The sequence below is a fragment of the Neovison vison genome, chromosome X (assembly GCF_020171115.1).
Source record: "Neovison vison isolate M4711 chromosome X, ASM_NN_V1, whole genome shotgun sequence".
NCBI classification, from domain to species: Eukaryota; Metazoa; Chordata; class Mammalia; order Carnivora; family Mustelidae; genus Neogale; species Neogale vison.
This window is the reverse complement of record NC_058105.1, coordinates 126727256-126798856: the sequence shown is the minus strand read 5'-3', so window position 1 is coordinate 126798856 and position 71601 is coordinate 126727256. Positions and strand designations below refer to the sequence as shown.

The window sequence follows — 71601 nt, the reverse complement described above, 5'->3', positions numbered from 1 at the left end:
AATGACATTTTATAAACATTTGATATAAAATAGCTATTCCCAAAAGAGCTGTGAGTCCCGGTATCGAGTCCTTAAGGTCCCATTTATACAAAAACGAAACTCGAGAACCCTAACACTGTGTGATTTGTATTTATATCTTGGCTTCAGTGGGAGGGAGGGCAGGAGACGTAACGGGAGCTTCGGAGTCTGGCAAATGTGAGCTCGGAACTAAGCTCTGACAGGGGACTTGACGTTTTACGTCTCTAAGCTGTCATTCCATTCTCTGGAGGACAGAGAGAGTACCACCAACAAAATCTGTAAAGTGCTTAGAGGGTTAGACCAACGATCTTTCAAAATGGTTGTACCAATTCACCATCTTCTAGTGCCGCTTGAGAATTCCACGGACTTCTCTCCGTCTTGGCCCCTGACCAAGCAGCCGCTAAGCCCTTCGCATCTGGAACAGAGACATGAATGGCCATGTGGTGGAAGCTTTGGATACCCACGTGGGACGGTGTGTGGCTGGGGAGATGCTGCTGAGAATGTGGGAACACCCAGTTCGTGGAGAACCCACGGGTCATACTCGGTTAACGTTGGTCTTCACCCTGAGAGGTGAGGCTCTTTCAATGTCTTCTCCCCTTTGGTCATCTGATCTGTCTTCCTTCCCACGTCCCTTGCTCCCTGTCTGGATTGGCACTTGTCTTGTGTTTCGAATCACCTTCCCCAAAACGGAACTTCCTTTTTTTTCCTCTCTCTGTCTCTCTCTCTCTCTTTACCCTATTTTAATCTTGTCCATTGCCAATTCCTGGTTCATCCCTGATGTGACTTTCTCCAGGAAGCTTGACTTACACCTGTCCTTGACTTGGGTGGCGTTCTGAGTAAAATCACGTGTCCCTCAATGGAGATACCCATCCCCGCAATGGCTTTCAGAAAGGCGCCTGTTTCTCCCATATGCCTGGCATCCCAAAGGCAGGAAAGGCCTGCACTCTGTTCTCCATCCCTTACCAAATTCTCTTTCGTTCTCTTTGCTTAATTCCCGCCCTCCAATACCTTCTCCCTTCCGAGGCTCCTCTGCCACCAGCCTTGGAGGATCCCCTGACCAACCCACGTGATTTGAGGATCCATGGATCGTGCCTTACCTAAGCAAGGCCCCAAATCCAGATTGAGTGACAGAAGACGGTGAGATTGATAACATAGAAGTGGTATCAAGTCCATTTGCCATGCCTCTAGTGAACTGTGTTTACACCTTCGCCTGCGCTGTTTCTTACCGTGTTGTTTAGAATCGGCTTCCCTTCTCTTCCTGTTTCTTTGTTAGTGAGTTTCCTCATTTCCCCCAGAGACTTACTGAATCATAGATTTTGCGGCATTTAATTAATTTCTATTGAGTATGGTCTCAGCATATGTCAGACGTACAGGCAGCGTCTACGGATCTCCATCAGCGGCTTCCTGGCACATACTGAGTTATCTGCCCGCAGAACAGGACACGTACAGCCTCATTAATCTCGCCCCAGCTACCCAGAATCCCGCTCCTCCCAGACGTCCGTGGGAAACGTATGGAGTACCCAGTTTCATATATTATTTAGAGAGCCCTATTGATTTCTACAACTTTTCCTGGGTCAGAAGTCTGGTGATTCATGGCCCTCACATTCTGTTTCACTGTTTCAGTGCGGGAGTCCAAGTTCTCCGTGCATGAGACCGTGGCAGTGGGTTTTATCTGCTTTCGGCCAAGAAGAGCTCTGTGTAGGTACAACCAACCCCGTGCGCCGTGGGGACCACTTGGGGAAGACGCTTTTCCCAGATAGGGTAACAGCGAAAACGGCAGAAGTGATCACAACAAAAAAGCTTTCCCCACCCAAATCAGAGACTATCCCATCACCGATGTCCACATAGAGACTTGAGAGCAATCTGGATCCTATTTCTAGACCTTTCAACAGTAGTGATGAACAAAGGAGTCAGATGGGTCCACAAACGGCTCCCGTTTTTATAAAGCCATTTCTGTATGAGACAAGTGTTCGTTCCTTACTAAGAAGTCCGAAGTCCACTTCCATTACGCGTTTCTTGTGCACGTCCTAGAGTCCCCACCTTGGCTCACCCGACGTCCCGAAGTTAGCCAAACAAGCAGATCGTGCCTCACTCCCTGTATTTTGTGATGTTTGAGAATTTCAACATAATGATACTGTGAAGAGTTGAGAAGGAACCTGAATGCCAACATCTTAACACCCTTGGAAAAGACAGGGCCCCGGGGCAGTCCGGCATCCATTCTTGCCTTTGGCTGGGGACACGGAGGAGAAGAAAGACAGGTGTTAGCTCTGGTCCATCTCTGTAACACTGTCTCCTAGCGGGAAGGGCCCCATGCTGTCTCCTGGTAGGGGAGTCCGTATCTGTGATCTGCTTCAGCCGAACATAGCTGGTGTACATAGGATTCTTTGTGGATTTATTCTTTGTGCATTTAGTATTCTTTGTGGATTTAGAATACATAGTATCCTTTGTGGATATCTGGATTTATTCTCCCCAGAAACTACTACAGGATCTACGTAACCATCTGACCACAACAGGAGACGTTTTGGAGACAATGTTCTTTATACAGATTGTTCCCACCAGCAGTGCTTAGAGACTTGGAACGTTAAGCAAGGACCAGAGCGTGTCCTTATGAAAGAAGACAGAACTAGAACAGTGTGGACGACCCCAGACCTTGTTATCCAGTGTTGAATTATTAGGAAAGTTTGATCCTGGGTAGGATCTGAGGATCTCGTGGAGTAACCCAGTGTAGCTGATCTCTATGCTGATTTTAATTTTCTTCACTGTTGCCTATAAACATACACATATCACATTTTAACATTTTATATCGAATCTTCACTTAGTTCCATCATATTGGTAAAGAAGAAGGGAACCTGTTTCATGGTGTATTGTATGGCTTGACTCTGGAAAATAGGTATAGAGCCTTAATAATATAAACTCATAAGTCTTCTGATTTAGCCAAAAATTGTGATTGTTACATGGGGTTATGGAGTAGACATATTGGGGTAGAAATGTAAGAGACCGAAATCCGTAAGTAACAGGTGGATCATCTCTAAAACTAAGAAATAAAGAGAGCACATCTTTGCTTTTAAAATAAAAAAAAAGGAGGTTAATTCTCAAAGAAATAGCTAAAATAGTTAAAAATACCTACCTCTCGAGTTCCAGAGACGGGGCAGAGTGAGATAAAGGACTACAGGTTTTAATTCTAGCATGAGTAAGGTAATTTTGCGTTATATACACACGCACATACGTGCCTTTAATACATCTTTAAATTAAACACTTTTACGAGCTAAAAAGGCTGACGTAGCCCTGCTTTCCACCAACACCCTCGGTTTCCAGCTCCCGGGTTTTCTGTCCCAAGCGTCCACACCGCACACGTATGCAGGAGCCGACTGATGAGGGTCATCACTTTGGGGCCGTCTGACAGCAAAGCAGATCGTCACTGACTCTTTGTGAAGCAGACTCAAAACTGATTTTTTTTTTCTATTACCGCTAAAGAAACGCGTGTTTTGTCCTGTGTCAATGTAATAGTTTGATTTGCATCATCTTTACCAATTTTGTCCCTTCTCCGTTGTGGTGCCATCCGGCCACGCTGTGTCCCTTCATTCTAGCTAACGTCCTTCTCTCTTTTCATCTGTTCTATCCCATCCCACGCACTGTCTCCCACTGTGGGCGATGTTTGATGCTGCCCCCGAGCTTTTTCCGCGTTCTGGGTCACCTACCACTAACTTCTGTTACTCACTCTGAGAGAATGAAAATCTCAGAATGCATTTTGTAAGCTTTTAATTCTTTAGGACTTTCTAAAACCAACACTGCATTCACATGCGTCTGGTCCATCTGTTGTCCCTCGTCGGCCCACCAGGGCTATGTCTCCATTCTCTCTGCCGTGCCCTCGGGAATTAACCCTCAACCACATACATGGTTTCCTGTCTGAACTGAGATCCTCCAAGGTAGGGAATTCCTCTTGATCGCTTGATCATGCGGTGAAGAAGTCAACGGGCAAATGACTAGCCTTCTCGTGGTGTAAGGGGACAGCGATCCTTCTTTCTGTCCTACACGCAAACTCTGCCCGAAACCTAGAAACGCAAACCTACAATGACACCAACCATTGTTCACAGGCTGTTTTTATGAACACCGAAATGTATTCGTTCCCTTTTCAATTCTCAAAGCATCCCCTTTTATACGAACACATAATGGCGTTTTCATAAGACGGTTGTCATAGTGGAAGTAATTGTGTCTATCAGCAGAGTACGCTCGGTTCTGTAATGGAAACGAAACCACATGCCGCAGCACGCGCCTGTGTTCGCTCAGACTGACCTTCCCGAAGTACTTTTTGTGAGACCTCATTGATGTGCGACTATTTATCTGTCTTTGCCGTATAATTACTCATTATGCAGACGAGGCAGCCGTGGTAGAAATCGTCTCTGAACGTTGCAGAGAAATTACGTGCAAGCTCTCGGAGCTGATTGGGAGCTCTTGTTAGTCTTCTTCTGGTCTGTAATGTGTGGAAGGGAACGCTGAGCATTTAGTATTTGCTAAACCAAGTCGACACGTTGACGTGGAGGTCGGTGTGTGTCCCCCGTTGAGCAACTGAAGCTGGATTGTGACCTTCTGTCTGTCCTTTGTTTCTTCACGTTTATGCAAATGGATACCTCGCTGACCCGTCATGCTGGGTTTGCATTTATTTCTACATAGTCAGCATCTTGTACCTCCTTGTATACAAATAATAATAATAATAATTATTATTATTATTATTGAGTCAATGTAGGGAAGAGATGATGGTGAAGAGAACACAGACAGACCAACAAGTTGCCTGTGTCCATCAGGACTGGGAAGAACACAAAAGGAGTTCTCTTCTTCCCACCGTTTTATACGTTTCAGTATTTCTAAAGGCCAAAATGTCTTCAAAGAGCTGTCATTCACCTCGTGGCCCGCAGACCTGCTGCCCTCTGCCTGTCCCCTGGGAGCCTCTGAGAAATGCAAACCCTGAGTCCTGCCCCCAGACCTTCTGAATCAGATTTTGCATTTTGACAGGTTCCCCTGGTATTTCGTGTGCACGTTAATGTTTGGGAGGCACGAGTCTAAAAGATTTTGCCTCGAGATCTGGAAAAACATGTGTCTCCCCACCCCAGCCCCAACTTTTATTTATTCATCTATTTATTTAAAAAGTAGGCTCCGTGCCCTGCTCGGAGCCCAGTGTGGGGCTTGAACTCAAGACAAGACCTGAGCTGAGATCAAGAATCACATGCTTCACGGACTGAGCCACCAGGCACCCCTCCCCATTTTAAAAAGATTCTTGGTCGTGCCAATAATGCTTTTTGCTTTCTCAATATACATTAAAATCATTGAGAAATGTTGGGGCACCTGGTGGCTCAGGTACGTGTCCAACTCTTGATTTCAGCTCGCCATTACCTCAGGGTCAGGAGATCGAGCCCCACATCGAAATACACACTCCGCGGAGAGTCGATCTTGTTCTTCCTGGTGCTCGCTCTCTGTCTCAAAAAAGTCAATAAGTCTTTAAAAAATATCGAAAAAGACTTGGTGAAAAATATGACTGCCGGCTTCATTAGGTGCTGCAGAAGGTCTTGTCTCAGATAGCCTGGAAGGTCATGAGGAAGGAAGTCGTGCAGATATAGGAGGAAGATCCTAGTGAGGGAACGTGGGCATTGCTCGTGCCTTTGGGCAGGGTCATGGCAGAGAGGTGAACTTTGACGCCATTTTGCTTCATGAGATCTTGGTGGGAGTTCCTGGCGACCAGCAGCTAGAAACCTGTGAAGACCAGGATAGTTGTGTACCCAAGAAGAACCAACCAAGGAGGTTGGAAACAAACCACTATGGAAGGACAGATCAGGACAGCGAGGTGTGCACATGAGGAGAAGTTTCCAAGGTGAAGACCATGAAGATTGTGTCCAATGACACACTGAGTCCAGGTGGGTGGATGGTGGAAGCAGGCGGGGAGATGGATGGACGTGTTGAGTCACTCTATTGTGTACCTGAACACATTATAACACTGTCCAGTAACTGGAAATTGAAATTTTTATATGGTGTAGTAAGTTCACATGGCTGAGGAATGGGCTTGACTTTGCGTGCCACGTGGAGGTCACTGGTGACCTCGAGAAATGTACGATAGAGATCTGAAGACGTCATCGTCCACCAGGTTCTTTCCAGGGTGTTTTACCCTCAGGAGAGAACAACTGGGCAATTCCTGGAAAAGGAAATGGGGACATTCCCAATCTTCCAAGAAGACTGTTTTCTCTGTTTCATTTGGTGGGGGTGAGGTTTGATGGCAGAGTGATGGCCACTGCTGGTTGGACGGGTCCAGTCCCGTGCGAGCATCTCATAATGACAGAGAAGGTCTGGAGGGCTGCAGAAGGCTCAGAGACGTCCACGCTGACAGGCCAGTGGAGGGGCGCCGTGGTGGACGGAGCTCACGGAGGGACGGCTGGATTGTGGGTGTGATGGTCAGTCAGTGGGTAGACTTGGAGGCAGAGCCAGTGGCATCTCTCTTCTGATGGCTTCATACTTTTCCAGTTAAAGAGGAAGGTCATGAACCACAGGCAAGGATGGGGAGAAGGTCCCGCACATCGGACGCGTGCCGACATTGAGCCGGGAGGTGTAGGATCCTGTTAGAACCCCTCCGTTGAGAGTGTGGTCTGCGGACCAGCGGCGTCCCCACGACCTGGAGTTTATTGACTTACCACCGACCTCTCCTGCATTAAACGAGTTAGAAGCCATGAGGTCTCTTGTGGGTGTTTTCTTCTTTAACGATTTTATTTATTTACTTGAGAGAGAAAGAGAAGGACCATGCATGCATGGCGGGAGGTGGGGAGAGGGAGAGAAAGTCTCAAGCAGGCTTCATGCCGAGCACGGAGCCCATCATGGGGCCTGAGCTCCCGACCCTGAGCTCATGCTCTGAGCTGAAATCAAGAATCAAATGCTGAACCCCCCGGTGCCACCCAGGCGCCCCGATCAGCCATCGATTTCTAAGCCACTTGTTTCCAGATTTGCACACTGGATCCAACTGGGACGATTTTAAACATCCGGATGCCTAGGCTGCGCATGAGATGAATTCCGTCAGAATACAAACACAGCATTCTTTGAGATCACCCGGGGGGGGGGGTGGGTTCTTGTAGGAAATCCATTTTCCTGAGCGTGTTCTGGGTCTGGAGGTACGTGGATGAACTCAGGAAAGCCCCCGGAGGTCCGTGGCCGTCCTGTGCTTGAGGAGCCCGTTCTGCTAGGTTGGACGTTTTTCCCCAGCTCTCGCCTGTGGCCCCGGTGCAGGTGTGGAGCGCACCATGAGGTGCGTTTAAGGAGGACTGGGGTTTTGCCAAGCGACAGGCACGGGAGCTGAGCTCCGCGGCCCCTCCTGATTCCCTCCCCTGCTCTCTCCCTCTCGCTAACGACAGCAGGTACATTCGTAGCTCTCCTACATTTTCGATTTCTGCACAGGATTTAAAAGAACGTTTTTGAGAGCGGAATGTGCTGATGTGTCCTATGCTTCCCTGGCCCCGTTCTCTTGACCTGTTTGCTTCAGAACCATCAGAGCGTGTGATAATAACAGTGGAGTCCCATCCTCTGTGTGTGTGTGGGCAAACAATATTTTGTTGTTTCCACTTGAATAGACTTATCAGTAAATCGATGATACCCCATAATCTTTTTTTTTTTAAGGTTTTATCTATTTATTTGACAGACAGAGATCACGAGTAGACAGAGAGGCAGACAGAGAGAGATGGGGGGAAGCCGACTCCCCACCAAGCAGAGACCCCAATTCGGGGCTCGATCCTGGGACCCTGAGATCATGACGTGAGCCAAAGGCAGAGGCTTAACCCACTGAGCCACCCAAGTGCCCCCCCCAGAATCTTGACTCTCATTTCCTGATATTTGTTTTTCTTTTTTGCTTTTTCATTTGTTTTATTGATTTACACAGATTTCCATGTTCCTCTCGAGGGCTTGATTTAATTTGGGTAATTTATATTTTCCAAGGATTATTCCCAATTTCTACGCAATTTTCCGGTATCTCTGCACAGATTCGCACAAGGCATTTCCTTACAAATCCTTAATTTATTTTCTGTGTTTCTTACATATTCTGTTTTTCATGTGCAGGTTTGTTGATTTCCTTCATCTGCCTTTTCTTTTTTTTCCTGACTCCTGCTTTTTCGTCATCTTTTACAGAGTTTTGTCTCTTTTACTAATTAAATCAAAGACTAATTTTGGGGGGGCTTATTGGTATTCACTGTTTTCTTTTTATGAAATTATATGTGTGTGTATATATACATACATATATCACCAAACATACGTCTCGTGGAGAAATTCGACTGCCCACGTAGGAAAGGGGAGGGAGGAACAGCCCTCGGAGAGAAAGGCCCTGGGACACTGGATGGCTGTCTGCAAAGGTGAGTCGTGGCTTTTGTGAATAGATGCCCGCTGCCTACGTCGACTTCATCTGGTCCCTGAGTATCGTCCTAATCCCGTGCTCTGTTTGCGGCTGCCTCCCAGTTTGACAGTCACAAAGTTGGAAATGCAGTCGTGGAGCCCGGAATTCAAATGTTCCCAGCTTCTCACTTTGTACCTACAAGCACATTTCTATGCCACTGTGCGAGCCTTCCTCCTCCAGAACCTTCTGGGGGAGGCAGAGACCATCACACCTGCCCCAGGTGATTGTGAAGGTAAGCGGTTTCCCTCGCATTTAAATACACACCAGGTCAGTGCGTGTTGTGTAAGCATCCCTTGTTCCCGTTCGCTGGTTTCAAGGTGTGTTTGATGATTGTAAACAAATTATTTCTGAATCTCCCAATTCCCATCTTGTATGGTGATCTGACTGTGGGTACATTTTCCAGAAGCACGACCCTTAGATAAAAGGACCCGAATCGTCTTAGGTAAATAACCCTCCGAAAAATGCCATCACTGACAGGGATAGACAATGCTTCCCCTTTGTGTCGTACGGCATATTCCAATTTTAGTATATGTGCTGCCGAAGCGAGCACTCGTACAGCATTTTCAGAGACGAAAAATTCAGTTGGTTTAGTACGACTTCACTTGACTACAGTGGGGTTAAACACTATATGCACGAAAAGTGAGTCCCTATAGCCCTTTTCAAGCCAGATTCTTTAGAGAGAATGAAGCCCTGAGGGTCATGATTTTTTATTTTTTTAAATTTTTTATTTTTAAGTAATCTGTGCACCCAACCTGGAGGTCAAACCAACCGCCAAATCAAGAGTCATATGCTCTATAGACTGAGCCAGCCGGGGACCCCAGGAATGACTTTTCTTCTGTGCGTCCGGTTCCGTACTAGATTTAAGACAATGGTCACCGAAATCACTGTTTGTATTCCGTGCGTCAGATCAACAACCCTCACTGAGCAGGAATTAGCAGGAAAAATGAATTCAAAATTCAAATTTGCGTTCAAAAACGAATGCAAATTCATTTACTGTGCTTAAGATGAATTTTCCTTAAAACTGGTTTCGGGAAATTTCATAAATTGGCTATGTTCCAAAGTTATCAATTGCCTTCAAAGAACTCGTTTTTAATACCGTGACATTAGATGAATTGAATTGCAAAAAATTGGCTATTTAGTAGATAGACCTGGGGCCATATTGTTTGGTATGTAGCAGTTAGTTCAATCTTATTAATTATTCATTTTCCTTGTTTATTTTTGCCTTGTAATCAGTCAAAAGCAGGAAAAAAAAAAAGATTATTTCCTTCAACTGTCCTCTTTCTGTTAGTTTGCCCATTATTTTTTTTCTAGTGTAGAGGCACATTTTTCTGAACTCATTAGTTGCCATTTTCATCTATATCTGGTTTGCTGTGGTGTTTTAAGGGTTGCTCCCTTTCCTTTTCCCTTTTGTAACTAATTAAGTTGAATGACTCATGAATGTGTAGTTGGTTTTGCTCGTTAGCTCACTGTGGGAAGCTTTTATGAGTATGAACTTGCCTCTAAGTACACCTTTGACCAATGCCCGTACGTTTCAGTATTCTGCTATTTCTGGTCACCAGCACCACCAGTGGCCACTGACATGCCTCTCCACCTTGTCCCCTTATGCTTCTAAATGACATGAATGAATGAATGTAGTTGACATTTTGTCTTCTTTAACCCAACTTTTCCAATGTATGTATTTCAACACATTTAATGATTGACGCGTTGTTGAGTAAGACCGAGAAAACTGAGGGAAGGGCCGATATATAAGCCAGTAAACTCGTGAATAAAAAGGTTATTCATCCTTAGAACAGTACGGCGTGAGCAGACCAAGAGAAAAATGGGCGAATGGAACAGATCAGGCAGCTGAGAAATAGACCCACACAGAGTCAAGTGATCTTTGACAAAGGAACAAAGGAAATACAATGGAGAAGAGACCAACTTTTCACCAAACGGCACTGGAACAACCGGCCCTCCATGTAAAAAGAATTATCCCTAGAGATGTTCACCGGACTCAGTTGGAGACCTAAACACTCTTGATCTCAGGGTTGTGAGTTCGAGCCCCATGTTGGGTGTAGAAATTACTTAAATATCCCACAGGGCCGCCGAGGTGACACTTAACACTTAACATTCTGTTAAGTGTCTGACTCTTGGTTTTCACTCAGTCATGATCTCATGGTCATGATATTGAGCCCCAAGTTGAGCTCTGTGCTTACCTGGGAGTTTGCTTGAGGTTCTCCCTCTCCTTCTGCCCTTACCTGCACTCCCTTTCTAAAATAACTAAGTAATGTGTTTTTTTTTTTTTTTAATATCTAGAATAAAGACCTTATACCCTTTTTTTCTTTAAGATTTTATTTTTAAGTAATTTCCACACTTAACATGGGGCTCAATTTCACAAATCCCAGATCAAGAGTTGTATGCTCTACCATCTGCGACAGATGGGCATCCCAGTCCTTACGCCCTTTAAAAAAATTAACTCAACTCCATCATAGATGTAAAATGCAAAGCCATAAAGATCTAGAGGATAATACAGCAGAAAATCTAGGTGATCTGGGTTTTGGCAGTGACGTGTAATCACAACGGCAATCCCTGAATGAAATAACTGATGGCCAACATTGCATTAAAATGAAAAAGGTCTGCTCTACGAAAGGTACCATCTCAGCAAAGGGATGGCCGGCCACAGGCTACAAGAAATATTTGCAGAAGACACATCTGTCGAGGGACTGTTGTTATCCAAATGTAGTCTTCACACTCAACAGTCTCAAAGAAGTCTTAACACTCAACGGTAAGAAAATAAACAACTCAGTTTAAAAATAGGCAAAATACGCAGACATCTCAGCATTAAGATACACAAATGGCAAATTCATGGATAAAGAGAAGCTCCACAACATATGTTACTAGGGAATTGCAAATTTGAATAACAATCCTGTACACAAATGTTGCATGGTGAAAATGCAGAATGTTTACAACACTAATTGCTGGTAGGGATGTGGGAAAACAGTACGTCTCATACACTGCTTATACCCTGGTGTCCAGCACAGTCTCTTGGGTACTGTGGGTACCCAAGGTGGGTCGATGTTCATCTGTGGATTTTAACACCTTGTGTGGGATGTTCATCGTGATAGTGCACAAATGGCATCAGGAGATGTATGGACGGTCTGATCTCTCCTCAGCTTTACTGGGAACCTAGAATTGTTCTAAAAAATAGAAGCTATTTTATTTTAAGATTTTATTTGTTTATGTGAGAGAGAGAGCAAGCAGGAGGACGGGGCAGAGGGAGAGGGAGAAGCAGACTCCCCAGTGAGATGGGAGCTCAATGCTGGGCTCGTTCTCAGGACCCTGGGATCATGACCTGAGCCAAAAGGCAGATGCTTAACTGACTGAGCCACCCAGGTGCCCAGAAACTTTTTTTTCTTTTTTTTTTTTTTTTAAGGATAATGCACATGTTTTGAAGAAAACACCTGAAGTTACTATGATAGAGAGATGTGGAGGGGGCAAATTTTGAAGGGTAATGGGTGTTCTCTCTGAGAGAGTTTAAATTCTTTTTTGGGGGTGAAGGAGGCTATCTAGTCCCAGGCTTTGCTGCTGCTGTTCAGGTGAGAAGAATATCGTTACTACCATATTGTTGGCAAATTGTGTGTGTTCCAAGCAATATTTTCAGAACTGTTTTTCTTCAAGCTAATATCATTTTCTTTATTACCTAACGTATGATCCTTCTGGTGAATCAAAACAGAAAGAACGTTCTCTTTCTAGGACTCAAGATTTCATTTATATCTATTAGCCAACATTATTGATCAGACTGTGCATATTATCTACATTTCATTAATTTATTTCTATCCACTTCTTCTGTCAAAGACTGGGAAGATTTGCCAACGTTTCCCCCAAACAATTTAGCATTTTTGCGATTTAAAACACATTTTGTAATGTGTAAAACACATTTCAAATATATTTGGAAGCTTTGTCACTCACCTCATAAATATTCATGAGGATAATAGCTCCATTGACATTTTATCTTAATTGATGAGTGCTTTCAAATTTTGTCCTTGACATATTTCACCGAATCAAACTTTGTTTAGTCTTAGAGTTGCCTTTAAAAAAAAAACAAAACTTTTTGTGTGTGTGTGCAGATCCCTTGGTTAAGGACTTGGAACATTAATTTTCTATATACATTTCTAAAAAAAGAGGAACAGATCAAAATCAACTTCAGATTATGAGAAATAGGGTAAAGTACTTCTCAGTAACCTTTCCTAGGCTGATTAAAAGAAGCACAACCACCAAAGCACTAAATGAAGTCATCATTCGATATGTGCTGATTCTGAAAGGAAGTGGGTGTGACAGTCCAGCCCATATTTTTTAAAATGAGAAAGAAAGAGAACTCAATAGTGGAACACATCACTGGATGTATTTATGTGATTGAGACCTTGGTAGTTAATTTTTATTCAGTGTGTTTCCGAGTGTCTCCTCAAATCATGGTTTTTCGGGGGGGAGGGCCTGGCTGGCTCGTTGGGTAGAACACGCAACTCTTGATCTTGGGGTCATGCGTTCAAGCTCCACCTTGGGTGAAGAGCTTACTTCAAATTATGGTTTCCATGTTACCATGCCATGGGCTTCATCTTAGAGACTTTGTGCCATGACATGCCTTGTCTTGTATTTATGGATTTCACTTGGCAAATTAGTAATTGTTAATAGTTATAGGCTTAGAGGTTTAAAGATAAATGCATGAGATTTCGATGTTTCCACATTTTGGGTGTTCCTGCAATAGGCATAGAGAATATTCCATTTGACAACATTATTGATGGAAATATGTATCAGAATTAGATATACATATACACAACAAGAGCATAGCTTTAAAATGGAATGATGTGGTTTTCAAAGTATAATCTAAATTTTATGCCTAAAATCTCAATCTCATTGGCTCTATGTGCTTCAGTTTCAGATGTGTGACACAACAGGAAGTAGATGATTGCTTTGCCGGGCAGAGTAATGCCCCTTCCCACAAAGATGTCTGTCTTGTTTTTCCCCAAAGTGTGACCACACCACCTGGAAAGTCGAAGGAGAATTCAAGCTGCAAACACAATGAAGCCCGCTAATGAGTAGACCTTAAGATAGGAGGATTTTCCTGACCTTGGTCCAGGTTGGCGCACATAATCGTAATCAATGTGTAAGTGGGAATCAGAGTCAGTGTTTGAGGGAGGTGACATTGGAGTGGGGGAACTCAATGGGTCATGGTTGGCTTTGAATAGGCGAGGGTCCCTAACCCAAAGAATGTGATCAACCTTCCTAAGTTGTAAAAGACAGGAAACCATGTTCTGCCCTGGAGCCTTCAGATAGGACTACAGCCTTGCTGACATCTGTGAAGCCTGTTGTGGATTTGCGAAATCCAGAGCTCTACAAAGATCTGTGAATTTACAGTGTTTCCATCATTCATTAATTTGCACTTCCTAGATTGACTCCCTTGGAATTCACATATTTTCCTAAAAGCAAAAACTCCTCTTGGTTGTCTAGAATGATAAACCTTCAGTCCGCAGAGCAGCACAGTGATGGTTGGTTGGCCAAGTCAAAAATGGTCCACCAGGAGGGGGATCACCATGTGTGTAATTCCGCTGTATCATAACTTCCTTCATACCCCCCGTGCTGAGCTCAGAGAGTCCATTTTGTAAATGGGGACGCTATTGCTATTTTGCAATCTCAAGGATTTAGAGCTTTGTTGGAAACAGGGTGAGGTCTTCCCATTCTTTATTGTCATGTCATGCTTGGCTCTCATCCATGCCATTGCTAGATTGAAACAGAAGGAGAAGAGCTCAATTAGCTTTTTATTTTATTATTTTATTATTTCCTTTCAGTTAGCCAGTTAGTGAGGCACACGCCTGAAGTTAGCAGAAAGCCTTCTTGGCGATGACGTCCTACAGCCATATTGAATTTTGTCATTTAATCAATAATTTCATTATTTTATGGGTAGCTCTTTACAGCTCCCCTTTCTGTGTACATATACACATAACTAGTTTTGTTGTTTCAAAACATCCATTCCTGTCCAAACTATTTATATAATTTTAAAATAGTAAAAATGTCCTTGTTTTGTTCCTATCAGCATGCTGTCTTGATTATATCCTGGGAGATTGCTGTTGAGATCTGAAATTTTGACCAGTGATCACAACAAATCTATCGATGTTTTCCATTTTATGTTACAGGAAACGTCTGTGTGTTGACCTTGCTGCCGAGCTTCCAAAGCATGTTGTGTTCAGCTGATCAGAGTCCTGGTTTTCCCTCCACTTCTGCTTCAGGTCATGGCTCTGACACACAACAGTGTAGCTGTATGGGCTACACCTGGAAAGTGAAAATCTAGGAGATTCTAGGTATTTTTCCTCACCACTTACTGCTAATTCCCACCTCAATACAATGCAAGGAAATGCACAGATAATGTCATGTCTCCACTTGTGACATGGAAGAATTGTTGTTGTTGTTGTTTTTAAAGGGGAAAAAAGTACTTTTAGGTTCTCTGGCTTTTGTAAGAATCTTTCTATCTAAGTAATGTTTACTCTCACTTTGAGTCCTAGAAATGTTCTGTATATCTATCCTGAGTGATTCTAACTAGTTTATGGGCAGTTTCTTATTCCTCCCAAAGTGGTATTTGAAGATGATTCCTTTTTTACAAGAACGTAAGTGTGCTTTCTCTTTGTGACAATCCCTTGTACCTCCTGCGTACCCATGCATCTCTTTATTCTTACTTATTTTTTTAACTTTTAAAAACAAACAAAGGCTTCAGAGTTTTGCAAACCCACAAAAACCCCCTCTGTTACAAATCCTCTTGTATTTAAGGAATTTTAAACCTCATTTCCAGTTCCATTAATCCCCTACCCTTCTTACCTTGAGATAAATATCTGATTTCTGTAGTTAGAGGAGAGGTTGGTTAGCATTTTGGCCCTCAGATGTCCAGGTGGCATTTTCCATTGAAAACATCTGCAAAGGATTTTTGGGATCAGGGAAAATGGAAACCAGGTCTGGTCTGGTAGGTCTTCCTGCTTTGAAGAGACGGCTATATACCTTATTTTTAGAGATGTAACAAATATGTGTTGAGCTGCCTTCGTCCCCCATGTCTATAATTTTCATAACAACGTCCGAATGAGTCCCGTATTCATTTGTTGGACCCATTCTGGTTGAGGAAATCAAGGGACTTGCAAGAAACTGAGAGTAGAGGAGAATCGTGTATTGTCTGTGCACCAAGTCGAGGCTCCCGTGTCTGTCTTCTCCCGTATTTTCTGCCACAGAACAGGTACGGTTCTCCAGGCAACTCATATCCCCGGGGCTGTGAGGGAGTACGTGGATACACCGTTGAAACATTGCTCTCTGTCCGGGAAAGCCAGAGAGGATGGGGTTAAGTGGATAAAAAAAGAAGAGTCATTTTAGGAATCTAGGTTTAAAAGAGGAAATGAAGCAAGGCAAGATGATAATTTGGTTATGATACATAATGGATTCCTCAAACACTTAAATGTCTTTAAAGATATCAAAAGGGGGGCTCCTGGGTGGCTCAGTGGGTTAAAGCCCCTTGCCTTCAGCTCAGGTCATGATCCCAGGGTCTTGGGTTCGAACCCTGCATCGGGTTCTCTGCTCAGCACAGAGTCTGCTTCCCTTCCTCTCTCTCTGCCTGCCTCTCTGCCTACTTGTGATCTCTGTCTGTGAAATAAATAAATAAAATCTTTAAAAAAAAGATATAAAGGGTAGAGGGGAACATAAAAATGTTATGAATACACAGCACTGAAATTAGTTGCTTTCTTGAGACATACTCTAGGTAAAACAAATAAAACACAAAACAACAACAAGCCCAAGAGAGAAGGCCCTTTGGGAAGACAAAGATGAGGTAATGGGGCTGCTGCAGGTGGTCAGACGGGGAAGGTGGGGCCAGGGACGGAGAACAGGGAGGTTCATCACAGGCTGGCCTTCAAGAAGAGCCTCTGAAGGACGGTGACTTTGTCCACAGCGCTGATTCCATCAGCAACGGAATAAAAGTGGATTCAATTCCATTGCCATCAGATCCTTGAGATTTTGTATTTTCAATTCTATTTTCTAGAGAGTCACACATCTGGAATTTATGTTTGGCAGGACTGTCAAGAAAGCAACATTTCTCTTGATCTGCCTGCTCTGAAAATTATCTCATCATGAGCCTGGAATCTTCCAAAACGTCCTTCTGCTTTCAAAGGCGCAAGGAATCATCAGATTTCTCCCTCAGATTCATATTTTTCCTAAAAAATGCAGTGTCTTAGCTGGGTCGATCTCAGCCAGATGATGGTGTGCTGGTCAGTGCTGTGAGGTTGTGAAAGTTCCATTCCTTCCTTAAGGCATTTTGAGAAACAAAATTGGATTATTGTATATACTTAAGAAAAAAGTGTTGAAAGGTATATACCTTTTCTTCTTAGAAACAAGTAGTAATTTTTTTTTAAAGATTTTATTTATTTATTTGACAGACAGAGATCACAAGCAGGCAGAGAGGCAGGCAGAGAGAGAGGAGGAAGCAGGCTCCCTGCTGAGCAGAGAGCCCGATGTAGGGCTCGATCCCAGGACCCTGAGATCATGACCTGAGCTGAAGGCAGAGGCTTAACCCCCTGAGCCACCCAGGCGCCCCACAAATAGTCATTTTTAATCTTAAAAAAACTACTGGAATTCCAAGGCACGTATGTGTATCAGTGAGAGCACTGTGTCTGGACCTCAGGCCCGCCGACATTTGTGTCTGGATCCTTCCCTGCGGTGGTGTCCTCTGCTTCGAAGGACATATTTTTTATCACCTGAGGTCTTCTTACCCTCACATCGCCGAAAATGTAAGCTCTGTGAGAACAGGGCTCTTGTCCATTTCTCCTTAGCATACTCAGAGCCCCACATTTTAATAAATACTTCTTGAATAAATGAAATATAATAAAAATAAATCTGCTCATGCTTTATTGAGTGGATAAAAGAAGATGTGATTTCATTAATAATATATTTAACTCTATTTGAGTTCTTAAGCTTTGTGTTAAATGGAATTTTACTGACCTTGGATTAGTGAATTTTACAAGTAATATAAATCTTCTGCTCTTTCCCATTCTCCTCTCTGTTAATTGGTTTAGAAACTCAATGGATAGGCATTGTGTGCAAGGTTGTAGAGAGATAAATAAAAAATATATTAGATATCGTGATTGCTTTGTAATTGATAAGTGGAAAAACCACAAAAGGTGAGGACACCTTGTTGATTGAAATGGAAAAGGGCATTCATATCTTTTAACTGGTTGCTTGGCTTTGATTAGTTTCCAGTGGGATGTTCTGGGGTCAGGCAGCGTGTTCAGACTTTGAGGAAGGAACTGATGGCGGCCAAGCGCATAGACTTCAAGAGGAATTGAAGCCACCAGAGCAGCTTCACGACAGACGGGTTACCCAGCAACGCTGGAGAGTCAGGGATGGAAGCAGATGAAGGACGTGCTGTCATTCCAGGGGCCACACAGGCTGTGCAGAGGTGAGTGCTAGGCCCTGTCTGCAGCTCCACAGACATAAGACTCAAAGGCCAGAAGCCAAAATGTCAGCAGTATCCAAAATCTATTGTTTATTCATGAAACTGTGGGCAATAGTCCTGGCCGATCTGCAAGCAGCAGGCAACCTGGGGAAGCCATAAAATGTAGGCAGCCGTTGTTGGGGATTCTGAAGAGCAGATAAGGGGAAGTTGCTCATCACTGGGGTGTAGGCACTGGGGTAGGTATTCTGCCTTCTCGGGGGCCAGAGTTACACCTGCCGGTAGACCTGAGGGTTGATGGTCCTGTTGCCTTGGAGGGTTGTCAGGGCTGATGACTGGGTGTTTCCTGACTCACGGATCTCGGGAGATGGCGGGCATGCTTATTTCCTCTGAGGACTTCACCAACTGAGCTTCTAGTGGGGCCATCGAGTCAGAAATGCGTGGATCCACAGTGGCCACTAGGCACCCCCTCCAGCCCCCACACACTAGGCCATTGTCTCCCTTCCATCTCCTGGTGGGCGTCCGAGACATGTGTCTTCTGCTGACGCTGGGGACTCGAGGGTACCACGGTTGTGCCATATTTGAAGGGAAGGAGGAAGTGAAGGGAAGGAGGGAGAGGAGGAAAGAGACAGGAAAAATTCAAAGAAGGGAAAGATGGAAGGAGAGGGAGGAAAGAGTCGGGATGAACACAAAGTAGAAGGAAGGACAAAGGGAAGGAGAGGGAGCAAGAAGGAAAGAACATACGCAGAGTTTTGGAAAAGTCTTAGGTCTTTCATTGGTCTCATGCTACAATTACAAGGATAGATTGCACTATTGCGTATCCAACCTGTGTGGTTGCACAGTTGAATATCCAACCTGTGGATGTTCTCTCTAACTCGTGTCTTGTAATCTTCTGTGGGTTCGATAATGTTGGGAGTGTAGACAGCCCTTCCTGGAACTCTTCAGACAGAATCCCCTGGAACGGGCCATGCTTCCCCTGCCTGTGGCCTTCAGTGCGCCAGTTCCCGGGACAGAAAATGCTCGGTGAGCTCCAGCTCTCACGGAATGCCCCTTCGTAAGAGTGATTTCCAGTCGGACTGCACAGTTAGGGAAGCTTTCCACAAATGCGAGTTATTGGCCTTCTTTGGCTATTAAGATATTCAGGTGCATTTTGTGAATGGCTCTTCCCAACATATCCCCTCAGGACAAAACTTTCTGCCTCCGTATTTCGCTGCTCAACAGCCCGACTGAGAGCTTCCCCTTGCTGTTATCGATTAACTCTGCCTCTTCTCTTCAGCCCCCACTTTTAAACCTCCCTCATTCCCCTGATCTCCTTGGGTGCTGGAGCCCGTGGCCCAGCTGCTGCTAGCTCCACTGAGAGATCCCCCCACCCCAGAACTTAACAGGAGGCACTGTTCCCTTTCCTTCCTCGTTTTGCTCCCTCCCAGAAGGGTCCCTCCCAGGACCCTTCCATTCCCTTGCCTGTGAGTTGTGGGCCTAAGACTGGATGTGGGAGAATCGGATATACCTTGCTTCTTTCCCTCCATCTCTAACACGGCTTTGGGTCTTGTCTTCTCTTCCCAAGCACCTGCCACCAGGCCTTTGGAATCTCCCCACCCCCAAAGCTCTTCAGCCGCCAAGGCAGCAAACCCAGATACCGACCCAGGTCCCAGAGCTCCTAGCCGGGCTATTTTTAAACACCGTATCTCCAGTTCCCGCACTGAGTTTGTGCCAGAGCAGACCCCTCTGGTCTAGACTGTACTTCTGCAGGGTCATGTTGTTCACCATTTTCTTCCTCTTGTCCTCTCCTGGGGGCCAAGGCCACGTTCTCTGTGGCACTAAGGATGGGGTCGTTTCATTCTGGTTTGCACTGAAGGGAGGCTCCCACTTGAAGGTGGGAACACATCGTGTGGCCCTCCAGCCCGTGGACGGCTGCCCTCTGGGCAGAGCAAGGGCTCCCCCCAAGTCCACGCCCAAGTGTGAGCCATGAGCCACTCCTCTTGGAGCCAGCGAGTCTAGAAAGGTCCAGCATCCCCCTGATCTCTCTGGCTTTTGGCTCCCCCCAGAGACCAGCGGTCAGCAATTCTGTAGTCTTTGCAGCTCTTCAGCTCTTGGAACAAGTCTTTGAAAGCTTGATCCTCCTTAATTCATAATTAGGGCCACTAATATTTACGATAAATTTCTAAAGAGTATATAATAACTCACTTGAGCAGAAAGAGTATTCCTAAAATATCCATTCCGAAAAATGTATGAAATAATAATGACAAACTTGTGGATGCTTAAAAAAAGAGAGAGAGAGTCATTAAAAGGTCATTTCATCCCAATTTAGAAGAATTATTTTGAGTCAATGTGGAGACATCTGAGGGAACCGAGTAGCATTAATGGAAGAGGAAACGCCATGATTGCTGTTTTCTCTGCCTTTCCTTTAATCCCGACCCCTGTCCTGCCTTCCCGGAATTGTAATTCTCTCTCATTCTGCTTACTTCAGTCTTTCCTGGTTCTCGCTTAGGGACTTGTGGTTTCTGTTCATGAACGGAGGTGAGGGTGCCTTCCTGCTTTCACAGAGATCCTCCGTGCCTCGGACCGCTGAAGCACTCCGTGGACAGGTTCATGTGAGCCAGCACAACTCTCTCTCCAGAATGGGCTGCACTGTCACGTCCCACCACCTGCGTCTGGAGACGCTTCTGATGGACGAAGGTCACGTGAACATGGCCCCTGCTTCCAGGTATCTGTGTCCACGCTCTTTGTTCTCCCAGAGCGATCTGCCCCGTCTTCCCCAGCCGTTCTACTCCACGAAGGCTTCCGTTAACCTCCCCTCCCAAGGCATGGACGCCTTCCCCAGTCTCATTTCCCAGGCCTTAACACAAAACCTTCCCATTGTGCCTGGCTGGCTCGGTTGGAGGAGCCTGGAACTCTTGATCTTGTGGTAGTGAGCTTGAGCTTCAAGTTGGGTGTAGGGATTACTTCAATAAAAACTTAAAAAAAAAAAAATCTTTCAGGGGCGCTCATGTAGCTCCTTTGGGTAAGCCTCTGACCCTTGGTTTTGGCTAAGCTCATGATCTCAGGGTTGTGGGACTGAGCCCTGCATCGGCTCCTCACTTAGCCAGGAGCCTGCTTGAAAGAGTCTCTCCTCTGCCCCTCCACCGCCCTCCCTGCCCCCATGCTCCCGCTCTCTTTCTCTAAAAATAAATCAATCTTTAAAACAAGTCTTCCAGTCTACTCTACATGTCAACACTTGAGGACTCCTGTCAATGTCATAATCATGCTGGGTCCTGGAGCTGTGTATCACCCTTTGCGTACCCCGTTTTCCTCCCTCCATATGGTGCATACTGCATATATGACCTAGAGTCATCCATCCTTAATGTCAGTTTTTTTTTTCTTTTTAATCATTCTAGTATATAGGATTAATGCACGTATGTCTTTGTAGCAATGAGAATTGTGATCCAAATGAATGTCACCCTTACCAGGGTAACCTGGTCATCGACCTCATTAAGAAGCCACCAAACCAGATGCTGAAGAATCACAGAAAGGGCAGTTAGGGATAAAAGAGAAGCCCGAACAGAGGTGCGCTTTTTACAGTAGGCCTCGGGAGAGGGACCCTAAGCTTAGGGAAAGTAAATCCAGGTGTTAGAAAGGTCTTCCTCTCTGTTAGATAAAAGGTTTCTCAGACCCAAATAAGAGGAGCCCAGAATGTGTGTTTCAGCCCAGAATCAGCATGGTCAGAGCTAAGCAAATTGGCCGAAATGTTCAAAAAAATTGAAATTGCCAGCTGAAAGCTAAAAAAAAAAAAAAAAAAAAAAAAAGGTCTACATTTGGTTGCTATCCACTTAAAGGACCCACAGAACTCTGTTCTTCTGGGGTGGTCATGGGAACTCGCACACAATGCTTACCATTTGCAAGTCATCAACTCTGAGACACAAGGAACATCTGGTTCCCGGAAAAAAAAAAAAAAAAAATTATATCCCTTCCATCAAGCTTCATTCACCAAAAATGATGCTCACTTTTAAGCATTAACTTAAAGCTACGGGCAACGAAATTCTTGAAACAGATTTCATGAGCACGAGACGGCAGCCGGAAACCCATTGTAGAAGTCCCCTAACTCCGACGTTGGTGTCATTACCATGCTTCGAGGGCAAGATGCGTGTTTGTTTTAATGAAAAATGGTACTCATCTGGAACTTCCGTGATATTTACTTGTCAGTGTGGTCCCTCTAACCATTTTCACAGAAGGTCTTCAATCGTGCCTCCGAAAGGCACGTAGTTGGTTTGATGTCGTTCCTGGAGATACGTTGCTGCGTTTGTCTTTCCGCAGCGAACGGTGAATGAGCGAGTGCTTAACGGAATGCCACATGCAGGTCTCTCGTGGGCATTTCTTCCTCTTCAGATCCTACCTACCTTTACCGTGGAATTTAAATGAGGAGAGAAGGGCATTTACTGGCTTCCTGGCTGTAGCATTGCTTCCTAATGCCGTTCATCAGATTTTCTGGGAGTGGTTAATTTTAGAAGGACCCTAAGCAAATATCAAATTGTGAAGTTGATTCTAATGTTGATTAACACTTAAGCATGTATCGATCGTGTTTATGTGTGTTAATCTGACATACAGACCTTGCTCTCATTTGGAATTATGTTTTAGGACTAGGCAGAAGGCACAGCCACCTTTTTGTGAGGTACTCCGTAAGAAACATCCACTTTCGTGAAAATTTAATGAGCTTACCAAATGTTTATCTTCAAATTTTATAAAAACTTGGGACATTTCAGATGATCCCTTTTTCCTTGTCATATAAAAATTATTCCTTACTCTCCGTTTTAGAAAGCAGAACTCAATTAGAAATATTAATTCAAACATCACATTGGTCTTAGAATTTTAGTTTATTTAGACACAATCTGTGAAGCAATGTGCAGACTTCCCTCCAGCTGGACACCATTTGGTATAAGCAAAGAAATTCAATAAAGTAGAATTTCACAAATCCCATTAATCACGTACAAGCACAGCAAGTATTTGGCTCACAAAGTCTGAGGAGCACGGATTTTAGTCCATATGTATCTCCTATTCTCGTAATTACCCGAGCTCAGACAGAACTCCTGTGCAGATCTGCAGAAAGACCCATATCTCCAAACCGTTCCATGTCATGTGTATTGGAGAATGATGTCTGAGGAAACGTCTCACTCCCCAACATCTCTCCCTGTGCAAACTGTAGAGTCCAGCTTTGGAAACATCAGGGCCGGCAGAGAAAATTCTAAACAGACTTACCAAGCTGGATGGGTTACCACTCATGGGCTTCTTGGTGTCTCTCATGAAAGAAAAGAAAAGCAGACGTGGCCTTCATGCTTGAATTTGGAAATAGGAGTTGAGGGAAAGCCTTGTTTCAAGGCCAAGAAAGGTTCCTGGAGAAGCACTGGGAAACGAGACAATCTGCCTGCAGATGAGTTTCAGGGACACTTGTCTCCCGGATAGATGTAAATGAAGGAATAAGGAAGAGATACTGCAAGTTTCCCCCCATTCCCCCTCCCCTCGAAACCACGGAGAAGAGCTTTACCCCTCCCTGGAGATACAAAGAAGGCTAGCAAGACGCGACCGTGCCATTGCCACGATCGTATCCACCGGTGCTAAGAGGCAAAGGAACATATTCACAAGGAATTAGTGAAAATAGCACACGGCATGATTTTCTGAATATGCACAACATTGATCTTTACGGGGATAAAATCAACCCAAACAAAGAGGAGTATGATCTCTAGATTAAAACAAGGCCTGCTTTCCATCTGTTTATGTTTGTCTACGTGGGCAGTGACCTTTGAAAAGACTGATACTACCCATTCTTGGTGATGGTGGGGAGAAAAAAGTTCCAAAATCTGTTGAGAAACCTTATTTTGTTACAACCTTTCTTGGAGGTCAGTTGGCCCAGGAGCTTTTGGAATGTTAACTGTGTTCCCTTTAGCAATGGTACCTGTAGGAGTTTTTCCTGCTGTAAATATGTGTGTGTTGTGCAACGATTCATGCCTAAAGATTGAAAGCTAAGTGACCACACGTAGGAAATGCTTAGTTGAGTTTCAGGGTCCTGAGACAAGGCAATTTAAAAGAAATGAGCGAATTCAGGGGAATGATTTCTATGATATGCTACTGGATATTGAAAAAAAAAAAAAAAAGAAAAAGAAAATTGCAGAAGAATATATACTGTGTAGAAACTATGAACCAAATCTATTCTTTATGTAAAAAAATGTATTTGTGTGTGTGTGTCCCACAAAAAACAAATATATACCAAAAATCTAACAGGTCATATTCCTAATATAGGGATATGAGGAATGAATTGAAGACTTTTTTTTTTTTTTTAATGTAGAGAACGTTCTCATTTTGAATTCAAACACGCACAACCTTAAAATAAATAAAAACAGATAGACAGCTTTCAAAGTAAGATTAGCCACCATTTGCAAACTTTTGAAAAACACTCAGAGGGAAATTGGAAAGGGAGGTGAACCATGAGATGCTATGGACTCTGAAAAACAATCTTAGGGTTTTGAAGGGGCGGGGGGGGTGGGAGGTTGGGGTACCAGGTGGTGGGTATTAGAGAGGGCAAAGCTTGCATGGAGCACTGGGTGTGGTGCAAAAACAATGAATACCGTTGCACTGAAAATAAATTTAAAAATTTTAAAAAAGTTTGCTCAAATAAAGTCATTTTTACTGATTGAAAAAAACAAGAAAACAAACACACTCAGAATTTGTGCAGTAGGAGGTAGCTGGGTGTTAGGGTGCAGCTTATTGACCACTGATGGCTTGATAGCCCAAGAATTCTTTCTGTGTATTCTATTTAAAAAAATATATATGGGGGCACCTGAGTGGCTCAATCAGTTGGGAGTCCGACAGTTGGTTTAGGCTTGTGGTCTCGGGGTCTTAGGATCGAGCACTAAGACGGGCTCTATGTTGAACGGGAGTCTGCTTGGGATTCTCTTCCTATCCCTGTGTTCCTCCCCTTCCTTTGTTGTCTCTCTTTGTCTCCCTCTGCACCTCCCCCTGCTTCCATTCTCTCTCTCTGTCAGATAAATAAGTCTTCTGAGTCATATTGATGAGGTAGACCCCACACCCCAAAGCTAACATGTCACATCTTGTCCATCACATACCTCCCTCTTCAAAATAACCACAAGGGCACGTCGAAAGCATCTGCAAACCCAAGTGAATTTTTCCCCTACAAAATTTCAGGAATATAACCTTCTGTGAATATTGTTGCAGATTCTCTCATGTCATGAAAGTTGAAAGAATAAGAAAATTCGGCTAAACACAAACAGCTTTAAATAAGAGAGTACTCCTCAGGTGTATGAAGACAGGGGTGCCTGGGTGGCTCAGTCAGTCAAGCGTGCAACTCTTGGTTTCCACTCAGGTCATGACCTTAGAGTGAATGTGGTCAGGCTTCACGGTCAGTATGGAATCTGGTTGAGATTCTCTCTCTCCCTCTTCCTGGGCCCTCCCCTTGCTTGTGGACACACCCTCTCTCAAGTAAAATAAATAAAATCTTTAAAAAAAAAAAAAGTACGAAGATAGGTCTTTTACAGATATGCATCAGAATCAAAATACTTTAGCAAGCACGTGACTAAGGAGAATATAAATGTTAACAACTATGAATAGTATTTCACTACTTTGCATGGGTTCTGCCTTGTATCTGATTTTCTGTATTTTGTTATTTGCTGTAAACAAAAGTTTGTTTCCCTTTTTCTTGGCTGTTTTCTCCCATAAATAGCATTCTACTGATAGTTGTGGATTATTCAGGAAGACTAAGATAATGGCAACTAAAATAAGTAGGTAAGGAGTATTTTTCTTGATTCTAAACATTCCATCTGTCTGACTATATTTATAGTATGTAAAACACCTGTTTTTATTTCCAAGGGACCAATCTGGTTCTAAAGTCGCAGCTGGTGATAGTCTGTGAGGGTGTTTAGATACTATTTCTTGAGCAAGGCAGATGGCTATCAAAAGCAACTTTATAGTTTTCTTTTTTATCACCATCCCCAGATTTGGACAAACGCAATGTGGACAGAATTGACAGGACTTGAGTTTGAAAAGCATATCTTCTGCTGGTATGCACAAGGGATCACCATAAGCATGGGAACGTCGAAGGGACCAAACACGGAGAAGGTTCATGTCATAGAAATAATGCTAAGAGAAGTCAGTACCCAGGACTAAATGCAGGTAAGCAAGAATCATTGTCATTTCCAAGATAACATTGACCTCAACTGTCAGATTCACTGCCCTTGATGACCAGGTCCATTTCAGCACCAGCGGTGGTTGAGCCCTTCATAGAGAAAGGACACGGTATGAATATGTTTATGATGTTTATGCATCATGAATATGATGACCTGTACTAAGAACACGAGATGTTCAGATCAAGTGCCGTCGGGGCCAAAATCCCCAATAAAATCAACCAACTGTTGGAAGCAATGACTTGGGCAATTCCTTCTGTAAAGGACTAAAGATAAGATTAAAAGTAGGACCACTCCAGTTGAGGAATCGACAGAAGGAAAATCGACTGGGAATGCACAGAAATTTCCATGACCTAGTCCAGCGGATACACCAGATTGTTGAACCATGGGCAGCCATGTGCAACCATCTGAATTCTCTTTATCTTTAGGATTAGAAATATGGAAATATTCAATGTATATACAGTTGCTAAAATCGATGAAATGCAAGAAACACAATTCTAATAATTCTAATAATGAATAATAGAATAAACATATAGATAATAAAGAAATGCACATTATATTTAACTTATTAGTACTTTTGATCTGATTATCCTGAGTGAATCAGTCCGATTTTCAACATTTTCAACAAGAGCACTTATTGTGTCTGCTCTTAAAGCATTTACGAAAGACACATCAGACTGTGATTTGAATTAAATGATTAGAAAATGTCATTAGTTGTGTCGTCAATGTTGAAATGTCTATAGAAACCCAATTTTTTTGTTTAATAACTTTTTGCTTTATTGGCTCCATAAATAAAATATGGGTCTTTCGAAGAATGCCACAGAAATAAATTGGATATCAAAGTAAAAATAGTGGTATTCTTCACGCACATAAACTTGTAGATATGAGGAATCTAGCAACATTTAAAAGGGCAGATGCATCGGTATCTCACCTTGTTCATAGCTAGTAGAAATGGAGATTGAATTTAAGTTCTAGAAATAACTGCTGGAAAGGAGAGGTAAAACTAAGGAAAAAATTCCATCTGGAATATGGTAAATAAGCTCCCAAAAATATGAGCGCTATGATCACTATTTGAAAATATGTGATTTTAGAACATTTAAATCAAGTAATGGGAAGCAGAGAAGACCACTCCATGGAAATATTTGTTGGATATTCATAGAATTAATTATTTCTCTCTCTCTCTCTCTCTCTCTCTTTTTTTTTTTTTTTTTTTCAAATAATTCCTATGCCCCACATGGGGTTCATACTCCTGACTCCCAAGATCAAGAATTTCATGCTGTAGCGACCGAGCCAGCCGGGTGCCCATGGAATTAATTTTTAATAGAGGTGTCCACCATTGAAGAGGAAGGATGGGATAGAACTCAGCAGTTAAAAGCATAAGAGGAAAGAACTCAAAGGAGAACAGGTAAAATGGAAGACTGTCTATAGTTAACCCTGTAGAAACCACTTGAGATTAAAGAGCATAACAGAGGGCCACTCGTGACTGCAGGACAGGAGGGGTGAGCCTGGGAGTTCTGTGAAAGCCTTGTCACGTTTGAAGGCATTTCTGAGACCACTTAGTGGAGGCATCCAGTAGGCACTTGGATGGTTGGATCTGGAGGTCAGGTGATGGGCATCTGGGCCATAGCTAGGTCTTGGGCATCATGTCTGATGGACTACACGTGAAGGCTCACACTGACCATTGGGAAGGAGTGGGAAAAGTGGGAGCTTGCACGGTTTTGTGATGTGCCCCCCCCCCAAGATGTGTGCAGAAGATGCTGGCACAGGGCTCTTTGAAAAGAGGGGAAGGGTTACAAGGTCAATGCACAAATCCTCTCATAAGAGAGGAGAGACTTTCTCTTCATTTGAGCACGGAGGAAGGAAGGGAAGGTGGGAGTGAGTGCCAGATTTGCTGGATTGGTTTTGAGAAGCTAGTGGGATTCCCACTGGAGGCACTTGATTTCCATGGCGTGGAAGAGTTCCTGGCTGATTCTGAGAAGAACAGGGGAGGGGTGATAGTTGAGCACAAGAGACAACGAACAAAACTTTGATCACAGTAGGGTAGCCAAAGAGTGAATTCACTTGCAAACATTTGGCATTGACACCTTTCAAATCTTAGAAGTCATGTAATAAAACAGATTTTTGCAAAGTTATCATTTGAGAAGTTATCATTTAGTCTTAAACTTGAAATTATTAAGTGAACTGCTAAGGTCGTTCTACTATTGGAGGGAGCGAGACAAATAGCATTACCCGCCATTAAAATAAGTTACTACAAAACCTCCCAGCCCTTATTAACAGACTCCTCAAATGGTAATGGGATTTGGATGTTTGTTTTCTGTGAATGTCAAAGATAAACTGATTTTCTCTAATGAGCTTAGAGCCTTGCTCGCCAACACTACCTTCCGAGGTACAGAAGCTTTTATGGAATTTGGCATCCTAAGGAAAATAACTTGTAATTGTAGCATTCCCCTGTTTCTCTCCCAGACAGTAGTGCCTTACTTCTTCTAACCCGTTATCCTACTCACTAAAATCAACATTAGCTCTAAGAGTAGAGGTTTTCTCTGTGGCCACCCTAGGAGCTTTCACTCCATAAAATTCCAATTTTTGCCACTTTCCCACCATCAGGATCCTTAGTCTCTGTTTCCAAGTGTCTGCTACTTAATCGTGCTAGAAAGCCACGGAAGCCACAGAGTCGGTTTCCTGAATTGTAGAATAAATGATCCAAGCTGGCTGGGCAGACCCACGTTTCCTTCAAAGCTGTTCGAAACTTGAATGGTCTGCCTTTTGTTCTGAGATGAAAGCCAACACCCTGTTTGTTTTTCTGTATCGCTCAGAAATGTTTTGCATAGCCAGCGAGTCTCCTGAAGGTCCTGCTTTTCTGAGAGTTCCTCCTCTGTTTTCCACTAGTGCTTTTGAGCTGGTTTCTACCACCTTCTGCTGGATTCCCTCTCTGCTCTCTGCCTTTTCCCCAGGCACTGGATTCCCTCACTTGGTGACAAATGTGCCTTCCTCTTCCTTCCCTGTCTCCCAAGTGTCCCCAACCAAAAGTAGTATCTATCCATACATCTAACTTCCAGGTTTACGGTCTTCTCTCCATCCCTTTAATATCAAACATCCTGGGGAAAAATCTGTCTTTAAAATATAGCAATATTGTCTATGCCATCTGCCATTACTGCTCCCCCCCACCCCAGAACAGTCTCTTCTTCCCATTACTATGGAAACAACCATCTGACCAGTGTTTCTCAAAACTCAGTGCATCACTTAGTCCTATAGTTTAAAATGCAGATTCTATTTATGAGGCTGAGCCTGAAGCCTGAGCTTCTGCATTTCTAACAAGTTCCCAAATGATGCCCCAGTCTTCATTGAAGAACCACAATTTGAAATCCAGGAACCTGAAGGAACATCACTTCAAGATTTATTTATGTCTTTGGAAGCTGTCACTTGAGAACTAAAGACTAGACTCTCATCTACATCGTTTCAACTACTTTAACTGTCCAAGTCAATATTTGTTTCTTGAGGCCATCCGTCCACAACACTGGTTCTCACTGGATCAACAGTCCTGTGGTGTCACGTTCAACGACTTTGCCATCCATATCTTACAGGTCTTCTCTGCTGAACTCAACACAGGGCAACACTGAGGCAATTAAACTGTACAACTCTGGCTCCCTTGGAAGAAGAGCTTCTTTTAATAATATTACTGTGCAAACATCCATTTTATTGAAAGCCATTGATTAAAATATTTCCATATTTCTCCCTTCCCTTTGGGCTCCAGGACTGAACTGTCAGAATATCCAACTCGAAGTCCACAGGAGGACAGCGATGATGCATGACCCACTGGAACCCAGTGAGAATGTTCTCTTGGACTTTATCTTAGACCTATCGAAAAAGGATCCCTGCCTATGTCCTATGACCACTTATATGGTAAAATAATGGGTTTTTCTCAAAGAGCAGCCACCTTATTCACTATCTGGAGAAAACCTGTTCTAAAGCTAGATCATACCTGGAGAAGTGATTTGAGCAACTACACACAGATGTGCCTGATATACCCTGGATTGTACAGCCAAAGGTACCAGTCCGTGCCCTACAACACAGCAACTATTGTTCTTGTATTTCTTTCTCTCTTTCTTTCTTTCTTTTTTAAAGATTTTATTTCTTTACATGACAGACAGAGATCACAAGTAGACAGAGAGGCAGGCAGAGAGAGGGTGGGGGAAGCAGGCTCCCTGTTGGGCAGAGAGCTCAATGCAGGGCTTGATTCCAGGACCCTGGGATCATGAACTGAGCCGAAGGCAGAGGCTTTAACCCATTGCGCCACCTAGGCGCGCCTCTTTCTTGTATTTCTCTTTGAATTAAGGTCTTTTGAATTGGGTTTCCTTCACATGCAACAATAGCTTTCAACAATTAACTGCCCTGAAAATGACCTTTATTTGGCTTTCCTTAAATAAAAAAAATCTCTAATGCCTCCTTGGAAAAGTGGACAAAAGATATTAAAGAAAAAATGAAGAAGCTTAAGGTCACAAAATTACTTAACCTTTCTTGGCCGTCATGGAGCGTTTCTTCTGCCAGCTGAACTTTCACATGCATTTGTCACATTTTGAAAACATAAACATTGCGGATGTGAAAGAAATGTGCAGCATTTGTCACTTAGTAGGAAGAGACTAGATACCACCCAGAATTTGAGGTTCCTATTGCGAAACATTATATTGTATGATCCCATAAGTAGGTAAATCCGTAGTGATTGTGTTTCTTTCCTATTTAAAAAATTTTTAAAAAAATTTATTTATTTGAGAGAAAGAGCCACAGGGCAGAGGGGGAGGGGCAGAGGGAGAGGGACAAGCAGACTCCCCGCTGAACATGGAGCCTCGCAGCTGGGCTCCATGTGTCCAAGAGATCACGACCTGATACAAAAATCAGGCTTCACTGACTGAGCCACCCTTGCACATTTTTTGAGGTGATGGGCATTGTTTTGTTATTGTCAATGCACTGTTCCATCTCTTAAGTTCTGGTAGAATAGAAGCACCATTTTCATATATTTCTGTCGACTTTTTAATGAATACTTCTTGCAGTACTTTTTAGTTGATCATCTTGTTTTTCGAGGCATGGAGTCCTCCATTCCTTAACTGTTGAGGATTTTGGTGTCCTGGACCCATCTCCAAAGGAAAATGTCTTTGCTCTGTTTTTCCACCATAAATAGAAATGTCATTTTCTGGCATAAGGAATTCAAACAGTTGCAGAAATGACAGATTCCAGAGCAGAGGGTGAGGAAGTAGAGGACAAGCCTAGAGAATCTTGTTCCAGAAAGCAAGGAATTACTCAACGGATGAGGAGGATCTGACAAGGGATGGTGACAGGGGAGTCGGCCAAACTAGGTTCCCACTGAGCAAACCGGTCACTCTGGGCATCAGAATAAATCATGACAGTAGCTGATTATAATCCATTGAATAAAATAGGAAACCACGAGTCCACACGGAGATAAACTGACAGATTGATGAAGCAGGAGATATGTATATGCTTTTGAAAACGCTTCTCCACACACAGATATGTGTTGATTATAAAGGGGGATAGAATAAGTTTATGGGGGAAAAGCCTGGTGAACATCCATTTCACCAAGGTCAAGTCACATCCCAACTGTGAAGATGCCTTGAGAAAGAGGCAGCATTGCATCTGTGATTTCCTTGCCAATCATGAGGATACGCGAGATAAACTGAAACTGAAGGAAATCCTTTAAAATCATTCATGGGACGAACAGTGACTCCCCAAAGTCCTGTCCATCCAGAACCCCAGAATGTGACCTCACTTGGAAATAGGTCTTTGCAGATACAATTCATTAAGAAGGTCAAGATGAGGTCCTCCTGGATTTAGGTGGTCTCTGGATGCACAGACGGGCATCCTTATGAGATCGTAAACAGACACAGACACATGCTCAGGGAAGAGACCCCCGGGAAGAGAAGCAGATGTTGGAACGATGCTGCCATAGCTAGGAAATGCCCATGATGGCCAGCGGCCCCCAGAAGTTGGGAGAGAGTCATGGAGCAGAGTTTTCTTCAAGCCTCCAGGAGCAACCAACCTGGCCAACCCCTTGATTTTTGGATTCTGGCTTCCTGAGTCTGTGAATGAATAAGTGTCTGTTGTTTTAAACCAACCAGTTTGTGGTCCTAGTGATGGCCATTCCAGGGAATGAATGGAGAAAAGGACCCATCACCTTCCAACCTCCCCCTGATACTCCCAGTGCTGTGAAGTCAAAGAAAAACTGCATAATGGGGCCCTAATGGAAGGAAGCTGAAGAGACATGGTCCAGATCAAGGAGACCCCAAGGTGCTCCCTCACGCCTTATGCCTTGTAGTGACAGAACGAGAACATGGCTGTCTGCGAACCTGGACGCCGGTGGCTCAGTACCTTCATCTCCGACTTCAGCCTCCAGAAGCGTGAAGAGTACATTCCTGTCATCTGTATGCTATCCAGTGTGTGGTTTTGTTCTCGCCGCCCAAAGGACTAGCACAGTCTGATACAGACGATAACACTGATCAGGAACGGCCAAGGCAAGCGCGTCCGTCCCCTCCTTCTTCAGGAGGGATCAGCTCTGCTAACTGCCTTGGATTTGAAACCACCACCGGCTACGTCTGCTTCAGGCTGGTCAGTGCGCCTTCGTCTCCCAGCTCCACAGCCTTGCCAGGAGCTAGGGTTTGGGGACACTGGGAAGGGGGCCCATTGCCATTGTCTCCCCCATGTGAGTCAACCCGGGGAGCAATCTCCCTCTGGGCACATATGCCCCTTCGTCAAGCCACTTCTGCATTTGAACAGGTGTTATCCCTCTGCCTCTGTACTAGCATTGTTGTCCCCTGCCCAGGTGAGTGACAGGTTGGGGGAGATGGCAGAGCTCTGATCTTGGCTAGCAGTGGACACCAGTATGTTTCTGTGGTCTCTACTTGCTTTGTGACCAAAGGAAAGGCAGCAACCCTGCCCCCCCCCCATTTCTTGCATCTCGAGTTCCTCGTTGATCTCATGAGCCCACACCTATGTCCTATAGAATCGTTGCATGGCTCAGTCCCAGTCTTTGGACATAGAAATGTCATCGACCTCCGCTCTTCAGGATGGGGGGCCGTGCATGTCTAAATGCAGGAGGCTTCTCAGCCTACAGACCACAGCCCTTGAGCTGGGGGTGGGGAGGTTGGTGGTAGGGAAGGGGGCACAGCTGCAGAATCGTACGGCAAAGCTGAGGGACCCATCAGGGGAGGGCTACGTTCCTGCACTGGCTGGCACTTTGTGGCTTTCCACATGTGGGCGGTACACCGATCCGCTCTTTCTTTGGTCTGTCCACAGAAGTGAACTGGACGGTGTACAGCTCGAAGGACTCTTGTAAACACGGCAGGGAAATGGAAAATTCACGGGAAGCAAGCGAAAGAACTCAGTGAGTGCGTGCTTCCTGTCTGCCCTATTGAGAGGCACATGCCCCGCGCTTCCGGTCCCTGCGTGCCCGCGTACAGAGGCGCGTGTAAGGACGCCCGTCCACATGCGTGGTGGCTTTACTTCCAGATGACGCTGGATGCGCAGTTATGTAAAGAGGGCGGGAATGTCCCTTTGGAAATCCTGTCTACGGTGCCGAAAAGACTGAGTCCTCTGTTTGCCTCTCCGTAACTCAGGCACGCGCCTGAGGAATTACACGGAAGGGACAGATGTCAGGAGTGTGTCAAGACACGTATTAGCGATGAGCAAGCCAAGGTTTCGGTTGTGTCGCCAGAGGCAAAACTGAGGGCAGAGCTCAGTGATTACATGGTGAATTCAGCCCAACTGAACGGTCGATCGGCAAATAATAATAATAATCGTGATTAATAATAATTACTAGTGATTATCCGTAATTGCTACTGATCCTTCGTAATTATTATTGTTGTTGTTTAAAAACGGGTCCCCTTCTGGTGGCCCGCACAGACCGCTTTTCCAGTCCTGCTTTGGGTTATGTGGATAATTAACGGCAACTTTCAGTTTTACTTTGCCAGGGTGCAGGCACAGCTTAGGCAAGAAAAACCTCCAAACCGGGACCCTCCTTAATGATTGGTTCCTCCGCGATAAAATTAATAGACTGGATCCGAAAACTTTCTGGGACTCATATTTACCAATATCAAGAGGGAAAGGGAGTCTGTGTATGTGTGTTAACTATCGGGGAAAAAAGTGAAGAGCCGAAAAACTTTAACCGGCCGCAGAGAAGGGCGCTGGTCTGTGCAGACTCCTTGTTCGATGGCCAGAGCCGAACGGCTGTTCTCTGCGAGCTGCTGGTGTGCACACAATACACCCGATGTTGTGAAAGCAGGATGGAACGTAGGTTGCATTTTTGTTTGTTTGTTTGTTTGTTTTAATACACTGCTTGTTCCTTTAGAGCATTATTTAACTTCAAAACCAAATCCAGTTTCTCTAATGGCCCATGGAAATAGGGGGTTACCATAGTTACACAGTAAAGAGGGTTCCCGAAGAGAAGAATAGAAAGACTAATGAAATTTTAAATGAGAGATTCGGAGGCATTGGGAAACGGCCCCGACCGGGGACCAGGGACGTATCAGGCTGACCATCACAGGAATTACCCAGCAAACCTATCAGGATCTGGGTCTGTTGGCAGTCCCTGGTTTCTGTCAGTCCGGACGCGTGAGGACGCGCTGTGAGCGGCACAGAGCCCGCGTCGGGACCTGCCCCACCGGAGAACTCGGTCCAGCACCCCTGGCTCGCAGAAAGCAGCCTTGCAGGACGCTGCTATGATCCCCTCACGGCAGAACACGGCTGCCCTGCACGCCCCTGTCCGTGAGCTAACCACGGTTTTCCGGGGGAGTAGTGTCCACCAGGACGGTCAGAGACGAACGCGGTGCGTGCGTTCACTTCGATGTCTAACAGGCTAACGTTTGTTTGTGCTCACGGGGGCGCCCATAAAAACGGGTTGAAATATCCTCCAAATAGGAGAGTCACATAAAATGATAAAAAGGGGGGAAATGTAGCGGACAGACAGATGTGGAACTAAACTGAAGATGTTCATGTCACGTCTGAAACGACGTGTGAAGATTCAGCTACCTGTTTTCTAGAGGAGCAGGAAATAGACACCCCAAGGACGATCACTACCGAGGCCCGAGTCTCTGCATAACTCGTAAGGAACGAGGCGATCGGTGCTGGTTATGTGCTAAAAATTGTGTATTTGGAGCTTTTAGGAGCCATAAAACTGATTTAAAGGATGGTTTCAAATGTTAAAAGAGAAATGCATAACAATTAAATGCAGGCAATGAAACCGGTTTGTTTCTAACTGCCTCTTAGTAATTAAGAGTTTATGCTTGGCAAAGCCCCACCAACACAGATTTAAGACTTGAGACAGTGTCCAGGAATTAGTATAAACCCACAGCCAAGTCCTCAAAAGTGATAGGATTGCTACTTAGAAAGTGGAAGAGCTAAATCAGTGTAACATGGCTTAAAATAATGGATGAATGGTTATTTTCGATTGAATTCTTCTTTACTGGGCGACCAGGTGGACCTGGTTCTTCATATGTAGAAGTGTATCTTCTAGGTTCCTAGAGTAGATTTACCCACTACCTAGAGGGATGGGTCAGCATCGGATGGTATGTGGCCTGGCCAGAGACAGAGAGAGGAAGCAAGACTTGGGCTGTAAGAGACAGAGATAGAGATAAGGGTAAAGAGACAGAGGTATTAAGGAGGGCTGAGGGTTTACAAGAGGGAACCACGAAAGCCGCCTGATAATCATCTTAGCTGGGATGCGGGGGGCGGGCTGTGGTTTAAAAAGAGGAAGGTGGGCAGGGAATGCAGGTCTGCTGAAAAGTAAGGCAACCCCCCACCCCAGTGTCCGAATCTGCTGGGCTTCCGGGCTGCCATGTCGCGTTGTTTGTAGGAAGAACAGCAGCCTCCAGTTTCAACATCCCATGGTTCCACCCAAATTGCTTACCCTCTAGATTTTCCAAAGGACCTGCCTCTCTCTGGAAAGGACTCCTCAGGACCCGCGTACGTCCTGCCTAATAAAATGCCTCTCATTTCCTTGCACAGAAGAAATAATCAGAAATACTACAAAAACTAGTAACAGAGAATCCCAATAGGTTTGTGTTTTTCTGTTTTGTTTTGTTTTTTTAATGATTTCATTAGAAACCTCCATCAACAACGATGCGGACAAAAATTAAAAAAAAAAAACACACACACACACGAGTATGAAGTCTTCTCTGCATTATAAACTCGTATGCATTCTATTCAAACCAATTTTCTTTGAGGAGAAACCTAATGGCGTCCTCAAAGCCAAGCTGATACAGGGATTCCATTTTCCTCTTGCTTGGCGGGAATAGGGCTTGGTTCAGCCTCACCAGGTTCGCCACGGACAGCTAGAAGAGAGCAGATTGAAGGTAGAAGGCAGCACAGGTTAACGGCACTGACGATTTCTTACTAGAGATCCCAATCGTGGCTTTAGAAAATCAGTTGGAGAAAATGGAACTTTAAAGGTCTAACTTCAGCCCTCGACGAGCTGCGGGTTTCTCAGCCTCGGCAGTGAGGACGTTTGGGGCCAGACACTTGGCTGTTGTGGGGGCTGCGTGCTGACTCGTAGCGCTCACCCCGACGTACCGGATGCCAGCAGCACCCCCGGAGGAGACAGCCGCCCACGTCCCCTACTGGTAACATCGCCTCCTGTCCACAACCACCGGGACTGGAGGGGAGGGAGCCCATATTTTACCCAAGTTATTCAGTGGAGCCCCAAAGCTTTGGTCCCGTATTTTGCCATACTTAACGATCATTTTTAAACAAATGCTCTGATTTAAAATTGCACTGAAAAAAAATAAAAAATTAAAAAAAATAAAATTGCACTGAAAACCTGCCGTATGTTCTCTGTCCTGAAGAAGAGAAGAAAGAGAGAACTTTCCCCAAACAGATAATACAGAGAGAAAGGCTTGTGCACTCACAGTGCGTAGGTTCCCCAGGCCCATGGGCATGGGTGACGTGACCTGTGTTGTCGACTAGTAAGAAACCCTATGGCCGAGAAGATGCCATTGGCATAGAAAATTATCAATGAGTTTCCAATGTTTCGGAAGCGCGTGGCAGTTTTTAGGCGATTATCTGCAAATGTAGTGGTGTCTCGGGCTCACCGTGACGTCCTGATTGGCGAGATTCACGTAGAGGTCCAGCTGTCCTTTGTCCTGTGGGGAGATGTCCGGGCGCCCGCTGAAGGGTGAGATGGTCACCGTCCGGCCCACGGGAAGGATGGGCAGGCTGTCCGTGAGGCCTCCGTCCACCCACGTCTGTGGAAACAAAGACCCCGGGTCAGCGCACGCCAACGTCACGGCTTCTACGAAGAGGAGCACAGACTTTCCAACAGGGAAATTTCCTTCTCATGGAATCCGTGCCCTGGAAATGCTCTTAAATTACCACCAATCATCACGCATCAGATGGCTGATTTCTGTACAAGTCCTTGCACACATTGCATTTACCTATATAATGAGAACCTCACAGAATCGGGAAGCCTCTCCAGCTGCTTATTTATTTTTTAAAGCATTTTATTTATTCATGAGAGACAGAGAAAAAGATGGAAGCAGAGGGTGAGGCCGACTCCCCAGGGACCAGGGTGCCCGATGTGGGACGTGATCCCAGGATCCAGGGATCAGGACCTGAGCCGAAGGCAGACACTTTACGACTGAGCCCCCCAGGCACCCCCTCTCTAGTTGTTTAAAAGCTTTAACTGGATTATTGTCCATAAGAAGTACCTAAATGTTTATAACAGTGCATAACACAAGAAGCCATGGAATAAGCTTGGGGTGCATCATTAAGTCAAAGTGGAAAGCCACCTTCACAGCTGGTACTGCGTAGACTATCCACCATCACAGGACATTCTGGGTTTATTACAGGCAGTAGAAACTGGCATTTCCTGTCGCAAACTTAAAAGTAAGCTGAGCAACCAGAAATGCTTCTATTTCTAAAGTGGCACCTGTCTTCAAGACATGAGGTTTCAAAGCCAGAAAGAATGGGAAGTACGACATTTAGAACAAAACGAAACGAAACAACAAAAAACGCTATTGAACTCCGAAGAGGTTCTGTCTTTTCAGACCCACATCCAAAGGGGACAGACGGATAGAGCGGGTAAGAAAAGCTTCTAGAAGCTCCTGGATAACTATGTTAGGAAAAAGGACAAAGAAACAGAAATCCTTATGCTACCCATTTCAAAGCAAGTGAATGGACAGCATTGACATCTTCGGGTCTAACAACAGACACGCAGACACACACAACAGAAGTACAAATTCTCCAGGTTGTATCTGTGATGGAAATAACCTTCAGTTGACAGGGAAAAAAACACAGTGTGATAATGGTTAAGAAGCCCTCACCAAAGAATCTTGAGTGGAGGATTCTGCTACGCTGTTTCCCCTGAACATTTGGAATGTGACGTAGGAAAACCCCAGCTGTTCTGTTCAGCACAGAGGCAGTGTGAGGAGAGAAAAACGAGTTAATACAAAATGCCCTGAACTTGGTTAAGACATACATTTGTTTTATTTTAAGGTATCTCTGTGTGTGTGTGTGTGTGTGTGTGTGTGTGTGTGTTTTACTCCTTTTTATTGGTAAAGCTAGTGAATGATCAGTCCCTGTACAGGTCACAATGGCTTTGCCCAGCCACTAACTACCCCCGCTGTTGAAAATTTGAGGGGCGTGCATTTTGGTGTCGGAGAAAACAGAAGTAGAGTGGATGATCATACACCAACCTGCGTAACTTGCATATTGTCGTTCTTTCTAAAAGAACATAACAGACATCACCATGTAATCACATTCTATGTCTCATATAGACACATTCGCGCGCGTGTGTGTGTGTTCAACACACCCGTGTTCCCATGTGTTTGTGTCTACATATGCTTAAAAACACAGATCAAAATAAGGGAGATTTGCAGTGAGGAGTCCCCCAAATTCTGCTTCCGTGCCTCCTGGTCCCAGAGTCCCCGTTTGTTTTTCTGATTGCTTTGGGCATGGATACGGATTGCTGGCATATGTTCATTGCTAGAGAGGGGGAGGGAAAAAAAAAACAAAACCTTCCAAAATCATCGTTCATATTCTCAATAGACTATATCACCAATGATCGAAACGTCTGGGTAGTTTTCATCAAGCTAAATTAGAAATATGAACGGTGTGTCATATGAGCTCATCTGATGCGCTCAACTTAAGGGAAGGCAGGCTCTTCAGGGTGCAGAATGCTCTCATTTACCACAGGGCTAATGACTGCTGTCTCCAGCAACTGAAAATTAGTGCTCCGAATTTTCCTCACTCTCGTTAGCGGATTCTGATTGGATAAATGGTGGTGGAAAACATATAGCGCACCCAATGTGTTGATTAGATTTGCAGTATTTCCAGCTCTGCCAGAACTGTCCTCTGTACCAGCTCAGGTTCTCCAAGAGCTCTGGACTGGGTTCCTGATTTACACTCTCAGGAGCTGTATTGCTCCCCAAACCACGCATTCCTACAGGCATGCGGATTCTAGGAACATCTCTAGAAACAATGCTTACGGCAGGAAACGTTCCTCACCCCCAAATTAAAAGTAATTAAAAGTGGGGCTCTTCTATATCTAGCGTCCTCTGGTTTACAAGCCTGTCCTTGAATTCGTGGGCGGTTTGCCACAGGTTTCTGCAAGTCCCCTCGTCCTTCCCCCCCTTGTGGGCAGCATTCTATAAGGTGGTAACTACCGCCATGAGCGTCTGTGATTCCGGAATCATCTTTGGGGAGAGAAGCAAACTGTGCTGGTGCTTCCCGTGATGGCTTGGTCCCACTTCTAAAGGCAAATTGGGTAACTGTCCCACCCACACAGGGCAGGTTATGACGTGGCAGGACGTGCCCAAGTTTGCCTGACACATGGATGTGCTCGGGAACAGATGAGGAACGTACCCCGAAATTCATAAACTCACACAATTCTTGGTCCATAACTAAAGGGGAAAAGCTAAGGAAGGCATCTCTCTTCTAAAGGCCTGTGAATTCATTCTGCAAGGACCTCAGCACATCTGATGTGGACACGAATGAGATACGGATGTTCGTGAGCAAGACGAGATTCAGGGCTGAACTGTCTTCAGGGGTTTTGTTCAGAAAGCAAGTGACTGCAGAATTCTTCGTCAGGAGAAGGAACGCGATGCCGAAAGCTAGAATTCCTGTAAGTGCCGTGGCACAGGGCCTCGCGGTTTAGGAAACCACCCCCCCTGTATGACTTGGTTTATCTTCGAGAATGCCGGCAGATGGGTAGGTCATGCTCGTATCCTCAGTTTTCCCGTCTTACAGGAGAGGAGACGGAGGCTTGCAGGGTCCGTCACGCTAGGTTGCAGGTTGGCAAACTGCGGCCCACCACCTGCTTTTGTAAATAAAGTTTTATTGGCATACAGACGTGCCCTGTAGTTTACGTTTTGCTGTTGCTGCTTTCCCACGGCAACAGCAAAGCTGAGCACCCAGGTCAGCAGAGCCTGCCCGCCCCACCGTGCCGCGAGTATCTCCTAGGCGGCGCCTTCCGGAAATTCTGTGCCCCGCCGTCCTGCGGAGTAGGCACGCGGGAGGTGTGCGGCTGGGCCCCTCACTTGCACGCTTCCGTCTCGCACACGATAAAACAGCCACGGAGATCAGAACCGTTTCCTGCGGGGGCAGGGGGCGTGGCCGGGGCAGCAACGAAGTCATGACAAGTTACTCTGCATTGGCAGGCCTGTCTGATCTTGTGTGACACAGAGGAAGAATCCTTATGTCCAACAGAACATGCTCGGTCCTTGAGTCTCAGAACGGAGGCCGGGAGGAGACACAGAAATACAGGGAGAGGCCCGGTCTCCACAACATAGGTCAGAATCTCCCATCTGAAGTGAAGATGAAACACGAGGGGGAAGGAGAGATCGACCAACTTTCCTCAAGAAAAGGGAGACGGCTGAAAATAAATAAGAAATTTCCGAAGAGGCTGAACAACCCTGCTACTATTGTACTAAAGATTATTGGTACATTGTGTTAATTTTGGAACTTCTCATTTTTTATTTAAAAAAAGGTGATATTCAATTTTGAGAAAACATGGAGTGTTACATCAAAAATATTCCCTGGAAGACTAATAATGTGTTTTTTCAAAAGGACCATGCAAAAAATTTCAGAATGTTGCTGAAAAATAAGGTCTTGTCTTTCAGATGAACTGGGAATTGATGCGCGGATTTCCATCCCGCCTGGTAGCTGGTGACCAAGCCTTTGAGGGGACTATGCCACCTACCCGTGTGAAATGTCTAAATCATAAAGAAGTAGAAGCCTAAGGTCTATAGTAACGATTTTATAGAAATACACAGTGACGTAGACTAGTCCACAGCTCTCCTTCCCACAAATATGTCAATAATGAAAGAGTTAATAATCCGTAACCCATGAAAAATGCTCAATAGACCAGAAGAAGTCAATGTTAAATTTTCTTCATATAAGTCAAAATATTCCCTGAATTCTATTTCAGACAACAAACAAACAACAAAAACCCCCAGAATTCTGAAGCTTTTCTTGAGATGTGCATCTGTCAGCTCTAGGGATGCTCTCATTCTGTTACTCTGACATTTTAGTCACTTGCCAGTCACAGAGGCATCTCTTAGAAACAAAACAACTTGCTAGTCCAGAGCTCCTCTTGAAAATGCTCATTTGTGTTCCAAACTGATGGCGAGAACCTGTGAAGACGTGGCCTGAGAGTATGCCTGTCCGGAGGCCAGACATACGGATAGAAACGTCATTAGTGAAAAACACAAGGCTGACCTTCAGTGTGTTTGCATTCCCATTCATGTATTCAGCTGTAAATGACTCCCTACCATAAATAAGGTTTTGAAAATGCTCTTAAAAGATGAAGCCAGGAAAAGCTACAAGAACTTTTTTTTTTCTTTTTACAATTTTGTTTATTTATTTGAGACAGAGAGAGCGCATGCTCAAACTGGGAGAGTGGCAGGCAGAGCGAGAATCAGACTCCCTGCAGAGTAGGGACCCTGAGCTGGGGCTCCATCCCAGGACGCTGGGATCATGGCCTGAGCCAAAGACAGATGCTTAACCCACTGAGCCACCCGAGCGTTCCTATGAGGAGTTATTTTTTTAAAAATTAGGTTAAAGGAAATAGAGCTCATTCCACTTCAAACAGCTGGTAGACAGGTTCGGAAGGAAATAGACTGTTTGTCAAGTGAATCCTCAGTGTTACAAAAGTATGGCACTTTTAAGTGATTAATAATTGATTTTTAAAATATAAACATTCGGTCCACAAATATATATTAATGAAATCCACTATGTTCAATACGTAGTTTCTACCAGATGTAGAACAAGGAGGTCTGTGTGTTGCTTGGGGCCGGCAGGAGCAGAGTCTGCATGTGGCCCTTCTTGGTCTCTGCACACGGGCACTGCTCTGTGTCCCAAGCCTCGACGGCCCCAGTGCAAGTCGTCCGTTCCCTTTGCCCTCACTGTGGGCACAACCTCCCTTGCTTCCGAGAAACCACCACAGCAAACACCCCAGTCAAGACCCGAGTTCCACGAAAACTTTAAAATCTGGAACTCGAGAGATGTTTTCAGCATGATGGAAATTTTTCTGTAGTTTAAATCCTAGGAAAAGCTCACACCCACAGCAGGACACTGTGTTTAAAGCACACGTCCCATTTCCCTGAAAATGGAACAGTTCTGGAAAATAACTTGGCCTAGAAACCCTCTAACACTGTGGGAGGCTGTCAGGCTGATGGAGAGTCCAAGATGAGCACAGAGCGAGCCTGCCCTGTTGTTTGGGGTCTGCGTCAATGGACAAGGTCTCTTAGGGCGCCGTCCGTCCTTGGCTACATGCCTTCTCCTCTGGGTGGACACCAGTAAACCACCAAAGAAAACCGAACGCTGTCAGAAGGCATCAAAATTAAGTAGTTATCATGTGTCTACTATGCACAGATGCGGGTCATCAGCAAGACCTTGTCCTCCTGCCCAAGGTCAGGGGCCTCGGCGCTGGTCTCCATCCTTCTCCCGGCCTAGAGGCTGCATCCCCCGCTGCAGAGCTGCGGCTGGGCTTCCACAGCCATGTCCAAGCACTCAGTCACGTAAGGGGAAACGCAGCTGAGAACTGCTGACCGTTTTAACCACTGCTAGTCGTCGGGTCACAGACCGAAGAAGCAGGAACGGGGATGGAGGGAGATAAGCCGAGGGAGAGGAAGGGGCACACTACGCCAACTAGGGCAAGAGGCACGGACGGCAGAGACACAGTGGTTGGGGATCCTCCTGGGAAGGCCGCCCCCTTAGTAGCTAGGTGGCCTCAGGGAACTAACCGAACATCTCTGCATCTGCATATCCTCATCTTTAGATACGAGGGAGTAATCGCTTCTGTTGCCGCTGACAGCAACCAGTCACAGCACAAGTTTTATTTCCTTTTCTGGGAAAAAGAAAATGTGCGGTGGTGTGCTCCAGGTGGCCTCCCCAAATCATTTAGGGTCTTTCTAGCTCACTCTGTGGCCATTTCCAGGCGGTGATTTCTCCGACCTCATGATCCACAACAGCTGCGATGGTTCCAGTCATCACATCAAGGTTCCAGGCAGCAGGAAGTAAACAAAGGTAGGTCCCTCTGTAATTGAGCTTATCTGTCTGGCCAGCCCTTAGATGTGTAGCCACAGCTGGTGACAAGGGAAGCCAGGAAATTAAGCACACACCTCCAGCTCCAGCAAACAGCTCTGACTCCGTTGTAAGGAAGGACAGAAAAGTTGATGGTGCAAAAAAATAGAAGCCTGTCCCACCTGCACCTGCTTCGTGATACTCTTACCAGTACTTCAACAGGAAAGTGTTTAGCATCGCCTCAGGGACAATGTCTGGGACTCGGCCGTGCCGTCACCTGGACTCCATCCTCCCTTTCTGAAGTTCCCACCTCCTTATCGGCACATGCTGTATGGACATCCTCCCTGGCCAGTCACCAGCTCTGAGTCCTTGATCACACTGGCCGCTCTCCTGATTGGCCTCCCGCACCCCCCTTTCATGATGCATAATCTCTAAAACACCTTACCATGGTTGCCCAGGGAGTCATTTCTGTCATTGTTATTATAAATTGCAGCTCTGAAGTAAAACGACGACATTTCAGATCATTATAAAATTAACGTTCCTAAGATAGAGTTGATTTTGATGGTATCTGTGTTCAAAATTTACAGCTACAAGTAAATATGAATTTTTACTCTTATAGCAAGAAAGAAAAGGCTAACTTACTTTAAGTCAACTAATTATGTAATGTCCAATACCTTCCAGACAAAATTTTAGATGACAACGTAGCCCACGCTCCTTGGGAACTGGATCTCCTGCTTTCATGTGCTGAAGTTTAAATCATTTTATGTTGCTCTTAAAAAAATGTGTATTTTGTTTCTAACCAGTCACAGAGAGAGCTTGAGCCTTCCGTACGTGCCGTACGTATTCCGCTAATCAACAGAGTTCGAGTCAGAATAACGGTCACACTTAGCCTCTGCCTCTTAGTACCTCCACGGCCTTCCCAGTTACTTAACCTCTCTGTCCCTGGCTCTCCTCCCCCGTCCCTTTAGACAGCCATCCTGGGGCAGAGCAACTGGAGCCCACACTGAACGGGGAGCAAAGGACTGGAAAGCCCAGGAGAGCTCCAAGAAAGAAAATCATGAGAGCTCGCGAGATCAGAACCCACACAGGTTCCGAGTCACGCAAGGTGGGAGACTCGTACAAGGGCTGCCTTCCGCGCGGACCGTGCTGGGCCCTCAGAGTGCGTGCGTGAACGTTCGAATGAGTGAATGACGGATAGCAAACGCTTTTCATGTACCCACTAGAGATTAAATACATATGACGTACATCATGAAACCAAGACAACGGGTGGCCTTTATTCTCCCACAAGTATGTGCCTGATCTTGGGTGTTAAATTGGTAAGTGTATTTGAGGGCACCCGGGGGGTCTCGGTGGGTTAAGCCTCTGCCTTCAGCTCAGGTCATGATCTCAGGGTCCTGGGACGGAGCCCCGCATCGGGCTCTCTGCTCAGCGGGGAGCCTGCTTCCTCCTCTTTCTTCCCTTGCTCACGCAGGCTCTCTCTTTCTCAAAAATAAATAAAATCTTAGGAAAGATACCGTATTTGATTCTACAATATGTGTCGTTGGTATGTGTTAAATGGATGCTGTATTTGATTAGAAATACAGATCTCTGTTATGTGCTAAGTCGATAGTGCATTTGATTATAAAAGAATTATAAAATAAATAATTATCAATTATAAAATAATTATAAATTATTTCTGGTATGTGTCAAAGAGATGGTGTATGTGACCATAAACACTTAACCCTTAAAAGTGTTAAAATGATACTGTGTTTGATTACAAACATGCATCTCTGGCACATGGTAAGCAGATAGTGTATTTCATTGTAAGGGGATAGTGTATTTCATTATAAAATGTGTATCTCTGGCATGTGTTACATGATAGCGTGTCTGATTATAGGGGTGGGTCCCTGTGCAGGAGCCAGGCAGGTAGGATGGTAAAGGAGCTGCTAAAATACCTTCCCTTGAGGTGTCTCGGGGCTTAGTCAGGGTGTGGCTGCCTTGGGCTTGGGTCCTGATCCCAGCGACCTGGGGCAGAGCCCGCATCACATCCGGCCCCTGCTCTGCTTCTCCCTCTGGCCCCCTCCCCGACTCCTGTTTATGTGCTCTCTCGCTCTCTCCTTCTGTCCTTCTCTCTCAAATAAATAACTGAAATCTTTTTTAAACAATGAAAAGAAAGCCCCTCCCCATAGTGCTGACCAGGAGCAGATGGCAAGGGGTGAGCTCTGGGTGCTCACCTCTCCCCTCCCCTCCCCAGACCCGCTCCTGCCGTCAGGGGCAGCCCCCTGCAGCGCAGACCCTCTGACAGGCGCCTGGGTAATTGCCGGGCCTGAAATGGGAGGGGGTTGCTCCCCAGTGTGGGGCTCCTGTGTGGCAGACCTAGGGGACAGGGCTCCAGCTTTGGTGGGGCGGGGGAGGTATGTGGGGTCCTGATGCCTTTTCCCACCTGACAGGGCACTTCTGCTAACAGAAGGAGCGCTGAATGGGACTTAATGTTTTTTAAGTCTTTCAGTCTTTTTTTTAAAACAAGGAATGAAGTTTTTAATCAAATGAAAAAAGAAGCTCCGTGATCATTCTGAATCTCGACATCCTGACTCTAAGGTCCCAAGGCCCCTGAACTTGATTTTTTTCTGTTGCAAACAAAAGTATTATGAAAAAAAATCATATAAGCTGATCTGGAACTACCAGAATCATGATAAAATCGGATCCCCTGAAGGAAACCTGTGACTACCGGAGTCACGGGTAATTCACCGGTTACCAGAGACCGTTACCTGCCCTCTGTACTCCACGGGTTTCAGTCCTGCGTAAAGGGGCACGAAGCTGCTGGCCAACAGCACCTGCGTGAACAAAATGAAGAAACAGCTCATAAACATGGGCATTCGCGTGCATCCAACCGATTGGATATATTGACTCTAAAATGTGGCATTTAAAAAAACATAACATCGTACTGGAAGACATGACGTGAGTTCCGTGTATCTCCAGGGCACACGGGACACTGAACTGGAGGACAGCACGGTCCGTATCTGAGTCGACCTTGGAGGGACACGTACAGTTCAATGTCCTGCGGCTCCGCGGGCTTCCCGTGAGGAAGATCGGGATTTGGATTACAGACAACGGAGTCCCTCCCGCAGTAAACTCTGGGTAAGGCTCCGTTCTTGCGTATGTCCTCATGAGCGAGTCACAGCGCGTGAGCACAGACTAAAAACCATTCTAACATCGCACCCGTGTGGTCCTGGCTGGCTCAGTCCGTACAGCCTGACTGTCTTGGGCTCATGAGTTTGGGGCCCACACTAGTAGCAGAGTTTACTTAAAAAAAAAAAACCAAGAAAGTCAGGGGCACTCGTATTTTTCCCAGGAGCGGACCGCTCTGGTTTTCACAGCAGAGAGCAGCCTGCGGTGTGGGGGTGTTCTAATTTGTCACAGGATGTTGTTAAGGGGAGCGAGGCATCTCGTGGGCTAGCCACACGGTCTGGAGACGTAATGAGGCAGTGGCAGGTACGGACCCAATTATCTTTTATCTTCCTTTGGGAAAGTCAAAAAAGGTTGCCCTTTAAAATATTACCATTGCTTCCAACGGAAGAAGCTGGGCATTGGGAACCTTGGACATGTACGTGTTTTATTTTCCAGTATAGTTTCCAGATCCGTACTATTCAGTTTGGAAAGACAAAGCAGTAGACACTGAACATTTAAGCTATAACCTTCCAGCTAGTAAGGATTTCAGGAGGTTTGGGGGCGGGGCATATAATATTCAGAAACGGGTTTTGGCCCCCAAACTGATGTGTAAATCAAGTATGCAGAATTGTTGAGAACTCAAAGGCCATTTCCCCCAAAGAAACGGTATTGCAGATATGTTTTCTGAGGGTAACTCCCAAAGGTCAATTTATTCTGAACTGTGAGTAAACAGGAGATCTGGTCACCCGCAACATGTCCTTTCTATGGGAAATGTCCTCTGCATTGTCATCTGCCACAGCTGAAACCCACTCGGGCCTCCATCCTGTCCTGCAAGCTGGCCCAGGATTCCCTAGCTATGCAGCGGCTCCTGCTGGCTCCTCGCCACCCAAAGCTACCGAAGGGAAAGGCTGTGTGTTTCCTGCACGGTCAGTCAGCCCTTCCCAGGGCTAATCCTCGACAGATGGCCGTTGTCATCTCCCCTCCCCCTCTGGTGCTTCCCCGCCAGTCTGACCCGCAGGAGAAATGAGGATTCTCCCATGTGGCTGGGGGCACGTCAAGGACAGACAGAGAGGGTCTCCCAGCTCCAGCCTCCTGCCAGGGGGCCCAGAAGCATGTAGGGCATCGGATTGGTGTGGTCACAAATTCACTGGTATCCTAGCACAACGCAAGGACTCCAGCGGGAATGGGGGGAGGGAAGGACACGGGTCACGCACCTCCGTGGTCCCAGGCTACTGCTGGGTGCCGGAAGAGCTACCCAGTTAGTGCAGAAAGAAAAGCCAGGTATCAAGGACTGTGAGATGTGGAACGCAAGGCATCAAACCAAAGCACAAGGGCAACCTTGCGTGAGGTGGGCGCACGGTCTACAGGGAAGAGGGAGTGTAGACAGGAGGGTGAGGCATTCCTCTCGGCACGAGTGCCCAGCGTGCAAAGCAGCAAAGCAGCAGTGGGCGCGCGGTCTGCATTGGCGGGACAGTGCCTCCCAAGCCCGCGGGGGACCACAGGACAGAGGCCAACCTCCTGAGTCCCAAAGCATCAGCAATTGGGGGCTTTTCAGAGAAAGGCAGTTCAGCGTGCGGGCCCTGTGTTCGCCCTGATTAAATCTGGCTCTGCCAGCCATCGGCTACTCCTTTCAAAAAACAATTACAGACCCTAGGTATGTTTTGCGGGCACACTGTGGCCACTTAATGACGTTATTTGGCAAAACGCCCCATCGCACTGTGGCAATAACGGACACCGTTTGTGGATCGCGCGCGTATTGGGAAATTGCACTACTTGACGCTCTTTAAAGAACCGAAGGCGCTCTGTAAGCATAGCGATTTATTTCATTATGCTGCATAATTATATCTGCCCTAAAAAAAAAAAAAATCACTACCATTAGAATCAGAATCATGTGTATTTTATCCCCCCTGTGTCAGAGTATAATGTGAAGTTCAGAAGTTAATGCTTGGAACACTTTTGCGGTGTTGGGTTGAAAAATACTATTCAATTACTTTCCTACAGATAAGAACAGTTCGCGTCCTCCTCGCTGATAGGAAGAGCTCACCCAATGGGAAAATGCCTGCCGTTCCTCTAAATCAATGTATTTACTCTGCCATCCCTCACTTTCCTTTATATATGCTGCTGGTTTTGGGGTCAAACTACATTTGGTGGGAAAATTAGCTTCCACAGTTAAGAACAAAGTGGCTTTTCTTATTCGTGTGCGGGCCGCTTCCGGCCATTTTATGGCAAGCAAAGAGGATTTTCTAAGGAAAGAGACAAGTGCTCATATTCTTAGGCGGGAGGCGTACACGTGTCCTTCTGCCGTGTCTTATCGCATTGTTTTTCCAGGGAGAGTTTTCTCCGTCTCAGGCCCTGGAGAGCAGAGGTTCTTAGCAAAGGGAGGGAGTGTCTTCATTTAGTGATGTCTGGAGACAGTACTGGATGTCACAATTGTGTGTGTGTGTGTGTGTGTGTGTGTGTGTGTTGGGAGGGTGGTAGGTACTACTGGCGTCTAGTGGGGAGAGTCCGCAGATCCTTCTACACATGCTGTAGTGCACGGGACACCCACCACAGAGAAGCCGAGAACCCCAATATCAGGGGTGCCATAGCTAACAACCCTGAGGCAGAAACCGGAGTCTTGCCATTCATGTCCCGTCCCAGAGCCCAGCGCCTTAAGCGATGCATGGATTTGCTTTGTCTCCTTCTTACTAAATACACAATGATGAAGATAAGTCAGTCACTTCCTGCAGCAACTGTGTCAACGTGGCCAAGTGCGTCTGCAATCCGCGTTCTGACGGGCTCTTTTCATTTCACGTTTTATAGAAAAGGGGTGTTTAGAAAATTATGTGACCTGGCTTCCTCAGAGAATAAATTCCCCACAAGTTCCATTTATGCCTGAAGTTTGCGGTGGAGTTTAATGAGGATCTGGCTGTTTATTCAGAACCTGCTGGCGTAGTTGAAATGCAAAGACGGATTCACATTTATCTTCCCCGGTCTTCTCAAGAAAAGGACCATCTTAAATTCAGGCCTTCCTTCACCTTCAGAAGGCTCGCTGGGAGAAGATCTTGCTATCAGAGCATTCTCGCTATGTGCGCAGAAATGTAGAACGTCCTAGCAACGGAGACAGAGTTGTTCTTCTTAAGGGGGACACGGTGGAAAAGCCTTTCCGGGAATACAGATCAGTGAGCTTTCACTTGGGTGAAAAGACCAGCTCAGACCACTCATGTCCATCAGCTTGAAACCTGAAGAACTCGGTGACTGATCCTAATTCAGACAAGTGGCCGGCACCAGCACTCCACGGCATGGATAATTTCAACATCATTTCTGCTCAGCTGTGCAAGTGACTTACGAGTTTCTTATAAACAAAGGATTTACCTCCCTAATCACACTTGGCTGAAGGCTAATATTAAAATGTGCTTGGATTTCCTGATCGCATCTTTCCTTGTGAAGACAAATAGCGCAGACATCAGGGGAGAATGTGTAAAGGGGCTCGCAAGGAAAGGACTTGACACAGACCCATGGCACACAGGAATAGAGTCAGAAGAGCCAGGGTCCCTGAGCTGGTAGGTACTCAAAGGACCTGAGGAAGCACTTCCATGGACGTGATCTCCGCCTCAGACCGTGGGATAGGTTGCACAGCGTGGATTCCAACTTACAAAGAAACCAAGGGATGGAGAATTTGTGCCATCGATCCCCAAGAGACCAAGGGATGGAGAAGTTTTGGCAACGATCCCCAAGACATCAAGGGATGGAGAAGCTGTGCCAATGATCCCCAAGAGACCAAGGGATGGAGAAGTTCTGGCAACAATGCCCAAGAGACCAAGGGATGGAGAAGTTCTGGCAATGATCCCCAAGACATCAAGGGACGGAGAAGCTGTGCCAATGATCCCCAAGAGACCAAGGGATGGAGAAGTTCTGGCAACAATGCCCAAGAGACCAAGGGATGGAGAAGTTCTGGCAATGATCCCCAAGACATCAAGGGACGGAGAAGCTGTGCCAATGATCCCCAAGAGACCAAGGGATGGAGAAGTTCTGGCAACAATGCCCAAAAGACCAAGGGATGGAGAAGTTCTGGCAACGATCCCCAAGACATCAAGGGATGGAGAAGCTGTGCCAACAATCCCCAAGAGACCAAGGGATGGAGAAGTTCTGGCAACAATGCCCAAGACATCAAGGGACGGAGAAGCTGTGCCAACGATCCCCAAGAGACCAAGGGATGGAGAAGTTCTGGCAACGATCCCCAAGACATCAAGGGACAGAGAAGCTGTGCCAATGATCCCCAAGAGACCAAGGGATGGAGAAGTTCTGGCAACGATCCCCAAGACATCAAGGGACAGAGAAGCTGTGCCAACGATCCCCAAGAGACCAAGGGATGGAGAAGTTCTGGCAACAATGCCCAAGAGACCAAGGGATGGAGAAGTTCTGGCAATGATCCCCAAGACATCAAGGGACGGAGAAGCTGTGCCAATGATCCCCAAGAGACCAAGGGATGGAGAAGTTCTGGCAACAATGCCCAAAAGACCAAGGGATGGAGAAGTTCTGGCAACGATCCCCAAGACATCAAGGGATGGAGAAGCTGTGCCAACAATCCCCAAGAGACCAAGGGATGGAGAAGTTCTGGCAACAATGCCCAAGACATCAAGGGACGGAGAAGCTGTGCCAACGATCCCCAAGAGACCAAGGGATGGAGAAGTTCTGGCAACGATCCCCAAGACATCAAGGGACAGAGAAGCTGTGCCAATGATCCCCAAGAGACCAAGGGATGGAGAAGTTCTGGCAACGATCCCCAAGACATCAAGGGACAGAGAAGCTGTGCCAACGATCCCCAAGAGACCAAGGGATGGAGAAGTTCTGGCAACAATGCCCAAGAGACCAAGGGACGAAGACGTTGTACCAATGATCCCAGTCACACTCCACCCAACACAAGGGCTAAGCTCTTCCATCACCAAAGCACCATTGCCTTTGCAAAATGGGGTCTCAATTTGGTACTCCTCTGTCGAAAACAACTGACCCACAGCCATAAATGATCAGCGGACTTCATCCTCCAAGGGGACGCTATTTTCATCCGCCCCTCAACTCACTCCCCTCCCCTGAAAAAAGTGCAGCAACCAAAATGAGTCTCTCGGGTTGAGGAGAACAAAAAGTGAGGCATTCGCAGGAGGGGGGGCCTCTTGGGGCTCCGGTCTAAGTGTACAAAGGGATCCTACGGGGGGGGCGGTCATCTCCTCCTTGTGTGGTAGCACAGATCACATGTGTCTCCCTTTCTTGGCTCAGTCACTGCAGGGGAGCAGGGGCGGAGTTGACAGAAGTAAATTCTGGACACAATAGTTTGTGAAGACCACATGCCTGCCTTGTAGTGGGAGAGAATGGGGCGGAAACACTACCACTACCAGCCCTGACGGTCTCAGTCTTATCCAGGCTGCTCTAACAAAATACTATAAACTGCGGGACTTAGAAACAACATCACAGTTCAGGGGACGGTAGAGCCCAAGAACCCGGCCCCAGCAGGTCTGGTGTCTGGTGAGAGCCCACTTCCCATCTTCTCACTGTGTCCTCTTGTGACCAAAGGGGCCAGAATGCTCTCTGGGATCTCTTTATAAGGTAAGGACGCTCTTCCCATTCATGAGCATTCTGTCCTCGTAATCTAGTCACCTCCCAAAGGCCCCACCTGCTAATACCACCTCGTGGGGGTTAGGTTCAACCCACACTTTGGTGATAGAAACATTCAAAACATAGCATTCCACTCCTGGCTCCCCCGAATTCATGTCCTCCTTTTGTGCAAAATCCATTCAATCCCTCCCAACAGCCCCCCAAAAAGTCTTCATTTGTTCTAGCAGCAACTCAAAGTTTAAAGTTCCAAGTCTCCCTGAAATGTCACCTCAGTCAACCCCGGCGAGCCCCGAGGTACCCTCCATGCGGAGGCAATCTGCTGTCCTGCTGTGAGCCTGTGAGATCCCGGTGTTCTGTGCTTCTAAAATAAGCCGTGAGGAGGCACAGGATACACCTTCCCCTTCCAAAAGGGAGAATCAGGGAAGCAGAAGGAGGTGACGCGTTCAGAACAGGTCTGAAGTGCAAGGGGGAAAATGCCCTTTGACCTTAAGCCTGGACGATAATCCTCCTTGGTGTGCTGTGGGACCCTGCAGGCCCATGGCGGCGGGTCCTGCCCCAGACGCTCTGCTGGGCGGGGGAGGCGCCCCACCTCTGAGTGTCCTGCCAGAAGCTCCCCGGAGCTTTCCTCGTGTCTGGGGTCTCCACTCCCATGGCTCCGAACGGAGGAGGGTTGTCCAGTGAGTGGAGGGCGTGTGTCTATAGTTGTCCTTGTTCTCGGGGCTTCTCCGCAGAGGGGCGGCCCTGAGGATGTCTGCACTGGCTCATGGGTCATACTTCCATCGTCTGGGACAGTCGCTGTGGCTTCTCCCTGGGTGGCCGTGGGCCGCCTCCTCATCACGTGGCCGTGGGCCGCCCCTTCCAGCTCCGTTTTGAAGACACAGTCCCTGCTCAGGAAGGACAGGCTGAGAACGGGCCAAGTCTTTCAGCTCGACCTTGCTTTTGATAAGAGATTCCACCTCGAAGGCCTTTCTCGCTTCTTGCATTTCACACAAGCGGGCAAGAGATGCCAGGCAGCATCTTCAACACTGGGCTTAGAGTGCAGCCTCGTCCAAGACCCATTTTTATCTCTCGCAGGTTCCATCTTCCAGAAAACACTGGAAGCCTTCACGGATCCCCCACAGGAGGGAGCGCCTTTAGTCCAGCGTCCAGGACCACCTCCTTGTTTCTGTCGGAGACCTCATGACCCCCCGTCCTACCGCCGTTCTGCTCATGGGCCCTTCGTGAGAACCTGAGAAGACGAGGCTGTCTCTGCAGCTCACGCCTCTCTTGTGCAAGTCCTCTGCACACGCGCCTCTCCAGGTCCCCTCACGGTGTCGTGGGCTCTTTCCAGCACGCGCCTCTCCCAGCCTCTGTCCGCTGCCCACTTCACAGCGCCCCCGCGTCTCGGTACCACTTTTCTGGCTTCGTCCCTCTGGGATGCTGCTGCAAGACACAGACGCGTGGCTTCCAAACAACAGGGACTGATTCTTCATGCTGCTAGAGGCTAGGACGCCCAAGGTCACGGTGCCAGCATATTCCATGCCTGCGGACAGCCTGCTTCTCTCCATGTCCTCCCAAGGCAGAAAGATCTTTGGACCGCATCATTGGTCAACACAAGTTCTAAGAGAATATTCAGCTATCGTTGCAGATATCCGAGGAAAGACTGACCTTTTATGCAGATATAAGCGAAGTTGATACAATTTAAGTGGGAGTCCTCACACGAGAGCACATTTATAAAAGAAAGCCAGGGCGCCTGGGTGGCTCAGTGGGTTAAGCCGCTGCCTTCGGCTCGGTCATGATCTCAGGGTCCTGGGATCGAGGCCCGCATAGGGCTCTCTGCTCAGCGGGGAGCCTGCTTCCTCCTCTCTGCCTGCCTCTCTGCCTGCTTGTGATCTCTCTCTGTCAAATAAATAAATAAAATCTTAAAAAAAAAAAAAGAGGGGCGCCTGGGTGGCTCAGTGGGTTAAGCCGCTGCCTTCGGCTCAGGTCATGATCTCAGGGTCCTGGGATCGAGTCCCGAATCGGGCTCTCTGCTCAGCAGGGAGCCCACTTCCTCCTCTCTCTCTCTCTGCCTGCCTCTCTGCCTACTTGTAATCTCTCTCTGTCAAATAAATAAATAAAATCTTTAAAAAAAAAGAAAGCCAGTGGTCAAGGGATGCAAAATCCTATGCCAAAAGGTAGTAAAACTAGGTAATGATCCATTTCCCAAGATATTGCACAGGTAGGTCAGCACACTAGCCATGAGCACAGAGGATAAAGAAGGGGCAGGAGAACTCCTTGGGCAAGAAAGGCTGACTCCCGCTCCGCAGAGAGCCGGCTGGCACACGTGACATGTCATGACCGGCTCACACCGGCGTGCGGATCAGTCACGTGTGTGGCTTAGTACCTGACCTGTTTACTATTTGCTGAATACGGGCTGTGACCAACAGCCAGAGACGCGCTTCTGCTTGCTTTATTCCTTGTTCTCCCTGGTAGCACAGGTTGAGTTATTACGTCCATTTCACAGCTGGGCAAACTGCGGCTTGAACATCATTCGCGCTGGAGGGCACTGTCAGGAAGTGACAGACCTAGATGCCATACTGAGAGACGCACATGAAACACGCAGTAGTGCGGGAGACCACACACACGCGCACACATGCACACACAAAGGACTGGACACATGTACACATACATACATGCACACGCACGCTTTAGCAAATAGAGACACCCTGTTTGGAATTAAATGTGGCAGTCACCGGGTGCGTAATAAAGAGCCCAGCGTTAAGAAAAAAATAAAGACACTAGTTAGAAAGGGAATAAACAAGTTAATGATAAAATGGGAATAAAATGCAACTTGCTGGTTGAAATCCCTAGTACTCAGTACTCCCGGACTCCTTCACCAGTGGCCAATGGACACCTGACATCCTCTATCCCTGCTTTTCATCTTAGTCTCTCGGCCTGTGTCGGCGTTTGTCTCTCTCACCTCCAGAATTTCCGAACGCTGGGAAGGAAATCCAAGGCTGTGTGCTGAGGGCCAGGTGTGCAAAGCTGCCAGGAGACCCAAGTGTGCACCGCGGTGCTGCTTCCCCCGCTTGGCTCCGGGGGCCTCCCGTCTTCCCAGGAGGGAGGGAGCGGAAGGGCCGGCAGGCGGCTTGCTCCTGTCCCTCCCCACTGCCCGAGGCGGTCAGAAGGGCCAGCCTGCCGCGTGGCTCCTGACTGGGCCATCCGCCACTGGCCTCCTCGTTGCCCAGAGCACAAAAGCTCATGATGTCCCCACTACAAGGGAGCTTGCTCTCTTTCCTCTCTATGCCTTCCCCCCTCAGTCCCCACCCGGTCTTACTGTGGAACTAACTGCTTCTTAGTATTCCAGGGATGGGTTTCCGACATTTCTAACCACTGCCTGCCGTCAAGGATCCGTCCATCCTTCCAATTTCTAGTTCTGAAAAAGGTTAGTGCATTCTTGCTCAATGTTTAAAATGCTTCTTGTATAACCTAGGATAAATGTTAATTATTCAATTATTCTCCTTACAAGATATTACACATTTGTGTCAACTGTTTCTCTTCCGTTCAGTGAACTCAAGTAATTACACCAATTCTCTGAATAGTTATTACCCAAAACAAAGGAAATTGAAAAAAAAAATCATGTTTACTTACTGCAGTAGTTTGCTATTGCTGCTGTAACAAATTACTACAAACTTAGAGGCTCAAAATAACAAACACAAATCTCTTACTACATAGTCTAGAGATCAGAATGTCTTGGGCAGCTGCAACCCAGGTATCGGCAGGCCTGCATTCCCTCTGGGAGGCTGTAGGGGACAGTGCTTCCTGCTGGGGCATTTAAGTCCCCTTTGCTTTGCTGGCCGTCAGAGGGGACGGCCCACAGCGTCCACTACCTCTGTGCTCTCCCAGCCTTAGAGCTGGGAACTGCAAACGTGCATGGCATCCAGGGACGGTCTCCATTTCCAAGGACTTACGGATTTATTTGGACCCACCCAGATAATCCAGGGTCATCTCACCATTTCAGGATCTTTACCTCGATCATGTCTACAACATGCTTTTTGCTGTGGGAGGTGGCATGTCCACGGGTGCCGGAGATTACGGAGTGGACATCTCTGGAGGCCACGATTCAGTCAAGCACATTGTCCTATGAAAGGAAGTGAGAGGAGGCTAGTATATCCAGCACGGGATGTCATCAAGCAGAACGCTGGACAGCTGGTCGGTGGTCGCAGCCGGGCCACTGACCAGCTCAGTCATTTTGTAAAGATCACTCAACACGTAGGATCCGGATGCTTCCTTCTTTTTCTTTCTTCTGTTTTTTTAAGTAGGTTGCACCTCCATAGTGGATCTCAGTGTGGGGCCTGAACTCACAGCCATGATCAAGAGTTGGATGCTGCAGGCTCCTGGATGGCTGCGTTGGTTAAGGGACTGCCTTCGGCTCAAGTCATGGTCTCAGGGTCCTGCGATCGAGCCCCGCATCGGGCTCCCTGCTCAGTGGGGAGACTGCTTCTCCCTGTCTCTGCTCATGCTCTCTGCTGTCTCTCTCAGATTAAAAAAATAAAATCTTAAAAAAAAAAAAAAGAGTTGGACGCTCTATCCACCAAGCCACCCAGGCACCCCTTCGTTTGTTCCCAGGGAGGCCATTGTCACAGATGCCGGCTCTACCTACCCATTCCCATTGTCAGGCTCGGGGACTGTCACAGTGGACAAACAGAGCAACCGCTGCCCGCGGGGAGCTTACGCTAGCATGAGGAAAGACTGGCGATAAACACCGAGGAAGTAAGTCAGTAAACGACACAGCACATGAACGGTGACGGTAAGTCAGGAGGGTTACGGGAACGCCAGTGGCTCTGCTACGGTCGAGAGAGAAGCCAAGGACGGACGCCAGGAGCAGGTAACAACCGCACGGAACGCATCCTGCTTTCCGACACGGTGACTGCAGCCCTGCCCGGCGCAGCGACAGCTCCCCGTGCCTGTGCTGACCCCGGCAGGTGGTGACAACCCAGGCGTGCACTGAGCCGCTCCTCCCTGTACAGCTTGCACATCTGCACCGGATTCCAGCAAAATGTCTTTCTTCTGAGATGGAGAGACTGTTCATTTGTAAGTGCAAGAGCGGCGTAGTCAGCACGCCGAGTAAAAATATTCTAATCTGTGAAGTCACAAAGTAATTTTACTCGTCAGTTCAGCATTTCATTAGGTATTTCAGGTTATGGCATTCACACGATGGAACTCCAACAGTTAGACCCGACAGTAAAAATCAATGCGTTTATCATGTAATTCGGGCAGAAGTTTCCCCACTTACCCTCAATTCATCGCCCACCGCTGTGTCCAAACACGCATTCTTCACATGGTGTGAAGCCGGCCGTGACTCCCACCAAAGGGAAAACAGAGGAAAACCGGCCCGGCTTTTGTAAGAAAAGCGCACTCTTTCCAATTTACAAATACTTGATGTATTACCTTAGCAAGCATGCTGTTATTTGCAACTCTAGCCAAAGTATTTCCCAGAGATGATAAATTCGCAACCCAGCAACTTTCCAGTGTGTCTGGGTACAAGAAGCATGAAAACAGAATGGGAAGATGAAACGGAACGTCAGATGGGGACGTCAGGAGACCCAGGGTCCAGAATGCCTCCCCACAGCCAGTCCGTATGACCCTGGTCATACCGTCACGTAAAATCTCTCCACCCGTATCCTCTCTTTAAAAGAAGAAAGCAGTAAAAGGGCAGGAGTCACAGCTGCCCTCCCTGATGTTCAGACGGCCTGCGCAGGACTGAGTGAGACCTTAAAGGAACAAGTCTTCCGGGAACGGGGAGATATCAGCGACGTTATGCAAGGCACTGAGTACCACGGTGCTCCCCAGCCGCATGGGCGACCTGCCTCCCAGGGGCTCGTGGGCCAACGGCAATCATGGGGAAAGCACGGACTCGGTACAGGAGGTCTCTGGGGCCTCTGAGGTGGCCTCTGAGGGACGCCGGTTAAGCCACTCACCACCCACATCACTGATGGAGCCCTCATCGTGTCACAGGCATGATAGGAAACCTTGGTTCTAAAGAACACGGTGATGTCCATGGCCTGGGGGAAGGAATTAAGTCCTTGCTGAATCCCTCAGCCGTGAGATGCGGCTGTGTTACCTTAATGAGGTCCTCCCTGGAGGGAAAGCTGGACACCAGGTAATTTTCTCTGGTTTTGCTGTTGGTGATGGATACGTGCAGGCGGCCGTGGGCCAGCTCATGAGCGTTGGGAGGGAGAATCCGCTCCATTCCGCTTCTAAAGGAGAAAAAGTGGCCTGCGTTACTCACCTTGAATTATTGAACGCCTTGTAAATATTTTAGAAGGGAGAACACTGCCCCGAGCGTGCCACAGTTTACACAGAGTGTCCTCCGCCGTCTGTCCGCATGCGCTTTGAGGGGAGTGGTCTATATTCATGTATGTACCTCAGTCGGGCCATGAAATCGTAGCCGGGTGTCACTGCCCCAAAAGACTGCCTTCGGATTTCTTCGGCAAAGTCATAGGTAAATTCATTACATTCCTGAGAAAGAAAACAAATAGGTGAACCTATGATTTGTAGAGAAAGAGAAAATTCCTTCTTTTTCCAGAATTCTCTGGCCATTCCCCCCAAGGCACCTGGACCCCACATCTTATAAACCCAACTCTCTGCCTTCGGTGCCCCTTTCCTTCACAGCTGCGTGAGTCCCCACCCAACCCGTGCTCACCCCACTATGCTTAGTCCCCCGGCAAGCTATGCGGCTCCCAAATCCAGTTTTTTTCCCCCCTTTCTTTTTAACCATCTCTAAGGGCTTTGCCCACATCTGGGAAATTCTTGACGGCTCAGTTCTGATTCTCATTTAGCACGTCTTCAGCACAACTGACCCCCTCTCCCATCGCAATTCTGTGACCTCTGACACAGTCTGATTGCAGCAGTTCTGATTACTAAGGACCATGGCGATGACCAAGAGAGGAGTCATGATGATGATCGGTCTTGGGTACTGGGAGCCTCCCAGTGGTGAGGAGGGTGGGCGCGTACTGTGCTGGAACTCCCTGATGCAGATTCTGGAAGCTCATACTCTCGTAACCCTGGGAGGTGGATATAATACCCCACTTGACGAGTCGGAAGACAAAGGTCTGCGAAGATTAAACATCTTTCCCAATAGCTCATCAAAACTCGTCCAGAGTCAGGGTCTGAATCCAGGTCTCTCTCTCCTTTATGAACTCACGCACAACACAACCTGTACTGGGCCCTTGGCACTGGGACTCGGGTGCAATGAAGTCCCAAGAGGTCCTGCCCCCATGAGACTGAGGACTGCCTCGGTGTGTAGATCCCAGAACACCACCAGAGCGCTGTGGAAGTACAATAAGCCGAATCAAGCCCCCCTCCCCCAACGATGGCTACATTCTAGTCTCTGGATTCTGTGACGGTTTCCTTACAGGACCAAAGGGATGTTGCAGAAGTGAGTAAGTTAAAAGATTTTGAGACGGGGAGGTTATTCTGGCTTATCCAGGCGAGTCCGGGGTCATCGCAAAGATCCCTGTAAGTGAAAGAGGGGCCGCTCGAGTGTCTCAGCCAGGGACGGAGACTGGAAGATGCTGCGCTTCAGGCTTAAAGACGGAAGGAAGGGCCACGAGCGTAGGCATGCAGGCTGCCGGCAGAAACTGTAAAGGGCAAGGAAACATTCTCCTCCGGAGCCCCCAGAGGGAGCACTGCCTGGCTGAGAATTTGGTTTTAGCCCAGGGAGACCCTTCCAGAACTATGACCTCCAGAAATCTAAGACGATAATTGTGTGTTGTTTTAAGCCACGGAGTTTGTGGTCATTTAGTGTAAAGAGCAAGAGAGATACTACACAGTGGGCGTCAGCCAAGGCTTCCCTCCAGGGAGACAGCGAGGGTAAGACCTAACATGTGAGGAGGAGCAGGACGGGAGATGGGGGCAGAAGAGGAAGACTGGCAGGGGCAGCTGGGAGCACAAGCCAGCAAGGGCCACTGGCCTGAAAGTCATCATCAGCGAGCCACTGGAGAACCAAGTCGCAGGGGCTCCCGGGAGGCAGCCCAAGAAGTCTGGATCCCGTCCTAAGTCCAAACAGAGCCGTGTGGGTGGCAGGGGAGGGGAGGGGGAGTAAGACAGCCAGATTTGTGTTTGTGAGGTGGTGGTTTCTGGTCCTGAGTGGACACAGGGCTGCTGTCGGGAAGCTGCCCCCAAGATGTGTGCTCCTTCTCCCAGGCCAGACTGCCCACTTAATGTACTTTCTTGTATTAATTTTACTTACACACACACACACACACACACACACACTCTCCCCTGACCACACTGGAACCTGATTAAGCAATGGACTTACTCATCTTTGTGCTCTCCACTGTATATCTCACACCGTGCCTTGCAAATTATGGGCTGAGAAAAGGCCTGTAGCACTTAGCTGTTCCATACGGATGTCTAAATTTGCCTGCCACCTAAAATACATCCGGCATCAGGTGCTCCTCTTAATTATACATGCATAAACTCAGAACTAGATTAATTACTCACGTATTTGTCACAACACCGCAAAGCTCGAGGAACCATCCCCAAGAGCTGAGCTAACACGGATGTGAGTAAGTAGAAAACAGTTTGCTAAAAAACTCAAAGCAATGGTGTATTTCAGATGCTAACAACAAAAGAAATAAAATAACCTTAAGTCAATGGGTTGATAATTTATTTTGACAAAGGAGAAATGAGGATCATGCAGGTAAAGACGCAGAATCATTTCATACCGTCCAGTGTGAGCACCCCGTACGTCCTGCTCCTTTACGCACCCAAGAGCCCACCCAATCTCACCCACACAGCTAGACAGTACAGCACGGTCTCGGATTCACTAAAAAAAGATACAAGAACAGGTAATCTGGCTTGAATATGAAGTCTCAGATCCAAAGGAACCATCTGTGTCTGAACACCACAGATTTTCAGTTAAGTGGCTATATTGTGGCAGTATTTCTGAGTCACGTTACTTGTAAATCACACTTAATACAGTTCTAAATCTGAAGATTCAAAACCAAATCTGTTTAATTGCAAAGCTAAGGATCTGCCCCACGTCAAAGAAAGATGGCACTGAGAAGGAGAAAACAACCCCTTCGGTGTCCCTGGCCTCAAGAATTCTGGAAAGGAACTAGCTTGCAAATCCAGCTCCTATGGTCCTGCTAGCTTGGGGGTGGGGGGTGTGTGTGTTCACACCTTACGTCTATGTTCACTGCCTTCAGGTTCTCGTTCTGTGCGATCTGTACGGCACTGCATCCGTTCTCTGGTTTCCCAGAACGCAACCGTGCAGAGACAGGAAAAAAACCTAAATGGGTTCTCGTAGGACTGGCTTCAAATCCAGTGTTTCCTACGTAAGCAGCTCATCCTAGGTGATGAGAACAAGAGTCTGAATGTTTCAAGTTTTGTAGTTTTGACATTTTAAATGGGACTTAAATTTATGCTCGGGCACAAACGTGTTTGTTATTGAGTTGTTGTTCAAAGCCACTAGAGTGTGTAAGTCACGAGTGAATAGGATTTTCGGCACCTCTAGAAGAAGACAGTTCTCCCAGTCAGCAAATGCAGGATTGCTGTCTAGAAGCAGAAAGCATTTTTACAACATAGATGGCATTTAGTGGAATACCTAATGAAGGTTAATTTTCATTACTTCTGGATAGACTGCTTAGAATTCACAGGTTTTTAACCGGGAGAATGAAAAATAAAATCTCTACATTATTCTGATGAATAGAAATTCTTGGTCCACATTTTCCTTTAGACACCTGTTTGTAAATGGGAGGGAACAAAGCATTATCGGCCCTGTGTTCCGGGTCTTGAAAACAGGGCTGGTTGTTCTCATGATGAGATAGATAAAGGAGACATATCCTTTGCTTGAACGAAACAGAGAGCTGGGACCTTAAGACTAAATAGACACCCAAGGTGGGTGGGGGGGTGGGGAGGCATTTTATTTCCTTGTCTCATTTTGGAAATAATCTTTCCCAAATCCAAGAGACAGGTGCATAATGATTAATTTTTGAAAGAAAACTCTTAACCTTTTGTGTTAGCCAGGCAAAGGATTATTTCTCTGCAGCTCACTTGGTGGGGGTAGCCTTCATTTCGGTGTCCGGGTGTTAGTTTGCTGGTGAGGAAGGCAGCCTGGTTACAAGTTCATTACCTCGATTTTTTCTGGTGCGGTCAGCAGGACGGTAGCCACCAAGGATCCTGCAGAAGCCCCTGCAAAGGCCTTCACAGCCTTCAGGAGCTTCTGGCCGTGTCTACAAAGTGCAGATGCTGCCCCCAAGTGGTAAATGCCCAGGAACCCGCATGCTGCAAAGGACAAGTTGATGTGCTTCATTCTAGCTGCAAAAAATTAAAATTAAAATTAAAAATTAAAAATCCCCCAAACAAAAACAAACAAACAGAAAAGACTGTCAGTCGGTACAGTTTATTGCACATGCTGTGTTGTCTCATGCCTCATCCTTCCAAGATTTTGTTTTAATACAAATGTTCTGTGCTCAACACAGTACCGTCCGTGAAAATTTCATTCAATATCAACATGTTCGAGGAAACTTTTTTTTTTTAAAACCCTCTCATCTTGGCCCAATACAGCTGTATTAATTTTAAAAAAGGGCAGTGCCCTATGTCCTCATCACATAGACTGCAAATGTGCTATTTGATGCACCTGGCAAGAAACCAATCACTAGGTTACATGTGGCAAGGCCTCTGGTGTTTTTGTTGTTGTTGATGCGGTTTTTTGAACTTTTGGGGGGACGGCTACTCTTGGGAAGGTGGATTCGCTACACAGTAGCGAGTTGCAAACAAAGTAGCGAGTTGCAAACAAAGTAGCGAGTTGCAAACACGCGAGCTCGCGGCGAGTGCATCACCGCATCTCAGAAGCCCCTGCCTCCCTGGCCGCACGCTCGCGTTGCAGGCACCCATGTAGATAGTGAAGGACCCCCAAACCCCAACCCAAAGGAACACACAACAATGATGCCCCGGTTCTCGAGACAGAGGTCACGGCGGGCAAGGGCATTGGAAGGCCCCGAGGCAGGTTATTCGCGGCAGACGCCCACTCGTGATCAGTTAAACGATGCAAGTGTTTCCCCGGTGGCTCCGTGGGCCCGAGGGGCACAGGTGCACGCCATCGCGCAGCCGCAGAGCGGCTCACCTGTCCCCCCTCCTCCCCGGGGTCTCGTCCCCGCCCTCCTCCCCACCCCTCCCCCACGCCGGGGCGCTCAGGCCGGGCCTCGAGTCCAGGGGCCTAAGACGTTCGTTGGGCTGGGGAGTAGCCGAGCCCCGGTTTGGGTTTCGTTTGGGCAGAGTGGACTGGAGTGGGGGCGCTCAGCGTCCAGGCGACAGCACGCGCAGGCCCCGCATCACTCTGGGGGCCTGGGGACCTGGGGGGGGGCGGGGGTCGCCGCCGCACCAACCCGGGGGCTGCAGAACGGCTCCGGCCCGCCCACCTCCGGGAGAGACCTCTGCCGACCAGAGCCCGCCCCGCGCCCGCCCAGCGCTCCGCCCTACCAATGCATCTCTGGGGCACCTCCATGTTGAAAGGCCCCCCTAACCTGGAAGGCGGAGCCTCGCCGTCACTCAACAAGGCTTCGCCAATCAGAGCTGCCCTACGCTCGCGGAGGGCCTGCCCAGGAAGGTCTCGCGGAACAGGGTGGGGGCGGGCCTAGCGGCGCGGGACTGCGACGTCATCAATCCGACGCCCACCGTATTTATGCCACCGCGCTCAAGATGGCGGCGCACATTCGGACGCTTGACCCCGGTGTCCGGGGCGCGGGTAATGGACACCAGTGTCATCTCGAGTCCTGCTGTATTGGATACGCAGCGATGCGCATTCGTGCGCCCGCGCGTCTTAGCGGCACCTGCGGGCGGGTCCGTCACTTGCGAGATTGCTCGCCGCGAACGACCCTCGTTGGCGGCGCCCCGGAAGCGCTTGTCCCCGCGGGCGTCTGTGCCCCGGAAATAATTCTCCCCTTGTTTTTCCTCACTCTGGGGGCGGTCCCGCCGGCCGCGAGGGCGGCGTCCACGTGCCAGGACGCGGGCAGTCGGCCTCCGGGCGTTTTCGGCGCCTCGGGCTAGTTTTTACTTAAGCTCGCACGTGGGCTGCGGGCGGCGTCCGCCCTGGACTCCTGAGGCTGGGTGACCCCGGGCAGCCTGCCTGACCTCTCTGAGTTTCTCGGGGGACATGTCTGCCCCGTGGGATGCGGGCATCGTTGCTGGTGGCCAGTCCTCGAGCTCGGGGTAGCCTCAGAACAGCTGGACGCGGTGGCCCGGCCCGCCGACCTGCCCAGTCGGCCGGCTGCCCTGTCGGGTCCTAATATGCGCGCCCAGAGGAGCCGCAGACTCCTGCTTGGAGGATGCCGGGGGCCCCTGGCTGCAGGACAGGCTTCGTCTGCGGCTGCGGAGCAGAGAGAGCCGTGCTCCCGGGGCCTGCCTTCCAAGAGCCAGAGGAGGGCAGGCCCCCGCCCAGCCTGCACGAGGGGCTTTTTCTGTCCCCCTGTTTGGGATGCTCGGGCCCACCTGCACGCGAGGACTCAGGGAGACCTTGCGTCCTGCGCTGACATCCTGGATGCTGGCGACCCCGTCATGCCTCAACACGGCCCAACTCCTGGGCGAGTTCTTGACCGCCTTGAGAATCAAGGGCGAGGCAGGGCAAGTCGTCCTTGGGGGAAATGCAGAAGGACAAGCGCCTGGTTCTGGCACTCCGGGGCACAAGGTGGTCCTCGCCTGAGACCACCCTCCAGGAAACTTCCCAGAAAGGACAATCGGAGGTCTCCCAGCCGAGCTCCTGGTGCAGAATCTGCGTGTCAGCAGAGACCCCCTCCCCACCCCACCCCGGGGCTGGCCATGCTTGTCAAGTCTGGGAAGGCCCCTGTCTAGCGGGTGGGTGGCCTGCTGGGGCTCACGGGAGATGCCGGGACATCAGAAGTTTAGGGAGAGACAGAGCCCGCCCGGCCAGACGCTGGCGGGGACATAGTCCTTGCAGCTGGACGCTGCCACCAGGCGGATTCCCGAGATGAAACAGCTGTCACCGGGCAGCTTGGATGAACACGGGACTGCGAGAGCCTTGGCGGAAAGGGGAGGGCGCATCTCCCGTGAGGAGCACAACTGCGGGTGAGTCCCATTCCACTACATCTGAGTGTCCCGGGACAAGCATTCCCAAAGTTCCAAAAGTTCATTCTTACCGTGTTAAACTTTCCCTTAAAAATTAGTCTCCCCCGCCCCCCCACGTCTCTTCTCCTGATCATATGCAGGTGCAGCTCATTAACACGCTCAGCTCCCTAAGGTAAGGAAGGATTTCCAATGCATTCACATTTCATTTTTGCAATTTAAGGGCCAGCCATAACATTTAGGGTGTCGTCAATAAATATATTTTGCGTGTTAGATTTAACTAAATTCCTTTTCTGAACATAGAGTAATTTAATTGCCCTTTAAGACCTCTTTTTTTTTTTTTTTAATTTGCTGGCTTTTGCTTCTCGGTGTTCCTTAGTAGTTTAGTTTCGAACTGGTTTATTGATTTAACCATTTATCTCACGTTTCTTAAGCTGCTGGTCCGGGGCTTAGAAAGTTGGGGGGGGGGAATTCAGTGGTTCCTCATCAGAGATGCAGACTCTAGCGGGTAGGGAGTCGGTTGATTGATTGTTACAGAGACCTGATCCTGTGCAGGGCCTGGGCACGCAGGTGCTCTGGATGGAAGCGCTGAGCTGGGGGAGTGGGAAACTCTTAATTCCGAGAGACACCTGGAGAGAAAACAGACTGTTTGAACCTGACTCTCCTTTCCCTGTGCCCGGCGGCGTTGCACAAGATTTTATCGTGTGTTCCACAAGGAGGGACAAGGGTACAGAAGAAGGGGTATTTGCCACACTTTGGCCCCCAGGGCAGGACCGTCTCTCACCATTTCTGAGTCTCATCTCTTCTTCCAATTTTCTCTGCTCCTAGTGTTATTTTCCCATGTTACCCCCTTAACACCTATTAGTACGTCGGGGGGGGCATTCATTTCCCCTGCAACACCCGTGTCCTCCCTCCTTTTCGGGGAGTTTTCACCCTGTCACCGCCTCCTCGGATCTTGGATGCTGATCCTGATGTCAGGCGCATGCGGCCACACTGTTGGAGCGCACAGCAGTGCCCTTTTCGGGGGGGCAGGGGCATCGTGTAGGAACAGTCCGTGTTGGCCTGCACTTTGTGCCTACTTGAAGCATTCCCATGTTTTAAAAGCACCGTGGAATTCAAAGAGAGGTGAGTTTGCAGTCATGGAGGAGAACTTCCCCACTAAACATAGGGAGACAGGCCGTGTCCCTTCCTAGGGGTTGCTATCTCTAAAGAAGGACGCGCAGTCACCTGTGAATGGGGGCGTTAGGGCCGGGAGACAGAGAAGCAGGGGTAAGGTGTGAGCGCATTTCTCGAGCCTGGGGCTACAGCTGTGATTGTCCCAGAGTTACTCCCCATTGGTTCCCACCCTTTTCTGTTTGCTTTCCGCCGGTAAGAACCGCGTGTCTAAATCTCCACTGCATCTGACCATTTTCTCTCTCTACCGATTTGCTGGAAGAACCCGTTACTCAAAGGAATACTAAGACACACACACACACACACACACACACAGGAGGGGCAGAAGGTGGGGGAGAAGCCGACTTCCTACAGAGCAGGAGCCTGTCTTGGGGCCAGATCCTAGGATGTCAGGATCTTGACCTGAGCAGAAGGCAGACGCTTAACCAACTGAGCCACCCAAGCGCCCCTAAGTGAATCCTTCCTAAATGGGAAAATATTTTTTCAAGAGATGCATGAAGTATGTGCTTTATATATATATTTTTCTGTTACATACGTGTATATGCGTGCATAACAAAGGACTTCCGTGACATCTGAAAACATTTCCAAGTAGACATTCCAAAGTGTGGTTTATTTCTGGTTGGACGCCTCTAGGAGTATAGACTCATCTGTAGGTCTTTACATGACAGAGAAATCGAATACCAAGTCATTTCAATGAAACAGACATCTTTAAAATTTGACGTTGATTTATAAGCTCGTTTTATTTCTAACTGTTTAAGCTTCATTCTGTTTTAACACATTCCCAACGTGCGACGCGTTTGCGCTGGACAGCGGAGTCGGTGAAAGTGTTCCGAGCGCTTCCGCTGTCCTATAGGAACGAGTTACGGCACTTGTGGGTGATGTTGTACACAAGCATAAGATAGAGCATCTTTTAAAATGGGTGTCCTTCATATATTTTATGGGAAAGGGGTGTAGGTCTTTGATACGCACGTGGTGGGGTTGGGCTACCGAGTACATTAGAGCGTCCTAAATATCTCAGAAAGCACAATAGAGGAGAATCCGTGTCCTCTGCTCTGTATGCTGTGTTGCCCGACGGCTGTACTCCCTGACCTGGCCACACTCGTGGTCCACGGTTTGTACAGGTAGATGGAAATTGTCTCTCTTGCTATCCTTCCGTGATGTTCTTACAGCGGAAGAGATCATTAGGGAGCTAATGTAGATGTCAGGTAAGCTAAATTGTTGAGTGGCAAACAGAATGTCATTTTTCGTGCCTTCAGCTTTATTAAATTTACCAAAATACTCTCTTTTAATGTGGAGGACTGTATTTAAGCATCGCTGCTGCTTTTATCCAGAGAAACACCCTAATTGCTAAAACATCCAATTACCTAATCACCTCATTTCAAGGAGACAAAATAAAGATTTTGGTCTGTTTCCTATTTGCAAAACGCCTTCGTTTCCTCAGCACCTGCTTCTGTTTACTGGGATCTCGTTATTAATAACGACTTCACTGTTGACCTTCCTCGACCTGCCAGTCCTTCATTCGCGTTGTCTTGTGTAACTTTTGCAACGAGGACGAAAGGAACAAATACAGGCAATAGGTGAAAATGTGGAATTAAAACAGTTTTCCCACATGCGTACAGATGCACAGACGATCCGCCCAGGTCCCCCTCAGCACCAAGCACGCCCTGTGCAGAGACTTGGCTCTCCTACACGGTTTCGGCAGTGAATGAATACAGAATTGAGCTCTCATTCTGTGCTGACTTGTGCCACCATAGGCTTCGGAACCTTGAACCGGTTCTTTCTCTGGTCAGAATTTGTAATCACTGTTCATTCATATTTAGATATATAGGATTTTACTGAAAAATGGTACAAGTCCTGAGTCCTTATGACCTATAAATTTGTTTATTTACTTAAAGCATTTAGAGAACTCGTTCATAGCTGGGAAAGAAAAAAATACAAGCAACCCAGAAATTAATGAAAACTTGCCTTTCTGCACTTATCCATCTCAGCAATAACTCATTTTGATGATGACTTTGCCTGGAAGCTGCGGCGTAGAGTAGGTTTTTGTAAAAAGAGGCTAATTTCCTGTAGGAGCAATGTCGTAAAAGGCCATCATGTCACTGACCAAGGCCTTAACCCCAAAGAAACTGTTTATCCAATCACTTATCTTTATGCCTTTGCTCCCTCTGTAAACTGTGTTTGGTGTCTAATACATGACAAGGACTAGACTAGGCATTAGGGGAAAAAAAATTGTAAAGATAAACTTCTTGCCTTCAGTTCACTGGGTTTTCTTGCTGGAATGTCCTTGCACATTTTTCTGTTCGGTTCGGTCCTACTTACTCTTCAAGGCCGAGAGCCAGCTCTGCTGCCTCATTATATCCTTTTGGGTGGTGTTCAGCCGCCTTTTGTCAGTATTTGCCTTACCTTCCTCTCTGTTGGTGCATGAGGCATTGCCATAGCATCTACGACTTTCTATTTTGGCAGACTTGTGTTGCCTCCACACTCTGTGCTCGGTTCATTTGGAGCAGGGACTGTCTTGTACTTCTTGGTTTTTGCCAGGTTCTGGTAGAGAACTCAAGACTTGCAAATATTCGTAAGTGTGGGGGCATCTTTAGTTGGCATGTTTCAGATATCTAACTGGATTAAGCAGGAAGTGAACTGCTAGTTGAAATAATCTCAAAGTTTAGATGACGGGCGAACTGCAGGTATGGCTGGATCAAGCACTTGGGTTTCATTTAGTTTCGTTCTGCAGGTAGGGCATCTTCAAGAGGTCACTGGCTCCATGTCCTCTTCGTCTATCACTGTCCACCTCCCAGACTTAGGAATCAAGACTCCTGCTGGTTCTGTTTTTATCACAGGACTCTCCCTGAATGAGCTATTTATTGGGGCACCTGGGTGGCTTAGTCAATGAAGCGTCTGCCTTTGGCTAAGGTCGTGATGCTGGAGTCCTGGGATCGAGTCCCACGTCAGGCTTCCTGCTCAGCAGGGAATCTGCTTCTCCCTTTCGCTCTGTGCACGTGTGTGCGCTCTCTCTCTTTCTGTCAAGTAAATAAATTAAATCTTTAAATAAATAAATGTATCTGCTATAGTATGTATTGTATGTATATAGTATGTATGTGTGTATATAGTATGCATAGTAAGTATTTGTTGAATTAAACACAAGGAAAAATGCAGGTATAATCTCTCTATGAAATAGGAAAAATGTATTTACTCCTTAGCTCTATAAAACTGTATAATACATAATCATCTGATGAGTATTCCCCTAAAGAAAGAACACTGTTGTGGTGGTTGATGCCTTGAGAAGTTCGTTGTGGTGCGCCTGGGTGGCTCAGTGGGTTAAGCCGCTGCCTTTGGCTCAGGTCATGATCTCAGGGTCCTGGGATCGAGCCCCGCGTCGGGCTCTCTGCTCGGCAGGGAGCCTGCTTCCTCCTCTCTCTCTCTGCCTGCCTCTCTGCCTACTTGTGATCTCTGTCTGTCAAATAAATAAATAAAATCTTTAAAAAAAAAAAAAGGTTGGTTGCAACGTCAGTTCTGCTCAGTACAGTACGTATAGTAAGTATTAGTTGGCATAAATGTTGTTTAGCCTTCTATTAGCAATAGTATTGTTTGGCCTTTGTTTTTGAATTACCTGCGATACTTGGTATGTTGCTCATCAAGTTCGTGTAAATAGATGGAAATGTTTCACTGTGATAAATTTCCTATACGAAGGTGTGGTACACTTGAAGCTGTAGTAAGCATCTTATCTTAGACCTAGGGTCAAAAAAACAGATGCTGGCAAACGTTTGTTTTTGATACAGTGACCGTCATGGTAATGCCGTTCTACCAAAAATATTTCACAGAATAGAACGTGCTCCCAAATATCTTTTCATCTCTAATTTTAAACTATTTTGAAAAAAAGTGTGGTCACCATTTAGTAAGTGCCCACTACGAGATCTCTTATTTTCTTTTAGAACTGTAAAGAAGTATATAATTGGTGCAAACTCTGGAAAACAATCTCTTGCCCTAAGATTCTTTTATTAGAGTGCACGCACACACATGAGCAGTGGGGGCAAAGGCAGGGGGAGAGGGAGAAGCAGGCTTCCCGCTGAGCAGGGACCCTGAAGTGGGGCTCGATCCCAGGACCCTGGGAGCACAACCTGGGCTGAAGGCAGACACTTCACTGGCTGAGCCACCCCGGCGCCCCTCAAGAACGTTTGTTACAGTATTTGCACTCAATTTCTAAGGCAAAAATGACATCCCCAGCTACACAGATGTGCTCCCCGTTTGGAGCACTACACAATGAACGGTGACGACGGATCAGAAGTCTGCGTTTCAAAAGGACGCAGCCTGACATGTAACAGACTGCCGTGATCGCAAGATCTGTGATGGCTTGAACTTCCAGGACGCTGGCTGCAGAGTAGGAACTAATGACATGTGCCGGTACCACGTGGTAGCGTTTGTTAAATTAGACGGCCCCGTGCGGTTTTGCCCGAGGGGAAAACACTTCCCGAGCTCTGATGAGCCGTCCTCGATCCCTCTAGGCACATATATTTAAAATAATGAAAACATAGAATTCGTTCTCTGGATAGAGAAGCTGGCAAGTTCAAAGTCCTTCCAACCACATCCCTGGCCTCGGGAAGCCTACCTCCAGGTGTGGGCCCGCCTAATGTACCTTTGCGTTTGTGGATTTCTCGCGGACGGCCGCTAGCTGCTCTGCTGGGGTTGTCGTTATAAGCACCAGGCTTTCTTTCCAGTATGTTATTCTCGCTCGCTCTCTTCGCCTTGGGGTGCGCGGTCCCACTGTTAACCTAGTTCTGGAGTGTCATATTGAGAAAGTTGGCTTTTCATACATTGTATAGGCCTTGCACTAGCCATAGCTTCACATCTCACTTAAAAAGCAACGTAGAGGGGCGCTTGGGTGGCTCAGTGGGTTGGGCCTCTGCCTTCGGCTCAGGTCATGATCTCAGGGTCCTGGGATCGAGCCCCACATCGGGCTCTCTACTCAGCAGGGAGCCTGTTTCCTCCTCTCTGCCTGCCTCTCTGCCTGCTTGTGATCTCTGTCTGTCAAATAAATAAATTAAAAAAAAAAAAAAAAAGCAATGTAGAGGCACCTGCGGGGC

General features: G+C 47.0%; 1 protein-coding gene across 3 annotated transcripts; it reads right to left on the bottom strand.

Annotated features, from left to right (window-relative positions):
• Window positions 1-36103: 36103 nt before the first annotated feature.
• Window positions 36104-63810, bottom strand: PNPLA4 (patatin like phospholipase domain containing 4). 3 transcript variants are annotated; one of them, XM_044235575.1, is made up of 7 exons: window positions 63752-63810; window positions 62403-62587; window positions 58689-58783; window positions 58386-58521; window positions 46312-46377; window positions 37135-37287; window positions 36104-36378 (listed from the first exon to the last, which is right to left on the bottom strand). In XM_044235575.1, exons 1-7 carry the CDS (start codon window positions 63774-63776, stop codon window positions 36247-36249), a joined length of 792 nt encoding a protein of 263 aa, XP_044091510.1. In that variant the 5' UTR covers window positions 63777-63810; the 3' UTR covers window positions 36104-36246. The 3 variants fall into 3 exon arrangements, with proteins under 3 accessions (XP_044091510.1, XP_044091511.1, XP_044091512.1); XM_044235576.1 differs by lacking the exon at window positions 63752-63810 and adding an exon at window positions 63658-63734; XM_044235577.1 differs by lacking the exon at window positions 46312-46377.
• Between the last annotated feature and the right edge of the window lie 7791 nt (window positions 63811-71601).

Excerpts from the sequence above, each read along its gene's own strand:
- PNPLA4 (XM_044235575.1), bottom strand. The coding sequence starts at position 63,776 with ATGGAGGTGCCCCAGAGATGCATTG. Across the intron at positions 58,784-62,402 it reads CCGCACCAGAAAAAATCGAG|GAATGTAATGAATTTACCTA; the intron begins GTAATGAACTTG and ends TTTCTTTCTCAG. Across the intron at positions 36,379-37,134 it reads TCGCCAATCAGGACGTCACG|CTGTCCGTGGCGAACCTGGT; the intron begins GTGAGCCCGAGA and ends GCTCTCTTCTAG.